At 42.0% G+C, this 72,089-nt stretch overlaps 1 protein-coding gene across 3 annotated transcripts; it reads right to left on the bottom strand.

Moving 5' to 3' along the window:
* Window positions 1–25,609: 25,609 nt before the first annotated feature.
* LOC120024287 (mitogen-activated protein kinase kinase kinase 7-like) lies at window positions 25,610–55,144 on the bottom strand. 3 transcript variants are annotated; one of them, XM_038968487.1, is made up of 17 exons: window positions 54,377–55,144; window positions 53,462–53,572; window positions 53,276–53,341; window positions 53,013–53,058; window positions 48,125–48,263; window positions 47,340–47,464; window positions 44,207–44,335; window positions 43,567–43,697; window positions 43,224–43,305; window positions 42,974–43,098; window positions 42,534–42,681; window positions 39,073–39,153; window positions 35,036–35,103; window positions 33,666–33,768; window positions 33,255–33,316; window positions 32,683–32,798; window positions 25,610–27,221 (listed from the first exon to the last, which is right to left on the bottom strand). In XM_038968487.1, the coding sequence occupies exons 1-17, from the start codon at window positions 54,461–54,463 to the stop codon at window positions 27,041–27,043; spliced, it is 1,800 nt and encodes a 599-aa protein (XP_038824415.1). In that variant the 5' UTR covers window positions 54,464–55,144; the 3' UTR covers window positions 25,610–27,040. The 3 variants fall into 3 exon arrangements, with proteins under 3 accessions (XP_038824415.1, XP_038824416.1, XP_038824418.1); XM_038968488.1 differs by lacking the exon at window positions 39,073–39,153; XM_038968490.1 differs by lacking the exons at window positions 48,125–48,263; window positions 53,013–53,058; window positions 53,276–53,341; window positions 53,462–53,572; window positions 54,377–55,144 and adding an exon at window positions 47,681–47,731.
* Window positions 55,145–72,089: the final 16,945 nt, after the last annotated feature.

Below are 72,089 nucleotides of genomic sequence, written 5' to 3'. Positions count from 1 at the left end.
GCTGCTCCTTTTTCCCATTGACTAAGGAGAAACATGTGAAATGAGGGAAAACAAAATGACCTTGGCAGGAATCGTCGGGTTCTCTAGCGAGCCTGGAACTCGAGTTCATTCAGGCTTTCAACCAATATTGTTTTAAATGACCGAAAAAATGTCAAAACCTTTGTAATTTAATAAGGCTCAGAGAGAAAGAGAGAGAGAGAGGGAAAATTATCCACATTTTTGCAGAAGAATTGTTGTTGGCAGAAATGTGAGGAATGGGATGATGAAAAGGGTTGCCAAGGTGAAGGAAGTGAAGGAATACCTCAACACCTAATACCGTATCTCTGGTGAAATGAAGATGATGTAAATATTGACATCTGTGGATATTGATGATATTTTTTTTTCTTTTTTTTTTTTGCCGCTTTATTGCATGACTTAAATTCAATTTTACATATATAAATTGATATTTTTCACATTTACACTTTTAACATTTACTATAGAGTAATAACCAACATCAGAGCATTCATCTGTCTCTGTGTCAAATTTTCTGTGTTCCAATTTTTCCATTCAAAATGTCATGTTTTCCACCTCTGTGTTGATCATCGATGCAGACAGAGAGTGCATCCAGGTTATATTAAGACAGAGCATGATGTTGACATGCAGAAGCCCTGTGACTCATGTGTGCCGACCAAAGCCACAGTGACACTAATGCGACTCCCATGCGCTCCCTCGCAGGGTTGTGTAGGCACTGCAGAGATAGAGCTCAACTCTGCTTAAAGCTCACAAATGAGCTTTTTGGCACACCGTCATTGACAAGCTGTAGATTTCGCTGCACAACAATAAGACCTGTAATGCTGAAGACTAACAGAATAAAAGAGATTGTCACAGACATAAGAGTGAGGATATGACGTCAGACTAGAAAGGAAGACAACAGAAGAGCATTCTTGTGTCTGACATTGTGTCAGGCAGTGGGCTAACAGAATCAGACAGAGATAGAGGGTAAGCTTTACAAATAGAGTAAGTAGGCTGCCAGACTCATGCTTTCAAACTAGTTAAGAAAAAAGTAGGAGCAGTGTAAAACAAGTAGTGAATGAGGATGCATGAAGTAAGTTAGAGACAGGCCAATGAGTGACTAAGAGAATATGTCTAGATACTGTAAAAAGGGACTGTTGAGGCCCTTTGTTCCACTAGGAGCTGAAGGGATTAAGTCAAGTAAGGTTAAAGTACAGTAAGGATTAAATCAAGTAAGGATTAAGTACAGTAAGGATTAAGTCAAGTATGGATTATGTACAGTAAGGATTAAGTCAAGTAAGGATTAAGTACAGTAAGTGGGTGGGTTTGGTAACGGGAGGTTGACTGGGTTGGATATGTGAGTGGTCGGTCATTGGTCAGAGGGGCTCCGGTTCCTCTCCACATGTGATTCAGCAGCTGCAGAGGGAAAACGCTGACAGGCGGGGTGGGCATGGCTGTAACTGTAACTAGGAGATTACTTATACTATCTACTTAGTTCCCAATCAGGTAAACCCTGCCAGACAAAATCCAGTTTTCTTCACCTGGAATTTGCTGCAAAACAGGTCTAATTTGATAAGGTGTGTAACATGCATGTCATCACCACTATGAGAGCAGGGCCCCCAGAGAGTAGACACAACACCTGGAACCGAACTGGGTGCTTTGCTTTGCTCTAAATATGGAAAAGGCATCTTAGAAACTCTAAGGAACTTTTAGGAAATGAAATAAAATGCAGACAGGGGTTTGTTGACTAAATTACAACTACTCCCAAGACACACTGGGTAATTTGCTTTTTGGCCCTTCCTTAGCTGGTAGGGGTTCTGGTAAAGAATCAATGCCATCGGCTGCCTGCCTGCCTGGTGCATGTTGGCCTGTAAATGTGCTGCTGTTGAGACAGTCTGACATATAGGAACAGCTGAGGCTTCTGATGTGGTTCCTATGCCGCAATTTTCCCAGTCAACTACAGAAAAAAATGACTTTTATTACATACGTCTCCCAAGTCCTCTGATGCTTAAGAGAAGAGGACCACACACAGTGGCAGGGCTGATGAAAATATGACACTGGGTTATGAATGCTATCACTACACAGGTCTGAGGGTATGATTCACATCTACAAGTGGAACTATAAAAGTGGTTTTATTTAAATGGAACTGGACAGGAAATGCTACATTGAGGTATTGACTTCCCATTTAATAAGCACACTGGTATCCCATCACCAATAAATTGTAACAACAACAATTGTGAAGATAAAACAACTGAGTGTTGGAGCTGAAAGGAACTTTAAATAAGTAATTTGGCATGATATTAATTTGCCCTTAGATAAGAGCTGATCATTGAGTCTCTTAAGAGTGACACTTGAGGCTGAGAGCACTGAAATCACACTCCTTGGCATCGTCTTTTCTCACCACATAGAGAGAGCACTCCTGTGCTGGCGCATTTTGTGTGAGGGACTCACCGTGTCCAAACGGCAGCTGCACTGGGTTTACCACGCTCGCGTCTCATAGTCCTGCAGCGCTCTATACGCTTCACACAGGAAACCAGAGGATCCAACAGCATAAGGAGGACACATCCAAGCACACAGCCGAGCCAAGCACACAGCACCTCCAAGCACACAGCCGAGCCAAGCACACAGCACCTCCAAGCACACAGCACCTCCAAGCACACAGCACCTCCAAGCACACAGCACCTCCAAGCACACAGCACCTCCAAGCACACAGCCGAGCCAAGCACACAGCACCTCCAAGCACACAGCCGAGCCAAGCACACAGCCGAGCCAAGCACACAGCACCTCCAAGCACACAGCCGAGCCAAGCACACAGCACCTCCAAGCACACAGCACCTCCAAGCACACAGCCGAGCCAAGCACACAGCACCTCCAAGCACACAGCCGAGCCAAGCACACAGCACCTCCAAGCACACAGCCGAGCCAAGCACACAGCACCTCCAAGCACACAGCCGAGCCAAGCACACAGCACCTCCAAGCACACAGCCGAGCCAAGCACACAGCACCTCCAAGCACACAGCCGAGCCAAGCACACAGCACCTCCAAGCACACAGCCGAGCCAAGCACACAGCACCTCCAAGCACACAGCCGAGCCAAGCACACAGCACCTCCAAGCACACAGCCGAGCCAAGCACACAGCACCTCCAAGCACACAGCCGAGCCAAGCACACAGCACCTCCAAGCACACAGCCGAGCCAAGCACACAGCTGTAAAACAGAGAGATTACTGCAATGTGATCTGAAAGGCCTCTGTACTACAATGATTCACTTCAATGGATGTCTACTCGTTTACACAATTAGTGCTTCCTTCGGTGACATGGTACTGCCCAGATAGTCACTAACTCACACTTCCTATAGACCCCACACCTTCCCTGTTGTTTTAACTTCAACCCAATTCAGACGAGATGTGAGTAACTTAGTTTGTTGAAATCCGTTTTGAACAATTAAAAAGTAATGAATGACCACAGGATGGGTTCCCAATGAGCATTGAGTTAACTGTCTGCGTGGGCCAGCCTCCTCAAGGCCTGAGGCCACATGGTGGGGTCACTCTCAGTCACTCTCAGCCTGGCATACTACAGCAGATCACAGATAGTCTGATGACGCAGTCACGGGGTGATTTAGGAGTCTTGATAATCTCACGCAGGCAGTATAAAAACTCCAACCAAAACAGAGCAATCAGTATCGTGCCTGTAGCGTTTTGTGTGTGATAGCTTTTTGGCACTCTGTCTCTCTTCACACAGTGAAGTGAAGGGAACACAGTGAGAGGCAGGCAGGGCAGACGGAGGTGGGTCTGGCACGATAATGAAGTCTGATTTCACATGGTGAGTGATAATGGCAGTAGCATCACTGCTCTGGATAGTGGGAGAGGAGGAACAAAACACCCAGGAGAGAGAGAGAGAGAGAGAGAGAGAGAGAGAGAGAGAGAGAGAGAGAGAGAGAGAGAGAGAGAGAGAGAGAGAGAAAAAAGAGAGCGAGAGAGAGAGAGAGATAAAAGAGAGGAGGAATGAAACACCCAGGAGAGAGAGATAAAAGAGAGATAAAAGAGAGGGAGAGAAAATAAAGAGAGAGATAAAAGAGAGAGAGAAAAGAGAGAGCGAGAGAAGAGAGAGAGCGGTAAAAGAGAGAGAGAGAAAAGAGAGAGAGGGATAAAAGAGAGAGAGAGAAAAGAGAGAGGGATAAATGAGAGAGGGATAAAAGAGAGAGAGCAATAAAAGAGAGGAGGAACGAAATACCCAGGAGAGAGAGCGAGAGAGATAAAAGAGAGAGAGATAAAAGAGAGAAAGAAAAGAGAGAGAGAAAAGAGATAGCGATAAAAGAGAGAGAGAAAAGAGAGAAAGGGATAAAAGAGAGAGAAAATAGAGTGAGAGAGATATAGATAAAAGAGAGAGAGAAAAGAGAAAGAGAAAAGAGAGCGAGAGAAAAGAGAGAGAGAGAAAAGAGAGAGGGGAGAATGACTGAGAGTGGAGAGGGAGGGAAAAAAACAAAAGCCCTAGGTCTGAGTTGCAGGATCTTAGATTTCTCCCAGCAGCGCAGTCCCATCTATGGCTCCCACTGGCTGGGGCCCAGTCAAACATGCCTTTGTGCTGACGTGGGAGAACTATGGGAACATGTTTTTTTCTACTCAAGGCTGTGATTAGAGATGTTGAGTTTTCGCTGGTAAGGGTAACTCAAATGCCTGGAGGGATGCAAACGATCCCTTAATGATGCCAAAAACAAAGGTGCATGTGTGAAGACTTTCTTATGACAGATTAATTATATTGCCTTTTGATTATTACCTCATAAAAACGACCTATTTATTTTCCAACATACAGTTCCTTTCCTTCAGGTGTACATGAATCTACATAATATATATATGCCGTAATACATCAAAACATTGTTTTTTTGATGTATTGATTATTCGACAATAGTCATGAAAAGTAGTGCTATTCTTAATCATAACCCCCTGACAAAAGTGCGATTTCATGAATCATTGGTCGTGCCCGAATACCCATACTAGCATACTACATAGTTAAACTGCATAGTGATTTCGTCGTTTGATCTAGCATAATTCTCTCGTATTTTCCGACTCCGTGTCTGATAACAGCTGATAATCAGATACATTGACCCGCTGTACCAAAATGAACGATTTGCGTGAGTCAACACAATGGCGCATTAGCTGGCGCATTCGGAGTACTATTTTCATAGTGTTACATAACACTTTATTTTTTCGCATACTATTTAGTATGCTAGTATGGGTATTCGGATACAGTCAGTAAATTTGGAGGGCTCTCTTAGCTTAACTCAGAGAACCATAACATGTTTCCTTAGTTTGTTTTAATTACATTTAATAACCCCAATTGCATCTGTAAGTCACTCTGGATAAGAGTGACTTACAGCGTCTGCTAAATGACTAAAATGTGAAATGTAAATAATATTGGCATAAAGTATCTCCTAAAAATACAATAATGCAATGGATTCAAAACCAAAACAACCTTATACAGAAATGAAATGTTCCAACCAAATCAAATGTATCTTCGGCTGTATCGAAATTGGTTATATTATAGATGTTGTAGGTTTTTGGTGTGATATTGCATCATATGCTACTGTATCCAGGCAAGAGATTCACTGTCAACATTGCCTCGAATTATAGATTCAGATTAATCGGGAAAGTGAAGCATACAGTACACTGACTAAACAAGTGAAAGCATGCACATGTAGCCTAGGTCTACCGAAGATAAAGGCAGGAGCCTATAGAACAATGGCGTCATATCTGCAGCAGATGATTACGCACATGCTATAAATTGCTATATTGATTGATACAATGCGCATCAATGACACCTATGTGAAAGAGGAATAGTTTAAACGTTTTATTTTTCTATTGTTGTTTCTTGGTTCAAGAATAGGATACATTAAATTAGATACACCTATATGCTGTAATAGTGTTATAATGAAGCGTTGAGACATTTCATGGAAAATTTGTTTTTAGAATGCCATACGTGAGTCCAAATCATGAATCATCACTTCAAAATATCTTCGATGCGCACACTCATAGCACACTCAGCCACCGTTGTGATACCATGGCATCAGCAGTTCTAGATCACTAGAACCTAGACAAAGGAATGTCTAGGTGCGCATTGTCATTCCAGTATCCTAGGCACTATATACAAACTGCTGTATCACTGCATTAAAATGTCAGCATCATTCGATGATTTCGTTTTTCTTAAGGCTATTGTATTGTGTCATACTTTTAAGTTTGGAAATAGCCAAAGCATGGCGCATTGCATTCCCAGATAGGCTTTCGCGGCGTGGAGAGAACACGCTCCGATGACACATTCTTAGTACATTACAGCATCGCGCAGCAAACGTGGTCGCAGTCTATGCAGAGCAGGTGTGTAGCCTATAGTAGCCTAACGCACGAATGATAGCCGCTTTCGGTCGGTGATTTCAAAATGAGGACAAAGCCGCCAAGTCACTGCACCAATACGCCTATCACCACCCGTCAATAAAACTTAAACAAAAACACTGAATATGAATAATGAAATTATGGGAAATAGGCGAAATACTTATAATGCCAATAATTCCTTCCACATTGTTGCCAATGCAAAGTGAACAAAGACAAAGCACGGGGACTTCTGTGCGTAAAGGCGCAGCCTTTGTTTACAGCAGGTAGGCTATCGTTTCTCCAGCCACATTGCTGTAGGATATGGACTATTGTAGACACGTGTAACCTCAATTTAACTTGAGTTATGTCGGACTATGTAAATATGGAGAGGGGGATCACATTCCCCCGGTTTCATGGGAATATGTGCTCTGGTTCTTTAAATGGCACAATCGAGCCAATTGACTTGGTTGCTTAACCAAATAAGGTTCGCAGTCCTTACACAGCAAAGGTTTATTGTGGATTAATTGGGGATTGTGTAGTGTAATGGCTAATCGTTTTTACATGGGTGCAGTTCAGTCAATTGCACAATCGAACAAATTGCTTTCATTACTCAAAAGCAGCATGTGAGAGAATATTTTTCAAGTTTGAGAGGAGTAAAAACGAATTTTTAAGAACAATCTGCTTCGTCGCAGGAGCACATGGGGTAGCTTAATATATTATATAATTAGTAGATAGCATAGTAATATCTTACTATGTCAACTAATCATAATCATTAGGCTATTATAATCCTAATTATAATTATAGTAATATTTAATGTGTAGGTTATGCTCATTTCAAGTTTAATTACATTGAAAAATGTGAATCTAGTCCGAATTCAATCATGATGAAAGCCAAAGCCATGGAGTGAATTAAGGGGGGAACTCGGACAGGCGGTCTTTGTCTTTGCCATGACCCCTTAATAGGTCAAGGCCTTTGCAAGTGACAGCTTCTTTTCTCTCAGAGAAAACAAGAGCCATGCCTGACACCGACACTCACACCGACGCGCCTCCTCTTCCTCTGGGATAGCAATGCATTTTGCAGTTACAAAACATTAAAATCGGAGGGAGTGCACACTATACTGACTCAGATCATAACAGGATGTGGTAGCCTTACGTTTCACTCTTAAACAGGGAGTATTCACACTCCAAACAAATAGCTACAACCAGACGAAACATCTGAGGCACACCGCCAAGCATTAGAGATTAACGCATGTATTAATTGGGAGACATTTTCATGGCTCCGAACTCCAAGCATTAACAGCCGACTCACCGTACAAGTTAAGAACTCCATTCGCCGTTATAAACATATTATAGTCTACTCGAGCACTGCACAGGAATTAAATAATTCAGCCATTCGATAACACATTCCAGTAAATTTGTTGACATATGCATGCAGCTCACCTTTTAACTTTCGCTTTTTTTCTTGTAATCCAGCCCTTTTGTCCGTTTAACAATTTTTTTTTTCACATGATGACTTCCTTGCAGTTTCCTAAAGCCCCCGGCTGCAGGGAGAAAACATTTGCTTGACACTACGCGTTTATTTATTTTTATAAAAATTACGTTTTGTAGTTATAAAAATGGTTATTGTTCTTCTTCAGCAAATGTCAGTGTGTGTGACGATCTTGCGCAGCGTGCTGCTCAGTCTCCGCTGTTTGTTACACTCGAATGGACCGCCTACTCTCAATTGCTACATTGTTGACATTCGGCCACTGACGTCATTCTATCCCTCATTCACAACATTACGCCGTGCAGATTGCGTTGGTGCCCCGGGCAGTAGCCACATACTCAAAAAAATGTGCTCAGTTGAGGTTTGTGAATAGCTATGGTGAGTACGCACAGCGCAACCCTCCATCTATTTGTTCAGCAGCCCCTGTCTGTACGAGCAGTTGGCAGTTGTACATTGGACTAATGAAACAAATATACCAGGCATTTAACGAACATGCACAAAGCTGCAATGATGGGCATATAGTTACTGTCCCAAATAAATATATATATACGTTTTTACTGGTATCCACATAGTCAAAAACACTGAAATAGGCCTACATGGATATTTCAATACATACAAAATAAAACATTCAAGTTGAAATCATAAGTGAAATTCAGCACAATATCTACATTTAGGAGACTAACTTTTGTTGATTAGTTTGCATAGGTAGGGTATAAGCGACTTTTTATAGCCCATCTCTCAGTCTTGGCCTGTGGAATAAATATATATTGTTTAACAAAGGATGATATTAAAACCAAACAACCCTCCCCCCCTTTGAACCTTTGAATTGAATACAATACTTAGAATTATACCTTTTAACGAATAAAGAATAGGCTAGATGCATTAGACAATTTTTATAGGATACATAATGTAGTGCCTATAGAAAGTCTATGGCCCCTTGACATTTTCTTGGGGTCATTGAGTTGCACAAAAGTGAAAAGAAAATTCGACATATTTTTACTAATGAATACAAAATAAATACCTAAAATATTGTCTTTGCATAACTATTCACCCCCTTTGTTTAGGCAAGCATAAATTAGTTCAGAAGTAAAATTTGACTTAACAAATCACATAATAAGTTATATGGACTCACTCTGTGTGAAATAATAATTGACATGATTTTTTAATGACTACTTCTTCCTCTGTCCCCCATACATACAACATCTGTAAGGTCCCTCAGTCAAGTATTGCATTTCAAGCACAGATTCAACTACAAAGACCAGGGAGCCATTTGAAAGCATCATAAAGAAAGGCAGTGATTGTAGATGGGTAACAATAAATCAGACATTGAATATATCTTTCAGCTTGGTCAAGTTAATAATTATGCTGTGAATGACTAATTAAACCAGCCAGACACATCAAAGATGCAGTCATCCCTCTAAATTGAGCTGCAGGACAGGAAGGAAACCTAGGGATGTGTAGGGATATCACCATGAGGCTATCAGTGATTTTAAAACAGATAAGGAGGTCAATGGCTGTGAATGGAGAAAACTGAGAATGGATCATTGTAGTGACTACAACAATGACCTAAATGACAGAGTGACAAGAAGAATAAAAATATACAGAATAAAAAATATTCTTGGCAAAGGAATACACTTTTTGGCCTAAATGCAAAGCCTTACATTTGGCACAAATCCAATACAACACATCACTGAGTAACTGCCTACTTATTTTCAAGCATTGTGGTGGCTGCATCATGGTATTGGTATGCTTGACATCGTTAAAGACGAGCGTTATGATGAAAAGAAACGGGATGGCACTAAGCACAAGCAAAATCCTTGAGGAAAACCTGCTTCAGTCTGCTTTACACCAGCCACTGGGGGATGAATTCACCGTTCAACAGGACAATAACATACAACAAAGCCAAATCTACACTGGAGTTGATTACCAAGAAGACAGTGAATGTTCCTGAGTGGGCAAGTTAAAGTTTTGACTTCAATCTGCTTAAAAATCTATTGCAAGACTTGACAATTGCTGTCTGGCCATGATCCCCAACAACTTGTCAAAGCTTAAAGAATTTTTAAAAGAATAATGGGCAAATATTGCACAATACAGGTGTGCAAAGCTCGTATGAGACTTACCCAAGAAGACTCACAGCTGTAATCACTGGGGTACTCTTCTAATCAAAGTATGTTAGTGTTTTATTTTTCATTAATCATAGATTTTTAAAAACAAATTTGCTTTCACTTTGACATATTTTCTTTAGATTGTTATAAAAAAATTACAATTAAATCCATCTAATACAGAAATACAGTCAGTATGATTCATTTGCATCATATAATGCTGCGTTTTGCATCATACCCGCTGTAATTCTTCGGTATTTTGAAAGTTATATATCTTGAAAACTTGATTGCTGACATGCAAAACATTTTTGGGACTATACCAACAATGGACTAATGAAACAAATACATAAATATAGTTTTTCGGTTGAGTTTTCCTTTAAGACTGCAGAACTGGCAGTGTACAAGCTGAACGTTTAACCGCAGAAACAATATATTTTGTCTTTAAAAAAAAAATTGTACTTGACACATACCAAAAGCACAAACATGCATTTAAATGACTACAAAAATGACTACAAACATGATACATTATCGGTCATGAAGTGACTCAATGTCTTTCATGTGGCAAATAAACAAACTTGACGAGAGCGTTGCAACCAACATACGACAGGCAGAACTTAATGTGTACTGGGTCGCTCCACGAAATGAATAGCTTTTGCATCTCTTTAATATGTTAAGTAGAAATAATGCACCAATATTGAATTTTAAAAGCCTGTTATATGAAATGAACACCCCTTTAATATAGATCTCATGGAGCATTCAATAAATCTGATATTCAATATTAATAAAGACTTGCTAAAGTGCCAAATTCAGCATTCATGCACCCTCTGGACTTCTAGGAAGATGTTAACCCACTAACCCTGAAAAATACTGAAAGTTTTCATCATCATTGTAAATCCATAGTTATTTCACTGCTTTGACAAAGTAATTTCTGAAGATTATTATTTATTTAATGTGATTAGGGATTCATTTATGTCTGTCCCTCATTTTAAGGTCAACCCTGTCACATGAACTCTCCTTTTAATATGGTGTAACTATTATTTTTAAATATTTATTTCAAAAGAACCATTGAACATCTAACAGTCAAATCACAGTGTAAAAACAGGTGAGCTGGTTCTACTTTGTTTGGCAATTTTCTGATGTTTTGCGGAGAAAAACTGAGTGGATCGAGTGTAACACGTCAACCCCGTTACCCATAGATAGACAGGCAATAAATCTTGAACATTTTTTTTTTTGTGTGAATCTTGCATTCAATTGCCCCTCGCTGTTGCACACCACAAGCTTCCATTCCCCCTGTCACAAGGGGATTCATGGCTGATTTAACTAGTAATTACCAGTTGGAGGGCCATTCAAGTGGATTTTTCCCAGATGTGGTAAATTCCCACTTCCCACTTGGTTACAAACGCACCATAACACTGCTAACCAATACCATACACTGTAGAGCCATATAATATATCTCATTGGAAGCCCAATATTGTGGAGTATTGACATATTGTGAAGTGTATATGACATTGTGGAGCATTGTACTATGTATTTGTTAAAATCGTTAAAAATGAAAAATAATAATAAGTAAAAACAGCCTAGTGCCTGATCCGAGTTGCAAAGAAAAGCCATATCTCAGACTGGCCAATAAAAATAAAATATTAAGATGGGCAAAAGAGCACAGACACTGGACAGAGGAATTCTGCCTAGAAGGCCAGCATCCCGGAGTCGCCTCGTCACTGTTGACGTTGAGTCTGGTGTTTTGCGGGTACTATTTAATGAAGCTGCCAGTTGAGGACTTGTGAGGCATCTGTTTCTCAAACTAGACACTCTAATGTACTTGTCCTCTTGCTCAGTTGTGCACCGGGGCCTCCCACTCCTCTTTCTATTCTGGTTAGAGCCAGTTTACGCTGTTCTGTGAAGGGAGTAGTACACAGCGCTGTATGAGATCTTCAGTTTCTTGGCAATTTCTCGCATGGAATAGCCTTCATTTCCCAGAACAAGAATAGATTGACAAGTTTCAGAAGAAAGTTATTTGTTTCTGGCCATTTTGAGCCTGTAATCGAACCCACAAATGCTGATGCTCCAGATACTCAACTAGTCTAAAGAAGGCCAGTTTTATTGCTTCTTTAATCAGTACAACAGTTTTCAGCTGTGCTAACATAATTGCAAAAGGGTTTTCTAATGATCAATTAGCCTTTTAAAATGATAAACTTGGATTAGCTAACACAACGTGCCATTTGAACACAGGAGTGATGGTTGCTGATAATGGGCCTCTTTACGCCTATGTTGATAGTCATTTCTGCCATTTCCAGCTACAATAGTCATTTACAACATTAACAATGTCTACACTGTATTTCTGATCAATTTGATGTTATTTTAATGCACAAAAAATTGGCTTTTCTTTAAAAAACAAGGACTTTTCTAAGTGACCCCAAACTTTTGAACGGTAGTGTATATACAGTTGAAGTCAGAAGTTTACATACACCTTAGCCAAATACATTTAAACTCAGTTTTTCACAATTCCTGATATTTAATCCTAGTAAAAATTCCCTGTCTTAGGTCAGTCAGGATCACCACTTTATTTTAAGAATGTGAAATGTCAGAATAATAGTAGAGAGAATGATTTATTTCAGCTTTTATTTCATTCATCACATTCCCAGTGGGTCAGAAGTTTACATACACTCAATTAGTATTTGGTAGCATTGCCTTTAAATATATATATATATTTTTACCTTTATTTAACTAGGCAAGTCAGTTTTTCAATGACAGCCTAGGAACAGTGGGTTAATAACTTCCTTGTTCATGGGCAGAACGACAGATTTTTGCCTTGTCAGCTCGGGGATTCGATCCAGCAACCTTTCGGTTACTTGTCCAACGCTCTAACCACTTGGCTACCCTGCCACCCTGTTTAACTTGGGTCAAATGGTTCAGGTAGCCTTCCACAACCTTCCCACAATAAGTTGGGTGAATTTTGGCCCATTCCTCTTGACAGAACTGGAGTAACTGAGTCAGGTTTGTTGGCCTCCTTGCTCGCACACACTTTTTCAGTTCTGCCCACAAATTTTCTATAGGATTGAGATCAGGGCTTTGTGATGGCCACTCCAATACCTTGACTATGTTGTCCTGAAGCCATTTTGCCACAACTTTGGAAGTATGCTTGGGGTCATTGTCCATTTGGAAGACCCATTTGCGACCAAGCTTTAACTTCCTGTCTGATGTCTTGAGATGTTGCTTCAATATATACACATAGATTTCCTCCCTCATGATGCCATCTATTTTGTGAAGTGCACCAGTCCCTCCTGCAGCAAAGCACCCCCACAACATGATGCTGCCACCCCCGTGCTTCACAGTTGGGATGGTGTTCTTTGGCTTGCAAGCCTCCCCCTTTCTCCTCCAAACATAACGATGGTCATTATGGCCAAACAGTTCTATTTTTGTTTCATCAGACCAGAGGACATTTCTCCAAAAAGTACGATATTTGTCCCCATGTGCAGTTGCAAACCGTAGTCTGTTTTTTTTTATGGCGGTTTTGGAGCAGTGGCTTCTTCCTTGCTGAGCGGCCTTCCAGGTTATGTCGATATAAGACACGTTTTACTGTGGATAGAGATACTTTTGTACCTGTTTCCTCCAGCATCTTCACAAGGTCCTTTGCTGTTGTTCTGGGATTGATTTGCACTTTTCGCACCAAAGTACGTTCATCTCTAGGAGACAGAACGCGTCTCGATCCTGAGCGGTATGACGGCTGCGTGGTCCCATGGTGTTTATACTTGCGTACTATTGTTTCTACAGATGAATGTGGTACCTTCCGTCGTTTGGACATTTCTCCCAAGGATGAACCAGATTTGTGGAGGTCTACAATTTTTTTTCTGAGGTCTTTGGTGATTTCTTTTGATTTTCCCATGATGTCCAGCAAAGAGGCACTGAGTTTGAAGGTAGGCCTTGAAATACATCCACAGCTACACCTCCAATTGGCTCAAATGATGTCAATTAGCCTATCAGAAGCTTCTAAAGCCATGACATCATTTTCTGGAATTTTCCAAGCTGTTTAAAGGCACAGTCAACTTAGTGTATGTAAACTTCTGACCCACTGGAATTGTGATACAGTGAATTATAAGTGAAATAATGTCTGTAAAAAATTGTTGGAAAAATTACTTGTGTCATGTACAAAGTAGATGTCCTAACCGACTTGCCAAAACTATAGTTTGTTAACAAGAAATTTGTGGAGTGGTTGAAAAACGAGTTTTAATGACTCCAACCTAAGTGTATGTAAACTTCTGACTTCAACTATACATATATATACATATATATATATACACATATATATATACATACAAATACATATATATAATAAATACCTTATTTACATAAGTATTCAGACCCTTTGCTATGAGACTCCAAATTGAGCTCAGGTGCATCCTGTTTCCATTGATCATCCTTGAGATGTTTCTACAACTTGATTGGAGTCCACCGGTAAATTCAATTGATTGGACAAGATTTGGAAAGGCACACACCTGTCTATTGTCAGTAGAGCTCCGATACACAAATCTGGGGAAGGGTACCAAAACATTTCTGTAGCTTTTGAGGTCCCCAAGAACACAGTGGCCTCCATCGTTCTTAAATGGAAGAAGTTTGGAACCACCAAGACTGTTCCTAGAGCTGGCTGCCCAGCCAAACTGAGCAATCGGGAGAGAAGGGCCTTGGTCAGGGAGGAGGTTAGGGATGTGACCAAGAACCCGGTGGTCACTCTGACAGAGCCCTAGAGTTCCTCTGTGGAGATGGGAGAACATTCCAGAAGGACAACCATCTCTGCAGCACTCAATCAGGCCTTTATAGTAGAGTGGCCAGACGGACAGACAGCTGCTGACAGCCCGCTTGGAGTTTGCCAAAAGGCACCTAAAGACTCTCAGACCATGAGAAACAAGATTATCTGGTCTGATTAAACTTATTTAAAATGTATGTAGTTCTGTCCTTGTGATTTCTATTAATATTCTATATTATGTTATGTTTCATGTGGACCACAGGAAGAGTAGCAACTGCTTTAACAGTAGCTAATGGGGATCCTAATAAACTACTAAATACTAATACTATAAATAATCATGCCACCACAGACAGCTTTCCTTTCTCATCCCAATATATTCAGTTCACTCACTCAACATTTTACAGAGTGGCATTCAGAGTTCTGTAACACCCCATGCTGCGGCTGAAGGGCGTCTTACTGGCGGTAGGGACACGACAACACTGTCACCAACAGGCATTTGTTTATGCAACAGCAGAGAAATACGGGAACAAGGTATTATCATGAGTGACATAAGACTTTTAAATCTGAAAACACATGAAAATGGAAAAGTGTTATTTGAAATGTATTGCACTGGGACTTGAAACCTGAAATGTGGGGCCTATAGTGTATACCAGGGTTTCCCAAACTTGGTCCTGAGGCTGGGGAGAGAGGGGGGCAGGACCGAGTTTGGGATAACTTGGTGTATACAGGTCCATATTTCTATTCCACAACTCTACTGAATCTTATGTCACTATGCATCTAGACGCTTATATGAGCATTCAACACTGTGTGGTAGGCCTACCCAAGAAGGTCATTCCTGCGAACAATACATGCATGATGATTTTCATAGATGTTCTGGGCCTGTGGGTTATTTCTCAATACTTCCAGCTGCACAGAATCACAAACAATAAAACACATTCCCTGCAAGTGATATCTCCCTGATAAAATAAAAGTAACAAACGTTTTTTATCTGGAAACGACTGGATTGCATATAGTTAGTTATTGGATAGTTCAGCAATCAGCACAGTTCCACGGATAGACTATTGATTACAAGTAGACAGGATCATAGCAGCCTCTTGCCAGACTTGCAATGGCATGTTAGCCTACTGTATATAGAGAGCAATTATTTTGACTAGTTTAGACTAAGTACTACACTTCATGTACACTATGGTAGACTCAGGGGATGGCGTTTTCTTGAGCAATTGACAGATTCATACATGTTTTATTTATTTAATTTAACCTTTATTTAACTAGCAAGTCAGTTAAGAACCAATTCTTATTTACAATGATGGCCTACCCTGGCCAAACCCTAACCCAGACGACGCAGAGCCAATTGTGCTCCCAATCACAGCCGGTTGTGATACAGCCTGGAATCGAACCAGGGTCTGTAGTGACGCCTCTAGCGCTGAGATGCAGTGCCTTAGACCGCTGCACCATCTGGAAGATACGTATTTGCAGATGTTCTCTGTATGACCCCTTTACTGTTACTGTGTCTTTTAAATATGAAGCAACATGCTTACTTAATCAATCCTCTTCGTTCCTGGACGAACGCTGTCAGTCTTTTCTGCCTCCGGACATGACAAGTGGGTGTTTTTGAGTTCCGCAGTGAGACATCTGCACCAGGTCATGGTTGGTCATCCTCCTCTTAGCTGCCTTGCGGATAAAGCAACATGCATTGTTTACATTTTAGAGTGAATGTGTAACCAACACAAAAGTTCAAACTTACATTTGAGATGAGCCATGGATAACACAGAACTACCCTTTTAATGTCAAAGGGCAACAATGAACTAAACATTGTTAGAGAAAAAAAAGAGAGGACAAGTGTGAAGTGAGACATTTAGTGAGGAGAAAAGCAAGGAGGTCCGGGATTTTTGGGAGGCCAGAGAAACACCGCTTAACAATCCCAAACTTATCCAGCAGATTAGTGAAGAAATTCATATTTATATTCATCCTCAAAAACCTTCAGGACTTCTGAAGCTTTTAATACCCATCCAAATGGTTCAGCACCAAAGCTCGCCTGGTGGCCTCTGGAGGGAGGGTGTCCCATATCTTAGTACTGAGAGACAGATATGGTTCATTCTTTTGTCTCAGCAGACAGTGCTCCTGAAGTCAACATCTTGCATATGCTGAGAATGCTTAAAGTGCACGAGGAGAATGCACACACACACACACACACACACACACACACACACACACACACACACACACACACACACACACACACACACACACACACACACACACACACACACACACACACACACACACACACACACACACACACACAGCAGTCAACGACCTCTCCCTAGGGCCTTTTCCTAGAGGGCTAACTGAGGTTGGTTGGCGGAAGGAGGTGGGTGGGTTTGGAAGAAGAGGAGGGGGTGAGATGGGGGGTAAGGAGTCTACATGGGGATGGCGATGCCTTTGATTTCCGCCTACACTGCAGACCAACACTGGTTTTATGTCAGGAAGTCTGATTAGCGCTAATACAAACAACATGTTCAGTGTCTGACATTCAGTCAAGACATTGGAGGTACAGCACAGTGCATTGGGGCACTACAGAAAGGAAGGTCTGACTCAACTCACCAACAGAGCAGAGGGAAATCTGTGTGGACAAGGCAGTTGCACAGATTGCTCAATAGGGAGGAACATTCTTTTGTGTTGAGTTGCATAAAGAATAAGCAGAGAGAGGGCATTCCATTATAAGGAAACAATCTCCACAAACTACAGCTAGTTAAGTACATCCAGATACTATGCTGCTATGTCTGGAAAAATACTCTTCTGGGATTTCAAATAATGTTTACAAACTATTTTATATGTATATACTGTATTCTAGTCATGACTCATCCTATATAACTACTGAGATACACAGCATTCAATTCACATACTGTCCATACACACCATTCACATACATATATATTTATATTCTGGACTCTGGTCCGAAAGCTAATTTCCTGCTATTCTATCCATTTTTGCTATGGGGTTTATACTGTGCATTTATATGCTGGAGTCTTGACACCGCTAATTTATCTACTGCTGTACATATCATTCTCAGTATATCTAGTGTAAATTCATCCAGGGTATAAACTGTACGTATAGATTGCATTTGGATTACTGTTACAGTGCTATTTGGGTTGTTCATTTGGATTACTGTTATAGTGCTATTTGGGTTGTTCATTGGATTCGTTCCAACATTTCTTAATTTCTTGTGCATTTTTATCAGGGGGTTATTATTTGTGTACTTGTTTGACATTATACTGCATTGTTAGGAGCTAGTAGCATAAGCATTTCGCTGCACCTGCTATAACATCTGCTAATCTGTGTACGCGACCAATAAACTTTGATTTGATTTAGATTAACAGAGATACCTCATAGCAATCCAGACAGACCACACAGGAGTTTTCTATCTACACTGAGGGAGCTTCACCTAGAAATGCCGTCTTGACAATTCACTTCTTGGAAAGAGTAGAACATACACAGATCTAATGGCTTTTGATGTTTATTAATTAAAACGTTTTATACTTAGTGTATACTTCATTTATACACTGTATATTTAAGGTATATACACCAACACATTGCACTGCAAGTATAGCCGGCATATGTATAATCTTGCATTTGCCGAAATTAGTGACACATAGCAATAGTGTTGGGAGTAAAAACAAAAGCCCTGCACAAACTGAGAGAGAGACAAGTCGGTCAAAGAGTCACAGCACGGAGGGATGACTCATTTAAAAGTGATTCATTTGGTTTTGCGGTATGAGCGATAGGACACAGAGCCGGAAAACATCCATGAATTTGCTAGCTAAGGAGTTCGGCAAGCCCAGGCAGAGGCACAAAGACGTAAATGCAGCCTTGTTGTCAGCCAGCAGTCAGCATGAGACACAAAGCCAAATACCTTGATTACGTCAATTACTGTGGCTCTGACAGCACCCCAGGGACCGTTCTAACCGCCATTCATAACAAAGCCTGCCACAGAACAACTTCCCTGGCTCAGGTTAACTTCAGGACAGGTAACACACACACACACACACACACACACACACACACACACACACACACACACACACACACACACACACACACACACACACACACACACACACACACACACACACACACACACACACACACACTATAGAGTACACACACAATAACAAACACACACACACACACACACACACACACACACACAATAACAAACACACACACAGACAATAACAAACAGACAAAAACGCACACACCTCCCAAAACTATTACAGCTACACTTCTTGAGTATATTTTTCCCAGAACACTACTGTTTGACTAGAAGACTTGTGATGACTTCAGGTCAATCCTTGCCTCATGCCTCCTACAATACTTGTCTGGCAGTTTAACTAGTTTGCATTTTTCCCCTTTACCTTTGAGATTGAAAGATAAAAGCCAGAATATGCACAGCTGACAGGTTGTTATTTTATGTTCGTCAAGTGTGGACAAGTGTGTGTATGTGCGTGGGCGGTGAGGCTGGGGTTGCAGGGTGCAAAACAATGCCAAACCAATGCCTTGACACATAAGCATAACCCTCAATCACCCACATGGTGTAGAAAAACCCAAACAGTCAAACAATAACAGAGCTTTGTTTACTGCCAGTTTGAGCCACTGATGTGTGAGTTCTGGCCAGTGAGGGGAGGAGGAGCAGAGACAAGAATTTCTGAGTGGCTGCCAGTTCCGCCCAGGAAAAAGTATCTGACCAGGATAAGCTGGAAAAGGAATAGCCATAACAGTGCCACAATTCTTGTGTTGATGATGAGTTTATAGCCAGTTGCTTTTGAAGAACTCACTGTGTGACTGGATATTGCAGTAAAGAGCTGATCTCTCTGTTTAGTCTAGACTCAGCTGGCTTTCATGGGCTGTTTACATGGGAAGTGGACCTCTGTGCTCTAAGCTGCTTGCCGTGTGGCTAAACAGGTGAAATCCTTTAAGATGGGCCACCGGAGTGTGAGAGACAGTCTCCTGATCCGTTGATGGACAGGTGGAGTAAACAGAGTGCGATATATGAGTAATCACATTTTGAGCTTTTTTCTCTCTCTCTCTCTCTCTCTCTCTCTCTCTCTCTCTCTCTCTCTCTCTCTCTCTCTCTCTCTCTCTCTCTCTCTCTCTCTCTCTCTCTCTCTCTCTCTCTCTCTCTCTCTCTCTCTCTCTCTCTCTCTCTCTCTCTCTCTCTCTCTCTCTCTCTCTCTCTCTCTCTCTCTCTCTCTCTCTCTCTCTCTCTCTCTCTCTCTCTCTCTCTCTCTCTCTCTCTCTCTCTCTCTCTCTCTCTCTCTCTCTCTCTCTCTCTCTCTCTCTCTCTCTCTCTGCTCCTCTAAAAGCCCCCGTCATCACCACAGGCATACTTCAGCAATTACCTTTCACCCACACACTGTCAGTCACGAGCATGAAATAACAGCCTGTTTCACTGTCCCATTCACAACACAGCCAGTGCTTCAACACCCCCCTTCTCTGTCACATAGAAACACTCTTGTAAAATGTACACATACACTGTACATATTTTGAATCTGATTGCCATTTTATTGCCGTTGGCTTTGTGGAGGGAAATGTGCAGACTGAAAGGTGCAAGGGAATGGTTGATTGTTATCTAGCTGTATTCTAGAGCCAGTCCTCTCTCCTGTCCTCTCCACTGCCCAGACCCATCTGGGGAGAAGATGTGGTATGCAGCTCTCATGATTAAAGATAAACACGTCCCATTACATTACATCTAATATACAGTACACAGTACAGTGCAGGAGACAGTGAGTCATCTCAATGGGGTCAGCATCTGTGATATGGGAACATATCAATAGAAAATATGACATGTCAACAGACATTTCCCTGGTATTAGTTGTTTTATCACAACCCGTTACATCTGGTCTGTCATACATACACATTGGAGACCTCTTGTTCATATGGCTCCTCCTCTGTCTTGGTGGGAGGTTGTCACTGTCACCCTCAACAGGACTAGAAATGACATCATGTATCCTCTCATTACAACTGTCAATTCCAGGACAAAATTATACAATAGGACGGCTTAGCTTAATTGACATTACATCAATTGTTTTCTGTTGAGAATTTCAGCCAGTCTATCTTTAGACGGATGCTAATGAGGATCATTTTGAACGTCTAGGGAGACAGGTAGCACTTGCAATTGTTTACTACCCAATATTTTTGATATTTTTCTTTAAATCGGTAATCAATTTTCTGTTTCGGTTGCTAATTGTTTCTGATCCAGTAAATCACTTTAGAAAATTACCGATTGTTTATTTTTACGGTAATACAATAGGACAATGTCGGTCAAAGCTAATGACTTACTACTGTACAAATATACGATAGAGCCTTACATGCAATAATATGCCTGGTAAGATGTACAGAAAGTAAACTGACAACACAGAGCTGGAACAGGAGTCATTTTGTGTGTGATGTATTTGACTCTGCAGACGAGAACTTAAACAGATCATCTAGAGCCTCTTTGAAGGCCAACCAGGGATTCATACAGATTAACGGAACAGGTATCTGGCACACAGAGAAATTTATAGACCAACATACCGGTAAAAAATTACGACCCACACTCTTTCCATTATTAAAAACTGCAACATCTCGCCGACCGTTTCTAGCCTACTTATGTCACACTGTTTCCATGGCACCACGAGATATATTTAAATCTAATGCACATTTCAAGTGAAATGTCCCTTATCAGAGAGAAGATTATCATTCTTTTTGGCTCTAACCATGTAATGCAGTATGCCATATCTTCCTTCAACACATGCACAATAGTTCTTACAAATGTAACTAATCCCCTATCAAGAATGTAAATATTGGATTCACGCATGCAACCAGAATCAATGTGTGTACCCAAACACACCTTCACAGTTGTTAACACAGAAAGACACATGATGCATCTAGGAAATAGAGATTACACTGCGTATTAAGACTTGGCGAGCATCCCAAATGACACCCTAGAGTGAAGTGCAATATTAAGTAGTGCGCTAGGAAGGGAATAGAATGTGCATTTGGAATGTACAGATGGGATTCTTGTTTCCTTGGCCACACAGACCTTCACCCAGAGTTAGAATAATAGAATGGACATGAACCTTCTTATGATGGGATAAAGGTCAGCCTTTTTGGTAAGCGAGTTGGTCAACCATGGTTTACCAGTGCTGTGATAAGATCATTTAAAACACCATTCTAATATCCGACAGCTCTTTGCAACAATGGGACCAGGGACCAGCTAAGCTTGTTAGCAATGGCGCTGGTCCGATTTGTGACGACGTTGTCTTACCTGTATTCTTTCGACCTAGTCTGCAGAGACAGGAAGAGAAGTGAATGTCCCTGTGAGAACAAAGCAGCGCAGGATAGGCCTGCTAACAATATGCTCAGTTCCTTATTTCCATCAGCGCTCAACAAGGGCATGCAGGCCAGCCAGAGCACAACACAATACCTGGCTGCAGAAGGAAGATGACATCATTTCTCCTCAATGAAATGATTCATTGTCTTCTCTTTAGCAGTCAACTTCAAACACACGATAAACTTTTTTGTGAGGGTTAAAACAAAGCCTTTGTAAGCAGTTAAGGGATCATTTTAACATGAAATATAAACCCTGTCTTATGTAAGTTTCATCCTAGAAAAGAGAACTCATATCATTGGTTTTTGCTGACTTCAATATCAAAGGCAAATCTGACCAGCTTTGTTAGAGACTTGTATAACTTTTGCCCAATATAAAAAGATGATCATTCATACAAATACATTAGGTTACCCTGGGTATTGTATCATTACACACAACGTAAAGGGGCAGGTTCGATCCCCTCAATTGTTATACCGCAGTGGCAATACTCGGTTTCTTCGTCTGAAAAACGGCCTCAGTTCCTGGACAGTGAACAACTATACCAAAATGACTACAGTACTAAACGCTGTGAAAAGACCATGTCGAGATCTTGTACGCCACCTCCTGGTCAAATACAATATGACACCAAGATATCTCCACACTAGGAACACCTGCTCTTTTCATGACAAACTGACCAGGTGAAAGCTATGATCCCTTATTGATGTCACTTGTTAAATCCACTTCAATCAGTGTAGATGAAGGGGAGGAGACAGGTTAAAGAAGGATTTTTAAGCCTTGAGGCAATTTGACACATTGTGCGTGTGCCATTCAGAAGGTGAATGGGCAAAACAAAAGATTTAAAGTGCCTTTGAACGGGGTATGGTAGCACCGGTTTGAGTGTGTCAAGAACTGCAATGATGCTGGATTGTTCATGCTCAACAGTTTCCCGTGTGTATCAAGAACAGTCCACCACCCAAAGGACATCCAGCCAAATTGACAACTGTGGGAAGCATTGGAGTCAACATGGGTCAGTCAGCATCCCTGTGGAACGCTTTCGACACCAGAGTCTATGCCTCGATGAATTGAGGCTGTTCTGGGGGGAAAAGGGGGTGCAACTCAATATTAGTGTATTAATGTTTTGTTCTCTCAGTGTATAAGACAATGAACCACTACAAAAGATAAGACAGTAATGGTTGAAGTTCTACACAGTAATGTCTTGACTGATGTGATGCGAGTCATCAGTCGTCCATCCTTTACCAGACTAATGTTTTGTGTTGGCAGTCCAGGTGTAAACGCCTTACCCCAGCCCACACAACAGTTTGTTTTGAGGGTGTTACTGGTAGCTTTGAGACCTAACATGAAAATAAACACATGCACAGATTCATTTAGCTCACTTTCTAATCATAACAACTAGGGACTATGTTCTGGCATTTTTAGTAACCATGAGCAATGTGGATCACTATGTTTTATGAATTATTTGGGTGTCTGTGTAGATGCGAACACACACACACACACACTCTCTCATACAAATATATAAAACATGTTCAAATAATACAATTTGTCCCCGTTTAGTTTATTTCTTGATGCCTCCCTCCTAGGCACATACCTGTTCCCTATAGCTTAAGAAACATTTATATACAGGAAATGGTCAATAAAACGATATAGTGAACATAACTTTAAACTGAAAAACTAGGTATATACTCACTGCAGCAAATGAACCCACAATTTCACCTGTCTCGTACATCAGAATGTGTATTTCAAAGTACCAGAATCAAACTGTTTGTTACATGTGATCAGTAAAACCAGATGATTGTGCAAAACATTTGAAGGACTGTAGTTAAGACAGGTCTGCTCAAATTAAACACCAAGACAACTTTTTAAAGTAAGATCATTTCTCTTATCAACTTTTTTCATGGATACTTAAATCTACTGGGATTAATTATATTCATTGGGGAAAGCAGTGACAGATTTCATTAAGATTTCCTTTGCAGCATATTGACATCACCATTGACCAGACAATCAGCCTCCTGGGAATTAATTAGCATAATAAACAATCCTCCCCAAAAAACACAAAGTCACATAATTCTCACTGACTGTCCATTCTCACTGACTGTCCATTAAAATGAGGCGCAAGTGAACAACTTCTCCCACCTCAATATAGCAAAGAAAAACAAGTCAAGTACTTTAACAGCTAGCAACAAAATTCTAAGGCACTAAAAACTAAAAAACAACATTTAGGAGAGGGATAGGTCTCTCCTTAGGTCTCTCCTTGTATACAGATAGGTCTCTCCTTGTATACAGTGTTTTCGGGAAGTATTCAGACCCTTTTACTTTTTCCACATTTTGTTACGTTACCACCTTATTCTAAAATTTGATTCAATCTACACACAATACCCCATAATAATAAAGCAAGTTTTTTTTTTTACACAAGTATTCAGACCCTTTGCTCTGAGGCTCGAACTCAAGTTCAAGTGCATCCTGTTTCCATTGATCATCCTTGAAATGTTTCTACAACTTGGAGTCCACCTGTGGTAAATTCAATTGATTGGACATGATTTGGAAAGGCACACACCTGTGTACATAAAAGGTCCCACAGTTGACAGTGCATGTCAGAGCAAAAACCAAGCCATGAAGTCGAAGGAATTGTCCATAGTGCTCCGAGGCCATCTGAGGAAGGATACCAAAAAATGTCTGCAGCATTGAAGGTCCCCAAGAATACAGTGGCCTCCATCATTCTTAAATGGAAGTAGTCTGGAACCACCAAGAATCTTCCTAGAGCTGGCCGCCTGAGCAATCGGGGGAGAAGGGCCTTGGTTAGGGAGGTGACCAAGAACCCGATGGTCACTCTGAAGGAGCTCTAGAGTTCCTCTGTGGAGATGGGAGAACCTTCCAGAAGGACAACCATCTCTGCAGCACTCAGACTGGGGCAAAGGTTCAACTTCCAACAGGACTACGACCCTAAGCACACAGCTAAGACAACGCAGGAGTGGCTTCGGGACAAGTCTGTGAATGTCCTTGAGTGGCCCAGCCAGAGCCCGGACATGAACCTGATCAAACATCTCTGGAGAGACCTGAAAATAGCTGTGCAGCGACACTCCCCATCCAACCTGACAGAGCTTGAGAGGATCTGCAGAGAAAGAATGGGAGAAACTCCCCAAATACAGGTGTGCCAAGCTTGTAGCTTCATACCCAAGAAGACGCGAGGCTGAAATCTCTGCCAAAGGTGCTTCAACAAAGTACAGAGTAAAGGGTCTGAATATTTATGTAAATGTGATATTTCAGCTTTTTATTTGTATTAACAAAAATGTCTAAAAACCTGTTTTTGCTTTGTCATTATGGGACAGTGTGTGTAGATTGATGAAGGGAATGTTTTTATTGAATCAATTTTAGAACAAGGCTGTAACGTAACAAAATGTGGAAAAAGTCAAGGGGTCTGAATACTTTCCAAATGCACTGTACCTCAGTATATTCCCATACCAGATAAAATTATAATCCCTAACACAAAAACGTTGTCTTACTTATACAAATTATAGAATAATAAAAGACAAAGAAACACAAAATACTGAAGTCATGATAAACATGTTGCACTTTCAACCTCATACAAAGTTTATTTTACTTAAGCAGGTTGAAAAAACAAGTCTCATATTTTGCTTGTGTTGTTGTTTGAAAGCGACCTATAAATATCGCATCTCTGTTTAAGACCCAACCCACGTTTCAATACAGGTACTTTTAACAAGCCGAGACATTCTTTTTTTTATCCACAGACACATCATGGATATGCAAGGCATATCTAAAATACATCCCCCGTTAAAATGAATGCAACTTACATTAAATACTTTCAGATAGGTTGTCAGGTTGTGGTGGATTTCTTCTGTAAGGGGTTATGCTGCCATAAAAACTAGGAGGGAGAACGGAGACGTCTACATTATTTTGATACAAGGGTGGCTATTTCTGCCTAAGAGGGTAAAAAACACACTTAGAACTTAGTGATCACAGTCAAATAAATCCTGCTCGTAATTCATAAAAAACGCCAAATTCAGTTCGTAATTCATAAAAAACGCCAAATTCAGTTCGTAATTCATAAAAACGCCAAATTCAGTTCGTAATTCATAAAAACGCCAAATTCAGTTAGTAATTCATAAAAAACGCCAAATTCTGAACATAACTCACACGTCCATCTTTGTTTTTCACATTCTCAAGGACACATGGCCACTAGCCAGTAAGGAAGACAGGTCAGGGTCAGACTAACCAACGGGAGGACTGGACTGTGGGAGGAGGACACACACACACACACTGACCAGGCAGCCCAGGGGAGGGTCCGAGGGGCCCTGAGAGCAATAGAAAGAAACATATTTCACACCCCTCACTGGCCTCCCCTCCCATCAGGCTCAGTGGAACACAAGGCAATAGGAGGTTACTGTACAGGACTCACACCTCAAGAAGCATCCTTTCTGACCCAAAGGATGGCTGACCATTGAGAGCTAGAAGCCCACTCCTCTGCCCTCTGTGTTCACTGAACCTAGGGCAATCACAACCTCAGGACTACAGCTCTTTATGGACAGAGAGGGTAGATGGATGCTGATTGCTTTGGTCTGCTATCAAAGAATATACTGTAAAGATGTGCAAACATATGGGCACAGAGACTTTCCATAACAGCCTGCTTGAGTGCACACCTTATTGTCCATTCCATGTTATCAGCAGTGTGTCTATGACGCAACATGCAGGTATACAGTAAAACACAGGTCTCTTTACAGTACAAAGTAAAACAAGATCCACTGGAACCTACAGGGCCCAGGTGCTGGTGGGCGGGGGCACCTAGGTTGAGATCATAGCTGTCATAGGGCAGAGGGACGAGGAGAGAGAGATGGCAAATGCTTTGCAGGTAGGGTTTGGGTTTCAGTCCAGACTACAGGTGACCCGGAACAGTAGAGGAGGAGAACAGGGGATATGACATGGGGACAGTTTGTTTGTGTCTCTGCAGCATGAGCCAGGTAGGGGCCAGCTTGTGGATCATCATGAGGTGCCCTGTCTCTTCGGTTGTTGAGCGCGGATCAGTTCCAGCTGCTTTTTGCACTTCTGGTAGTAGGTGGACAGAGACTTATTCTCCTCCTGCAACTTCTTGTGCTCCTGGACCAGGCGGGACGTGTTCTGCTGGTCCTTCTCATCTTGGTCCAGTTCAGCGATCAACTCCTTCCTGGAGATATAGATTGGTATTATTTACACAAACTCAGCAAAAAAAGAAATGTCCCTTTTTCAGGACCCTGTCTTTCAAAGAAAATTCGCAAAAATCCCAATAACTTCACAGATCTTCATTATAAAGGGTTTAAACACTGTTTCCCATGCCGATTCAATGAACCATAAACAATTAATGAACATGCACCTGTGGAACAGTCGTTAAGAAACTAACAGCTTACAGATGATAGGCAATTAAGGTCACAGTTATGAAAACGTAGGACACTAAAGAGGCCTTTTTGCTGACTCTGAAAAATACCAAAAGAAAGATGCCCAGGGTCCCTGCTCATCTGCGTGAACATGCCTTAGGCATGCTGCAAGGAGGCATGAGGACTGCAGATGTGGCCAGGGCAATAAATGGCAATGTCTGTACTGTGAGACGCCTAAGACAGCGCTACAGGGAGACAGGACGGACAGCTGATCGTCCTCGCAGTGGCAGACCACGTATAACAACACCTGCACAGGATCGGTACATCCGAATACATCACACCTGCGGAACAGGTACAGGATGGCAACAACAACTGCCCGAGTTTCACCAGGAATGTAAAATCCCTCCATCAGTGCTCAGACTGTCCGCAATAGGCAGAGAGGCTGGACTGAGGGCTTGTAGGCCTGTTGTAAGGCAGGTCCTCACCATACATTACCGGCAACAATGTCGCCTATGGGCACAAACCCACCGTCGCTGGACCAGACAGGACTGGAAAAAAGTGCTCTTCACTGACGAGTCGCGGTTTTGTCTCACCGGGGGTGATGGTCGGATTCGTGTTTATCGTCAAAGGAATGAGCGTTATACCAAGGCCTGTACTCTGGAGCGGGATCGATTTGGAGGTGGAGGGTCCGCCATAGTCTGGGGCGGGGTGTGTCACAGCATCATTGGACTGAGCTTGTTGTCATTGCAGGCAATCTCAACGCTGTGCGTTACAGGGAAGACATCCTCCTCCCTCATGTGGCACCCTTCCTGCAGGCTCATCCTGACATGACCCTCCAGCATGACAATGCCACCAGCCATACCTCTCGTTCTGTGCGTGATTTCCTGCAAGACAGGAATGTCAGTGTTCTGCCAAGGCCAGCGAAGAGCCCAAATATCAATCCCATTGAGCACGTCTGGGACCTGTTGTATCAGAGGGTGAGGGCTAGGGCCAATTCCCCCAGAAATGTCCGGGAACTTGCAGGTGTCTAGGTGGAAGTGGGGTAATATCTCACAGCAAGAACTGGCAAATCTGGTGCAGTCCATGAGGAGGAGATGCACTGCAGTACTTAATGCAGCTGGTGGCCACACCAGATACTGACTGTTACTTTTGATTTTGACCTCCCCTTTGTTCAGGGACACATTATTCCATTTGTTAGTCACATGTCTGTGGAAGTTGTTCAGTTTATGTCTCAGTTGTTGAATCTTATGTTCATGCAAATATTTACACGTGAAGTTTGCTGAAAATAAACGCAGTTGACAGTGACAGGACGTTTATTTTATTTTTTTACATGTGCCACAATGGTGCACTTTACAATACAGAAAACTTAATTGCAGTGCAGTTTACATAAGAAAATACAAACATGACTAAGATTAAAAAGAGAAAGGCATCGGAGAGGAAAGCATACAGAATGAGAACAAGAAAAAAAGGAAAGGGATATGCCATTAAAGCTGCAATATGTAACTTTTTGGACGACCCAACCACATTCACATAGAAATGTGGTTAGAGCGTTGGGCCAGTAACCGAAAGGTTGCTGGATCGAATCCCCGAGCTGACAAAGTGAAAATCTGTCGTTCTGCCCCTGAACAAGGCAGTTAGCCCACTGTTCCCCGGTATCTGTTCTATGTGCCCCTTTTCTATGCTTCCTGTTCTTTAAGTTTTGTTTTTGTGTCATCTACTTTTGGTTTTGTAAACCAGCTTCAAACAGCTGAAAATACAATATTTTTGGTTTAATGAAAAGATATTTCACAGCGGTTTAGAGGGAACAATGACTCTCTACACCAGTGGTTTTCAACTGGTTTTGTCTGGGGACCAACGTTTGACAGTCACAATGAAGTCACAACCCAATATTATGGACTGTTGATGATTACATTTGCAGCTGCCTTCTTGGGCAGGTTTCACTTGCAAAATAGACTCAATGATGTTATTAAAGAAAGTCATTACACAGCCATATTAACTGAGAACACATGTATTATCAATTCAAGAGAATAAGCCATTTAATTAGGCGACCAGTTCAGGAGTGGGGTGTAATACATGATCAGACTCAGTAACACATACCAGTTTTTAAAATAGAAGAAACAACAATCATTAGGAATTCTTTATTATTAATTACCATCTGAATAGTTTCACAACTTTGAATTTATTTTTAAAGGTGTATGTTTTTTAACCATTTAAATAAAGTATAATATGAATGTTAGAATTAATTAACATTGAACAATAACTCCTTAAGCTGTTTTTTTATCGTGTGTGTGGTCTATCAGTGGGAAAGCTGGGGGGGTTTCTTTAGTTTGATAAATTCACTGAAGTTTGGGGTGATGGTTGACAGGGCAACTCGGAGGTCATGCTGGCTGTACAGTTTGTTTCTGCTTTTAGTTTTCAGCACGGCCATAGCAGAGAAGCCACTTTCACACAGATAGGTAGTGCTGAACGGTAGCATGATTCATGACAGGTGAGAGCAGGATACTCTACCATTACGCTGCAGCAGAACTATGGCAGTGTCATTTCCGGGAAGTGCATGCTCAGTCCGCGATCAAATGACAGCTCCACCAGCAGATCCTATTCATTACTTGGCAACGTGACGCTTCCCATCTCCACTCAAAAGGGGTCCCGGGTCCAGTCGTCTAGTCTCCTGTTCTCCTCCGGGAAGTAGTCGTAAAACCTTCCCTGCAGCTTGACAAGATGCTGTTTAACAATTTCTTTTTCAGAGTGTCGCGGTGCCTTACGTTGATCAGATTTTGAATCTCGAAAATCAGCATCGGGAAACATGTCAATCCTCCCATTAGAAACATGATTTGCCCAAACGGTAAGCTTCATCTGGAAGCCATCCACTTTGTCCCTCTGTTCAAATCAATTGTGACCCCTCCCTTGCATTGACACATTGAGCAAATTCAGATGATTAAAAATATCTGCCAGGTAGGCAACTTGCGAGAGCCATTCCTCACAATCGAAATGTTTGAAGCTCATAAAAGCGTGATAAAGCACTGCTGGTGCTCCCTCGCCATATCCCTGCAGAAGACCTGGAAACAACCGCTTTTCGCTCGCATTGTGGAGAGTGGCGTGGAGCTCAGGCATGATGTCCTTCGCTGCCAAAGCCTCCCTGTGTAGGAAGCAGTGGTTCCACGTCGCACTCGGTGCTCTCTTCAGGATCCGCTTTACTACTCCAGAGTGCTGTCCCCGTCATGGCAGCTGCCCCATCTGTGGTCACACCGACACACCCATCCCAGGCAAGTCCCACGGAGCCCAGGAACATATCGATTGTGCTAAAGATAGCCTCTGGAGTGGTGGTGGTGGGCAAATCGGCACTAAAAAGGAACTGCTTCTCGAAGTTATTATCCCAGACGTGTCTGACATAGACCATTAGAATTGCACGGTTAGCCACATCTGTGAATTCATCAAGCTGCAGTGCGTAATGGACATTTGCACTGATGCACTCTGATGTCTGGCACGTTATGTCCCCAGACATGTCCTGGATTCTCCTCCTCATAGTGTCATTGGATAGGGGTATAGTTTTAAGTATGTTGCGGCTGACTCTCCCAAGATTTTAGTTCATTTATCAATCGCAGCAGGGAGTATGAGATCCTCTGCGCTGGTGTGTTTTTTTTGCACTTAGCAATACGCTGGGCCACAAGGTATGATGCACAAAGTGCCTTTTCTTGTACTGTGCAGACGTTCTTCAATGAATCTTGTGAGGCCTCCAGATATTGACAAAAAAAAAAGTCAGCTGTCTTGTCTTTGTGGCTTGGATGCTTGATGCCTTTTCATTTTGGGTTTCACGTTCTCATTAGCTAACAGCTCGTTGCATAGCACCCACTGCGGTCTACACTCACCCTGCCTCTTCTATATAAAACTATATTTGATGAAGTCGGGTGGTATTTTCTCTTCTTGATAGGGACCGGGTTGTCTGCCTTGTTGTTGACGTTGGTAGCAGCAGTAGATGAAGAGGGAGCTGCACGTTTTAAAAACTGGTCCATGATTTTACTCTGACAGCTAGGCTACATGAGTTAAATGACAGCCAACTATCCACACGTGCAATGCCTGCAGAACACCTCTGCGTAGTTAGCTGTCAATCAAGCTAGCTGTCAGAAGAAGATCTGTATTATCTGATTGGACGTGTCAAATTTAAAACAATGTTGCAGAATGACATTTTTATTGGATCAGTGTGTCAAATTAAATATTTATTGGTCACATACACATATTTTGCAGATGTTATTGCAGATGTAGCGAAATGTTTGTGTGTGTGTGTGTGTGTCAAGAAATCTGTCATTTCATTGGATCAGTGTGTGTGTGTGTGTGGGGAGAATTTATTGTATTGGTCAGTGAGTGAGTGCAGCGTGAACACACTCCGAGTCCAAATGTAGCTAGCCATTTCACCACTGCGGACGCACTGCATGTGTTAAGTCAGCAACAATAAGCGGTGCAGCGGTGCCCTTTCAAAATAATGTTATTTTTATTTCATTTTATTATTCTTGCACAAGTCCCGCGACCCTTTAAAATCCTCCCGTCACCCCCCAGTTGAGAATCACAGCTCTACACTATCCATTGCTTGTTTTGGCACAAACTGAAATTAGGCGAATTATTACAATTTTAACAACCAGGAAATGGAGGCGCAATTTCTGCATATCGCACCTTTAAGTAATAATAAAAATGTGATTAAGACAACTGTGAATTACTCTGTGCTTGAACAGAGGAATAGCATCACATGCAATAAGCACAGCTTAGGCTGGTGGATGACGAAGCACCAAAGCATCCAATCGCTTGTGAGAAAACCGCTGATTCCACAAATGTGGTAATTCCTTGCTAAAGTCATGGTCTATGAATAGGAGATTAGCTCTTCATCCAAACACAGCCAGTTGTTCCACTACGCTTGACTTGCACAGCTTAGCAGGCCTGTTTGAATTTCATTGGTCATCTAAATTAGTAATTGCCTTTGGGTGGACCTCTGCCCTCAGCAGTCATATGCCCAAGTCTAAATACATGTTTCACATCTGATGGAGCTGCTTGTTCTGTTAGTCACAAGACAGCCCACCCCCTTAAACGAGGAGACATTTTTGTCTGCTTGGATCGCACAGATGTGTATGGTCACATTCAGCAGGGCCTACAGTACAGACTAGAGTTAATTACACTGAACACTGAGCGCTAACAGAATGAAAGAACAGCGCATTACCTCAGCCCTTTGGTGGTGGCTGAACACTTGCCCTACAAGATGGAGAGGTACAGTAAAGGTTCACTATTTACCTTCTCTGGATCAGCAAGGCGATTTCTGTCTGCACTTTTAGGTACTCCTGGGCCATTTTACAGTGCTGCTCAAACACAGCCATGGACTCTTTGGAGTTTGGGCAAGGAGCGAGGGGCTGAAAATAAACCATGCGATTAATTGATTTGGAAGCATATATCCAGTTAGATGATATAAATACATTTTTAGAGTTTATCAGATTCATCAGAGCTTTTAAAAATATACAAAATATCTCACCGCCGTTGCAAGTGGATATTTATACAGACATTCCTCTTTTTAGATAGCATCATTTTCTCAGAGGTTATCCTGCCCTAATTGAATTAGTCAATTTGCAGTGTCCTTGAAATCATCTTTGAGTGTGGAAAACATCAACATTTCAATTAAAACAAAATAGCAAATCAAAACACACACAAAAAAAAATCAAGATTCACTGTGACACCATATTGTTTTTGGACAGGTCCACACAAACAGTTGAATGGGATGGGAGTGGGAACAAGATGTATCGTGGTATAAAATAATGCTTAACATTAGCAGGACAGGGACAGGGGAGGTCCGGTATGAAATGATTCCCTACCTGCAGCTGGTGGTCCAGAGTGAGATATGCCATGGGAATGGAGTTGTCTGAGCCGTTGGTATCTGGGCAGGAGAGAGCAAGACTCATGTTTTTTTGTTGCTCTGACAGTGACAGTAGTGGACTCGGTGTAAGCCGAGTCCACTGGGCAGGCACACAGTTATCAATAGACACCAGAAGTCCTTCAACAGAAATAGACCCTTGTCTTTTTGCATATCCCAACTCCCCCTTCAGAGAGTGGGGTCACGGCCAGGGTCTGCCATCATCAACGGTGACCCTGGAACAATTAGGGTTAAGGCCTTGCTCAAGGGCAGATTTTTCACCTTGTCGCCTCGGGGATTGGAACTAGCTACCTTTTGGTTACTGGCCCAGTGCTCTAACCCGCTAGGCTACCTGCCACCAATACTACTGTACCTGTGGGGTCATCGGGAGAGAAGCTATAGCCTCTGCTGCTGGTCTTATCAGGCGGCATCATCCTCACACTGGGACTGGAGGACCTGCTGCTGTTCCGGCTCCCCTGTAACAGACCAACAACACTGTCAATCACTCATACAGCCAATCGTAGAAGATCAGAGGTGGAAACACGTGCACAAAATGGCCCTTTAATTTTTTTTTTTTTTTTTTAAGCCATTTGGCAGACGCTTTTATCCAAAGCGACTCACAGTCGTGCGTGCATACATTTTACAAGTGGGTGGCCTTGGGAATTGAACCCACAATCCTGGCGTTACAAGCGTCATGGTTTATCAACTGAGCCATACAGGACGGCTATTGCTTTTGTCCACTGAGCACAAAACACCAGAACCTCAAGCAAAGTCAACAATTATTTTTGCTGTCATCCCATGGCTTCAGACGGCAACAAAATCCCACATGGCAATCCTGAGCCTCATTCAGTGGGGTGAAACAACGTATAATTTGTGAAGTAAAGTGTGTAAAACAAAGTCTAAAGTCTGTCTGGGGTTATGTACACCCTCCCGAAAGAGAGAAACATGTAAGAAAACCTGAGGAAAACACTCAGTTCCACTACTGGGAATTCACGAGTTGATCTCCACAGATAACCTTGTGCAAAAATGTATCAGACAAGAACAATACAAATATAAATCAATACATGTCCAGAGTCTAGTTTCTCATTAAACTAAAACGGGAATTTTGCTACTGCAAAAAAATGCACAGGGAGCCAAGAGAATGTTCTTTCTACACCTGGAATATATTCATCTTCGCAACAGTGACATTCTCCATTACATCACTTAGCTTTTCCGCCATTGGACACCATGTTTGATCGAGCATGCATCAAATCCTCCGAGGAAGCAAAACACGATCAGTTAAAATGCAATGCAATTCACAGAGAGAGAAAAGATACTATACCACAAAAAAGCTTTTGAGAAAGCTTTCATAACATGCATTTCCCCCTCTGTGAAAGGCTTATGTACGGTGTTACACTAGTCAATCCAGGCCTTGTCCTACAGTAGAGCATCAAATCTGGCTGTCCTACTGTAGAGCACCTCACCTGGCTGTCCTACTGTAGAGCACCTCACCTGGCTGTCCTACTGTAGAGCACCTCACCTGGCTGTCCTACTGTAGAGCACCTCACCTGGCTGTCCTACTGTAGAGCACCTCACCTGGCTGTCCTACTGTAGAGCACCTCACCTGGCTGTCCTACTGTAGAGCACCTCACCTGGCTATCCCACTGTAGAGCATTTTACCTGGCTGTCCTACTGTAGAGCATTTTACCTGGCTGTCCTACTGTAGAACATCTTACCTACCTGTCCTACTGTAGAGCATCTTACCTGGCTGGACTCTGTGCCGACCCCAGGGAGGTCCTGTACAGATCTCCGTCTCTGCGCCTCACAGGTGGCTGTGGACAAGATGGAGAGATAGAGGAACCGTTAAAACCTAGAGACAGTTCCAGGGGGACTTGTCTGTCGTCTGTCCGCGTCTGCCTTAGGTCTGTGAAAAGTGGGGTATCCAAACCACAGAGCCACACAGAGACAGGACATTTGCACAGATTTAACCCCTGACTCCTTGGCCAGTCACATGTGCTCTGGTATGCCCATAGCATGACCATAGCGCAGTAGTCATCCCTCTCAACCCACACAATAACACGGCACAACACACACACACCTACCACATGAATAGCTAGGCCTCACTGTGTCACGTGTTTGTGCAGATCTGCTTGTTTGGGGGGGGGGGGGGGGGGATGTGAGTAAGGGATGCTGGTGATGGGAAACTAGGGTATTTTAGGTCTCATAGCACATTGAGACAAGACAAGGCCAACGGGCTGAACAGCACAATCAGGTCTGGTCTGTCCATGATCTGCACCCTGCCACCACTCCTTCATCCCCAGCCAAGGTAAACCTGAGGTTGGCTCTGACCTGCCTGACATCGTCAGAATTACAGGTGAAATTCCAGCCATCTGGCAGTTAGAAGTATTATTAGTTCGATCTATGCTGGAGAATTATGAACAATGTCTTCAGAGTCGGAATATTCAGCTGCTGTAAATTTTCTGGCGATGGGAGCACTGGAGGTCTTTTTTACCCTCCGCACACCCCTTGGCATCAATCCCAGACCCAACATTTGAACTACTGCAACAAGGGAAATATTTAAGGTGGAAACCATAAAAAACAATTTGGGACAATTGAAATTATTAGAAATGTAACTAAACAATACCCTCAACTGATTTTTTTCCCCTTCTAAACTACAAACTACAAAATTGTGAATGCATAACTTTTTACATGATATGGAAGCTAACATCTAAAACTACCTGGAATGTAGGTTTACAAGACGTGGCACCAGAGGGAAAATGGATGTGGGAAATTGCCCCGGTCTATTTTCTGGTAAAGTAGGTCTAAGCACTGGTCTAACCATTTTAACTTGACCTCTCTTGTTGCACAAAACTCCAAAACAAATAGACACTACACACACGCAGACACACGCAGACACACACACACACACAGAGAGAAACAAACAATACACTGAATGTTGGATTGAGACAAATGCTTATTTGTCACTGCAGTAATTGTTGATCTAGGCCTATAAAGTGCCTTCAGAAAGTATTCATACCCATTCGACGTATCCCATATTTTGTTGTGTTACAGCCTGAATTCAAAATGGAAGTTAGAAAATGTATTGAAAATCAAACACAGAAATATCTAATTTACATAAGTATTCACACCCCTGAGTCACCACATGTAAGAATCACCTTTGGCAGGGATTACAGCTGAGTCTTTCTTGGTCTCTAGTTAGATTGTACAATATTTGCACATTATTCTTTGAAAAAAATTATTCAAGCTCTGTCAAATTGGTTGTTGATCATTCCATGAGTCATTTTCAAATCTTACTACTCGGGAACATTGAACGTGGTCTGTGCAAGCAATTCCAGTGTATATTTGGCCTTCTGATTTAGGGTAGTGTCTTGCTGAAAGGTGAATTTGTCTCCCAGTGTCTGTTGGAAAGTAGACTGAACCAGGTTTTTCTCTAGGATTTTGCCTATGCTTAGATCTATTCCATTTATTTTGATCTTAAACTCCTAAGTCAATGACAAGCATGCAAATAACATAATGCAGCCACCACCCTGCTTGAAAATATGAAGTGGTACTCAGTGATGTGTTGTTATTGCTCCAAACATAACACTTTGTGTTCAATACATAGTTACTTTCTTTGCCAAATGTTTTGCAGTTTTACTTAAGTGCCTTATTGCATACAGGATGCATGTTAGGAATATTTTGATTCTGCACAGTCTTCCTTTTCACTCTGTCATTTAGCTTAGTATTGTGCTGGAACTACAATGTTGTTGATGCATCCTCAATTCTCCCATTATCACAGTCATTAAACTGGAACTGTTTAAAAGTCACCATTGGCCTCATGGTGAAATCCCTTAGTTCAGTTAAAGGAGCGGACGGAAACCACTAGGAAGGACACCTGTATCTTTGTAATGACTGGGTGTATTGATACACCATCCAAAGTGTAATTAACAACTTCACCATGCAGAAAAAGGGATATTCAATGTTTTTATTTTTACCCATCTACCAATAGGTGCCCTTCTTTGCGATGCATTGGAAAACCTCCCTGGTCTTTCTGGTTGAATCTGTGTTGGAAATTCACTGATAGACATTACAGATGTGTGGGGTACAAGGAAGAGGTAGTCATTCAAAAATCATGTTAAACACTATTGCACACAGAGTCCATGCAACTTGTGACATTTTTACTCATTAACTTATTTAAGCTTGCCATAACAAAATAGTTGAATACTTAGACATTTCAGCTTTTTATTTTTAATAAAATGTGTAAAAATGTCTAAAAACCTAATTCCAATTTGACATTATGGGTATTGTGTGTAGGCCAGTGACATAAAAACTCAATTTAATCCATTTTAAATTCAGGCTGTAACACAACACATTGAAAAGGTCAAGTGGCGTGAATACTTTCTGAAGTCACTGTAGATCAGAATAAGGTCCTGTTATTGTGATTGTTGTTTTGCGTGTAAAAATAATATACTTTGCTGCTGTCAAGTATGTACAATATGGCAACAGAGGTGCTTGCGAGCATAGCCATTTGAAGTCACACCCTACTATGAGAACACTGAATAGACATTTTAATTAGAATGCCAATCCAGAACTTCAAAAAACTTGAGTAATGCTTCATACTAATTAAACTACTAAATGGAAACTGGGTTCAAATGAACTGAAGAAATGAGTGACATCTAGGTGTGCCACATACAGTGATAACAACCTTGTCATACATTTAATATCCCCTTACGTCAGCCCCCTCCTTTAGTCACTGATTAATTAACTACTCATTCGACATGTCTCTCGCAGCTCCTCCTTCCTAAATAGAAAGGCCTTTTTTTGTTTGAAATCCAGTGCTGCTGTCCCCGTTTCCTTCATACTCATCTGGGGTGGTAATAATAGCTGTGACCCTCAATGTGAGGTAAATCAATCAAATCGACAAAGTTAATGGATGCAAAGAGAGAGAAAAAAAATGTTGCCAAGCTTTTAACAGACGTCCTCTATGCATGAAAGACAAGGACGAGCTGAGAGAGGAGCTCAACTCCAGACAGAGCAAGCCAAGTCAACCAATTTACTCCCTGCATGCCTGCAGCAAAGCCAGAAGGACATCTGAGAAACAGACAGGGCCATGAGTTATGAATCTTATCACATCCATTTCACCCCCCCTTCTGATGGCATGATGATAAAAATAACCTGATGACATGCCCCTTAATCAACAGCCTATTATATTGTTTTTGCACATCAGGCTAACACGTTTGGATTCATCCATGAATCTGGATTAGATATGTTGATTAAAAGATGGATCTGTGTGAATTGAAACAGCTTGATCAGCATCTTGTGCCTGAAGGGTGAAACACAGATAAGACCGCCACCATGTGTAACTCATGTCCCTCTTAACGTCTAACAAAACCACAAAAGACAGAGGAAAAAGAGAACTGTGTGTGTTACTCCAGGTTTATCATCATCCATAGCCTCAATACTGATTTGTATTGAGTCATCACTGGTGGTAATATCCCCTTACTAAATCATATCCCCTTACTTCAATTCAATTGTAAATTGTCAAGGCAGAATATAAGAACTGCATGCCAAATGGCACCCTAATCCATTTTTAGTACTCTACTTTTGACCAGGGCCCATAGGGCCTCTATAGGGAATAGGGTGATATTTGAGACGGATCGACTACAAGCGGCCCCTGTAGCCTGTGAGACCTGGAGTAACAGACACTAAAGGCCCAGCAGTGTCAGAGCAACACACTGATTCAGTTCAGCCAAGCCAGCTATACCCAGGGTACCAGGTAGCCTGGTGGTCCGCACTGGTACCTGTGACGACGATCTTGGGAACGTCCAGAATGGTGCCAAATGACGCTGTTTTACGGTGGCCTCGTTTATACTGGGGACGTGCTGCAACAAATACACACACATAGCTGGCGTACACATGCAGACGAAGAGAGGGCCCAGAGCTGGAGCATACATGTCAGACGCTGCTCTCTTCTCGCTACCCTCTAGACTGTATTGACATGCAGAGCACATACATGCACAATGCACGGGCAACATGCATCCTGTCCTGAGGTTGGTTGGTTAATATGACAACACAGTGCTAGCGATGCTGCATAGGAAGTCTCAGCACAGACATGACAGGCATTTGGTTAACAAACAGTTTGACTGTACCAATAGAATATGTATGATAAATGGAATAAAATAAATTGATCAAACCATATTGATGGCACCAAATACTGTAATATATAGTAACCATTGAGGAGCACTGAAGATAAACAGATGATAAAGCTAAATATATTACATTTTAAACTAATATTTATATGATATACCATATACAGCATCAACAATGTGAAATAATTATATACAATAAGACAGACAACTGAAGACATTTCACAGAAAACAGTCTCACATTAAGCTGAAAAGAAAGCGTGAGGAAAAACCCTGACAAATATAGACTAAGGCTAATTGTAGCTTACTCATGCCTTGGACGCTTAATTTTGACAAGGCAGATGATGAATACAAGGCATTCTCTCTGGCTGTGTTTAGACAGGCAGCCCAATTCTGATCTTTTTGTTCCACTAATTGGTCTTTGGAACAATAAGATCAGCTCTGAAAAAGATCCGATGTGATTTGTCAAAAGACCAATTAGTGGAAGAAAGATCAGAATTGGGCTGCCTGTCTATAAAGCTCAGCCTCTGAGCCTTAGATCTGTGTGAAGAAGGGGAGATGACTGGCACCAGTGCTGAGGGGCATATGGAGGAGCTTACATGAGTGAGGCATCACCTCGGAGATGAAAGCAGATGAAATGCATCTTGACAGACAGGGAGACATGATTTACATTGAAGTCATTTTAGCAGAAACTCTTATCCAAAGCAACTTACAATACCAGTCAAAAGTTTGGACACACCTACTCATTCCAGGGTTTTTCTTTATTTGTACTATTTTCTACATTGCAGAATAATAGTGAAGACATCAAAACTATGAAATAACACACATGGAATCATGTAGTAACCAAAAAAAAAGTGTTAAACAAATCAAAATATATTTTAGGTTCTTCAAAGTAATAGTTGTGGAAAAAGTACCCAACTATCATACTTGAGTAAAAGTAAAGATACCCTAATAGTAAATTACTCAAGTAAAAGTGGCCCAGTAAAATTCTACTTGAGTAAAACTATAAAAGTATTTGGTTTAAAATATACTTAAGTATCAAAAGTAAAAATAATTTCAAATTCCTTATATTAAGCAAACCAGATGGCACCATTTTCTTGTTGTTTTTTTTTACCAACATTCAGACAATTTACAAACGAAGCATGTGCGTTTAGTGATTCCGCCAGATCAGAGGCAGTAGGGATGACCAGGGATGTTCGGTTGATAAGTGCGTGAATTTGACTATTTTCCTGTCCTGCTAAGCATTCACTTAACGAGTACTTTTGGGTGTCAAGGAAAATGTATGGAGTAAAAAGTACAATATTTTCTTAAGGAATGTAGTGAAGTAAAAGTAGTCAAAAATATAAATAGTAAAGTAAAGTACAGATACCCCAAAAAACAACTTAAGTAGCACATTAAAGTATTTTTACCTAATATTTTTACCTTTGCAGTGGTACTTATACCACTGCAAAGTAGCCACCCTTTATCCTTGATGACAGCTTTGAACTCTTGGCATTCTCTCAACCAGCTTCATGAGGAATGCTTTTCCAACAGTCTTGAAGGAGTTCCCACATATGCTGAGCACTTGGTTGGGTGCTTTTCCTTCACTTTGCAGACCAACTCATCCCAAACCATCTCAATTCGGTTGAGGTTGGGTGATTGTGCAGGCCAGCTCATCTGATGCAGCACTCCATCATTCTCCTTCTTGGTCAAATAGCACTTATACAGCCTGGAGGTGTGTTGGGTCATTGTCCCGATGAAAAACAAATGATACTCCCACTAAGCCCAAACCAGATGGGATGGCACATCGCTGCAGAATGCTGTAGTAGCCATGCTGGTTAAGTGTGCCTTGAATTCTAAATAAATCAGACAGTGTCACCAGCAAAGCACCCCCACCTCATCTGTTCACCTAATCTGCATCTCACAAAGACAAGGCGGTTGGAACCGAAAATCTCCAATTTGGACTCATCAGACCAAAAGGACAGATTTCCACCGGTCTAATGTCCATTGCTCGTGTTTCTTGGCCCAAGCAAGACTCTTCTTATTATTGGTGTCCTTTAGTAGTGCTTTCTTTGCAGAAATTTGATCATGAAGGCCTGATTCACACAGTCTCCTCTGAGAAGTTGATGTTGACATGTGTCTGCTACTTGAACTCTGTGAATCATTTATTTGTGTTGCAATCTGACATGTTCCGCAGCAGAGGTAACTCTGCGTCTTCCTTTCCTGTGGTGGTCCTCATGAGAGCCAGTAACATCATAGCACTTGATGGTTTTTGTTACTGCACTTGAAGAAACTTTCAAAGTTCTTTTCCATATTGACTGACCTTCATGTCTTATAGTAATGATGGACTGTCATTTCTCTTTGCTTATTTGAGCTGTTCTGCCATAATATGGACTTGGTCTTTTACTAAATAGGGCTATCTTCTGTATACCCACCCTACCTTGTCACAACACAACTGGCTCAAATGCATTAAGGAAAGAAATTCAACAAATTAACTTTTAACAAGGCAAACCTGTTCACTGAAACGCATTACAGGTGACTACCTCATGAAGCTGGTTGAGAGAATGCCAAGAGTATGCAAAGCTGTCATAAAAGCAAAGGGTGGCTACTTTGAAGAATTGCAAATATAAAATCTATTTTGATTTGTTTAACACTTTGGTTACCACATGATTCCATATGTGTTATTTCATAGTTGTGATGTCTTCACTATTATTCTACAATGTAGAAAATAGTACAAATAAAGAAAAACCCTGGAAAGAGTAGGTGTATCCAAACTTCTGACTAGTACTGTACATGAGCAATTAGGGTTAAGTGCCTTGCTCAAGGTCACATGGACAGAGTATTTTTTCTCTCTCACTTAGTCGGCTCGGGGCTTTGAACCAGTAACCTTTTGGTTACTGGCCCAACGCTCTTAACCGCTAGGCTACCTGCCAACCTGATAGTAGCTTTAATGGCGTAGGATGCCTTTATCGCTCTCTCTCGTACTGAAATAAAACTGACTTCATTAGCTGACGTAACATTACTGTAAGTATGAACTGTATGCATCTCTTCTAGAAGTGTGTGATGTGTCAAATATGTAGTCCTATACTTGTATAATCCATTTTGGGGTGTGTGAAGGGTGTTGATTCTGAAGTTACCTGTGGGAGCGAAAGGCACCCTGTGCTCCAGCTCTGACAGGTCTGCGCTCATTCTTTTGCTCTCTGAGGGCAGCAGACTGTGTGTTCGCTCCGACAGGCTCTCAACACTGCTCCCTCTGGACAGAGGCAGGCTCCACAACGGGTCTACCTGAGAGCACAGACAAAACAGATACTGTTGGCCTACAGTACATTTCACTACTTATTCAGTGTGGTCAAAAAGTCTCAATTACATTTTGTGCACTGATGATTACATCAAAATGACCGTGATTACTTTCATATGATGCTTGTTTAAATCATTTTGTTCATATCCACACAAATGTAGCTAATTGCATTCATTTGTCTACCTTCTCTCACCTAGACACCTGACAAAGTAAATTGCTCAGGTTTAATGGTTGTGATGTACTTGGCTTGCCATGTCTCAGTACAGGTTGCTGCGTTACCTTTGGCCTGAACTGATGTGCAAACTGAGGTGTGATCTTGATGGTGTCGTTGCTCCCTGGAGAGTCCCCATGCTCCATGTTTGTGTCACTCTTGTTGCTGTTGCAAGTGTAATCCATATAGGAACCTGTAATACCCAATAGAGAGGTGAGACGTGAGATATTTCCACATTACGTCCATGATGTTTTATGTAGGTAAAACTAATGCAGATAATAAAAGCTTCCACTATTTCAACGATATAGATGTAGCTACCTGTACTGGTGGCCGAGCTACTCTGTCCTTCATCTGAAGACTGGTACGGATATTGCAAGGGTTCATCAGATCCTGGGAAGCACTGGAAAAGAGAGGTTGACAGAAAACGTAACAGCGACATTCCCAACACTGACCATCTGACCAGACAAGCAGCTTGAGAACAGGACACCATGGTTAAGAGTCCTCCTTGCATCCAGGATCGGTGTCGGCATGGAATTCAAAAGAACACTGGAATGGACACTGTGGATATCACTTGTCTGCAGGGTGGCCATCTTGGTAAGGCATTCAATTTCATTTAATGCATCTCTATAAGTATGAGTGTTTGTGTGTAGGCGGGCCTTACTCGCATAAGATGGGTCATGATCTTGACTATCTCCTCCATGGAGGGTCTCTGGGAGGGGTCTTTAGACCAGCAGCGGGTCATCAGGCTCTCAATGGGTTTGGGTAGGCTCTTGATGAGCGGTGGCCGGGTGCCTGGACATTATCAATACAAACAGAAAGAAAAGACGCACTACGTCAACATTTATCACTATGAATACAAACACCCAAACACAATAAAATGGATGGAGAGGTCAAAGGTTATACAAACGCAATCTTTTAAAAATCTAATCAAGTTCTAGAAAGTTAATTTCAGTACAAGTAAACACTTCTAATCTAATGCAAATGAAAGCCCCTGCTGTGGTGGCACCGCTAATTTGTCGGAATGACAGACGCAGTAGTGTCGTGTCCCCAGGTGTGCTCCTGTTCTCAGACAGTCCGTGTTCCGTTAGCATTCTGCTCCATCACTCTACTGTGCGACGGAAGGAACAGCAGGGAGCGCTATACAGGTGAGTCTGTCTTTTAATTGCGCCGTCAGCCTCGTAACTCATTTAATCTCACAGCAGGTCTCACTGGGCAGCCGGCTCTGAGACGCCAGGGTGATTGACATGTCAGCACAGAGATTAACTCATTCAGCTCCCCCACCTACTTCCTCTTAGACTCACCGTTATGCACAGCCCACATGATGCGGAAGGCCGGCCCTCCAATCTCGTCAAAGGGCTTCCTGCGTGTGATCACCTCCCAGAGAATGATGCCCCAGCTGAACACATCACACTTCTCGCTGTAATTGCTGCCTGAAAGCACAAAGGAGAAACAGCTCCACCCAGGGCCTTTCAGATTGCTCTGATTGACTGATGAAAAGTAAGTCTAAAAAAAGCACAGTTAATATGTGTGAGTAGTGTTGGGGAGAAGGGGTATGTGCTTGGGAAAGCACAGGAGCATCCATCTGGTCTGCGCACCTTAAGAACATATGTGTGATGAAAATAAGGAGGCAATTTTAGTTCAGGGCCACTCCTGAGATGCTTAATTACTGTGGCTATGTTGTGGAATTAAACTACTCTTCACACAGACGTTTGGGTTGTGTCCCAAATGGCACCCTATTCAGTGCACTTCTTTTGACCAAGGCCCATAATGCACTATATAAGGAATAGGGTGTCATTTGGAACTCAGATTTTAAGTTGCTTTGCTGCCAAGGCCTTTTTTAATAACATTTCTCCCCGTGATGCAAATTAGCTTTACGGAGGTCATTCTGGGGGCAAATGTGAGCTGTTTAAATTGCATGGAAATCATGTTACTCCCTTAAACAAGATAATGACAATTCATGTTACTCCCTTAAACAAGATAATGACTATTCATTTTACTCCCTTAAACAAGATAATGACTATTCATGTTACTCCCTTAAACAAGATAATTACTATTTCCTTTGCGTTTCCTCCTGACCCCCTTGACAAGAGGCTGCCTCAATGTGTTTTGTAAAACAAAGTACATTAGGCCAGGGATTCCCAAACTCGGTCCTGGGGCCCCTCCTGGGTGCATGTACAGTGGGGCAAAAAAGTATTTAGTCAGCCACCAATTGTGCAAGTTCTCCCACTTAAAAAGATGAGAGAGGCCTGTAATTTTCATCATAGGTACACTTCAACTATGACAGACAAAATGAGAAAAAAAATTCCAGAAAATCACATTGTAGGATTTTTAATGAATTTATTTGCAAACTATGGTGGAAAATAAGTATTTGGTCACCTACAAACAAGCAAGATTTCTGGCTCTCACAGACCTGTAACTTCTTCTTTAAGAGGCTCCTCTGTCCTCCACTCGTTACCTGTATTAATGGCACCTGTTTGAACTTGTTATCAGTATGAAAAGACACCTGTCCACAACCTCAAACACTCCAAACTCCACTATGGCCAAGACCAAAGAGCTGTCAAAGGACACAAGAAACAAAATTGTAGACCTGCACCAGGCTGGGAAGACTGAATCTGCAATAGGTAAGCAGCTTGGTTTGAAGAAATCAACTGTGGGAGCAATTATTAGGAAATGGAAGACATACAAGACCACTGATAATCTCCCTCGATTTGGGGCTCCACGCAAGATCTCACCCCGTGGGGTCAAAATGATCACAAGAACGGTGAGCAAAAATCCCAGAACCACATGAATGACCTGCAGAGAGCTGGGACCAAAGTAACAAAGCCTACCATCAGTAACACACTACGCCGCCAGGGACTCAAATCCTGCAGTGCCAGACGTGTCCCCCTGCTTAAGCCAGTACATGTCCAGGCCCGTCTGAAGTTTGCTAGAGAGCATTTGGATGATCCAGAAGAAGATTGGGAGAATGTCATATGGTCAGATGAAACCAAAATATAACTTTTTGGTAAAAACTCAACTCGTCGTGTTTGGAGGACAAAGAATGCTGAGTTGCATCCAAAGAGCACCATACCTACTGTGAAGCATGGGGGTGGAAACATCATGCTTTGGGGCTGTTTTTCTGCAAAGGGACCAGGACGACTGATCCGTGTAAAGGAAAGAATGAATGGGGCCATGTATCGTGAGATTTTGAGTGAAAACCTCCTTCCATCAGCAAGGGCATTGAAGATAAAACGTGGCTGGGTCTTTCAGCATGACAATGATCCCAAACACACCGCCCGGGCAACGAAGGAGTGGCTTCGTAAGAAGCATTTCAAGGTCCTGGAGTGGCCTAGCCAGTCTCCAGATCTCAACCCCATAGAAAATCTTTGGAGGGAGTTGAAAGTCCGTGTTGCCCAGCAACAGCCCCAAAACATCACTGCTCTAGAGGAGATCTGCATGGAGGAATGGGCCAAAATACCAGCAACAGTGTGTGAAAATCTTGTGAAGACTTACAGAAAACGTTTGACCTCTGTCATTGCCAACAAAGGGTATATAACAAAGTATTGAGATAAATAAGTATTTGGTCAATAACAAAAGTTTTCCACCATAATTTGCAAATAAATTCATTAAAAATCCTACAATGTGATTTTCCGGATTTTTCCCCCTCATTTTGTCTGTCATAGTTGAAGTGTACCTATGATGAAAATTACAGGCCTCTCTCATCTTTTTAAGTGGGAGAACTTGCACAATTGGTGGCTGACTAAATACTTTTTTGCCCCACTGTATAGTTGTTTTGCTCCTAGCACTTCACAGCTGATTCAAATAATCAAAGCTTGATGATGAGTTGGTTATTTGAATAGTGCTAGGGTAAAAAAACGAAATGTGAACCCAGGGGGGCCCCCAGGACCGAGTTTGGGAAATATTGCATTAAACTACCGGCTGAGAGCATAGACTAAAATGCTACATTCTCTTTGGGATGAAACCGAAACCGTCTCTGCAATATGCTGCATCTTTCCCTCAATTCAACTTCTAAATTTCTGTGTACAACCACAATAATTAATAATAAATACCACCCAAGATATGAATGAATGTAAATTAACAGAATGCTAACTAGAGTTAGATTAATCAGGCTTTGAGAAATGGTGGAATCTACGTGTTTGGGGTGACTTCCAGTGATCAAGTAAGTAATAAAACCAAAGTGGCGCACCATTACAATTAACAGTCACTTCCACCACTAGACATAAGCCCTACTGTATAAACACTGCTCTAAACAGTAGCATCACATAACCAAACACTGACAATCAATGCACTCTAGATAAACACATTTATGAAAGGCTACACTTGTTTAGATACCCTTGTTCTTAAAGAGAGTCAGTCCAATTTGCGCTTTCTAAGACAGATGGGACAGGCATCCCTTGGCGTGTTTCAAACATTTGCCATGCTGTTCATACATGCCTTCAAACACCTCTGGGGCCATCCAAGCAGCACTTCCTTTGTTGTTGGTCATGTGGGTCTGAATGTCACACGCTGTCCCAAAGTCACATATCTTCAGCACGGTGCCACCAGCAACCAGGAGCAGGCTGAAACAAACAAGTAAACAAAGATCCACTCAAATGAGTGACGTGTGAGACTACGTAAGGGTCACTACTAAAGGCTACTGAGGTCTAAATGGGTTACAAACACATAATAAATCCACTTTAGCTTCAAAGCAAACATTTCTAATCATAAAAAAAAACATGAAAAAAGAGAATACAGCTAGTCAGATTATTTTTATACATACAAGTCAGATCCCTTACAGCAAATAACTTTACAACCACACCGTCTGGCAACACCCGCTGTGTCACACAAAGAGCGAAGGTTAGGTTCCAGTCTTTTCCGTCAGAGCCAAATATATAACCTCTGGAGCCGATACAGCTACTCTAAGCATTTCAGTCAGAGGCACACTATGAAAACACTAAGGCCTTACTACTGAAGCCAGATCGAACAGAACTGGAACAAAAACATAAGCAAAATACTTTTATACGTAGACGACTGGAGCCCGTCCGTTGACTATTCTCATTAAAAATATATATATAATAAAACTATGGTCTTTTGGTTAATAAAGTCAGATACAAATATTCTGATGCCATTGCATAATATAATATCACACACATCTATTAAATGACACCTTGAGTGGGGGAGCAAGGCACTTTATTGGCAGTGAAACAAGAGAGAGGGGGAGGTGGTGAGGAGGAGCATACTTGGGTGGCTTGAGGTCCCTGTGAATGAGAGCCTTTGGTTTCATGCCATGGAGATAGGCGACCCCTTGGGAACACTGAAAACACCAGCTCATGGCATGGGAAGCAGTGTAATAGGGGAGGGGTTCAGCACCATGCAGCACTGTGGACAGAGATAACAGTCACTACCACCTCGAAATAAACACAAAACACACCTGCATGCACACACGCACACTTCCATAGCCATAAAAGTCCAAGTGCAACCACATTTTCACATACACCATGTTTTACTATCCTTGTGGGAACATAAAATGAATTGTCATTCAAAATGATATTTTCCATAACTCTAACCCCTAAGCCTAAAATAGCCTTTGTCCTTGTGGGGACCTGGGAAATGTCCCCACCAGGGAGAACTTTCCTTGTTTACAACTATTATGCGCGTGCACGTACACACACACGCACACACACACACACACACAGAGAATACCTTCAAAGTTAGTTTCAAGCATTCAACAAAGTTGTGACGACCACAATTAAGAACACCAACTTTAAATAACTTTGACAGAGATTCAAAGGTAGAAAAGTATACAAGGGGGTAAAGTGCTTGTACAGGTAAGAGTCAGACCTGGGTTCGAATACTATTTTGAATACCTCAATTAATTTCACATACATTCAAAGTAAGTATTATGATTTTATTTTTATTTATTAAAGACAAGTAGTTTAATATTTTAATGTATATATTTGAAAATAGTCAAAAACACTGCCTCAAACACACTCCAATGCATTTAACTGAGGTATTTTTAAAAGTATTTTAAAATACCAGACACTTAAATACACATGTACACTGCTCAAAAAAATAAAGGGAACACTTAAACAACACAATGTAACTCCAAGTCAATCACACTTCTGTGAAATCAAACTGTCCACTTAGGAAGCAACACTGATTGACAATAAATTTCACATGCTGTTGTGCAAATGGAATAGACAACAGGTGGAAATTATAGGCAATTAGCAAGACACCCTCAATAAAGGAGTGGTTCTGCAGGTGGTGACCACAGACCACTTCTCAGTTCCTATGCTTCCTGGCTGATGTTTTGGTCACTTTTGAATGCTGGCGGTGCTTTCACTCTAGTGGTAGCATGAGACGGAGTCTACAACCCACACAAGTGGCTCAGGTAGTGCAGCTCATCCAGGATGGCACATCAATGCGAGCTGTGGCAAGAAGGTTTGCTGTGTCTGTCAGCGTAGTGTCCAGAGCATGGAGGCGCTACCAGGAGACAGGCCAGTACATCAGGAGACGTGGAGGAGGCCGTAGGAGGGCAACAACCCAGCAGCAGGACCGCTACCTCCGCCTTTGTGCAAGGAGGATCAGGAGGAGCACTGCCAGAGCCATGCAAAATGACCTCCAGCAGGCCACAAATGTGCATGTGTCTGCTCAAACGGTCAGAAACAGACTCCATGAGGGTGGTATGAGGGCCCGACGTCCACAGGTGGGGGTTGTGCTTACAGCCCAACACCGTGCAGGACGTTTGGCATTTGCCAGAGAACACCAAGATTGGCAAATTCGCCACTGGCGCCCTGTGCTCTTCACAGATGAAAGCAGGTTCACACTGAGCACGTGACAGACGTGACAGAGTCTGGAGACGCCGCGGAGAACGTTCTGCTGCCTGAAACATCCTCCAGCATGACCGGTTTGGCTGTGGGTCAGTCATGGTGTGGGGTGGCATTTCTTGGGGGCCGCACAGCCCTCCATGTGCTCGCCTGAGGTAGCCTGACTGCCATTAGGTACCGAGCTGAGATCCTCAGACCCCTTGTGAGACCATATGCTGGTGCGGTTGGCCCTGGGTTCCTCCTAATGCAAGACAATGCTAGACCTCATGTGGCTGGAGTGTGTCAGCAGTTCCTGCAAGAGGAAGGCATTGATGCTATGGACTGGCCCGCCCGTTCCCCAGACCTGAATCCAATTGAGCACATCTGGGACATCATGTCTCGCTCCATCCACCAAAGCCACGTTGCACCACAGACTGTCCAGGAGTTGGCGGATGCTTTAGTCAAGGTCTGGGAGGAGATCCCTCAGGAGACCATCCGCCACCTCATCAGGAGCATGCCCAGGCGTTGTAGGGAGGTCTTACAGGCACGTGGAGGCCACACACACTACTGAGCCTCATTTTGACTTGTTTTAAGGACATTACATCAAAGTTGGATCAGCCTGTAGTGTGGTTTTCCACTTTAATTTTGAGTGTGACTCCAAATCCAGACCTCCATGGGTTGATAAATTTGATTTCCATTGATAATTTTTGTGTGATTTTGTTGTCAGCACATTCAACTATGTAAAGAAAAAAGTATTTAATAAGAATATTTCATTCATTCAGATCTAGGATGTGTTATTTTAGTGTTCCCTTTATTTTTTTGAGCAGTGTATTTGAACCCCTTTCTGGTAACGGATCCATGAACACTTCCTAACTCTGCAATACTACATAACAGGTCATTGTGAAAGTACTGACCAATTTAAGGAATCATGTCAATAGTGAGCCTAATAACCCTTTACACTCTTGGGAATTGGTCTATATGGATGAGGCGAAATTTAAATGGAACAGTTAGGAGATAACAGAGAAATTATTAGACCAAAAGGTGAAGACACAACAGTTAACATCACACAAGACTGAATCAAAACATTGCACTGTTGATTTTATGTGCATTTTACATTTACATTAACGAAATCTGAAAATACTCTGGATACATTCCAAAAACAGTCCATTATAACATCGCAATCTGGGTCAGGTGGGCATGATTTGAAAGCTTGTTCTATTGCCAACATGCCTAGCTAAGTGATAAAATACGATCTTACAGTGGCTTTCACAGGGCAATTCAGAGAAACAGATCATAGAAATGAGTCATGACTGCATTCAGGTGTGTGTGCCTTGGCAAATTTTCTTCACAATAAACAAATATAGGCTCATTCTGTTCAGAACAACCCAGGATGACAACACGTCATCTGTAACTGTACATCAAACATAGTGATCCTAAATGTTGACACTGTATATGACATGAGTTATGATGTGCACATTTGGACTCAAGGGTGTTTGACATCAAAACGGTATTTATTATAATCCTCAACATCAAATCTTTCAAATTACACCAAGTCATCTTAATTGACAGAATTTCCCTCACTCAGACAACAAGAAAATTGCCCAAATACCGGGAGTGATGGGGGCAACTTGTTGTCGCGAGCTGTGCTCAAGTTCAAAACGGCTGTCATTCAAAACCCATATAATACTGTGAAGCGCAGAGCCTGAGCTCTGACGTAACTTATAGCATGTCACTGTACAGCCACTACGTTCCAATTTAGGCGCTTATTAGCGCCCAAATCTGCAATTTTCTACCCGTATAAGGGTACGAGTGTAAAGGGTTAATTAGAGCATAGTTTGCATTTGGGTATTGGAGTTATTGACATTGATTGCAATATTTCCACTTGTTTGACATGGCATGTATTTACACAAATTTACAAGCCATGTCAATGTGTGTGGTAGAGAAGTAGGTCGGCTTGAGCGGTATACCAGGGAATTTGGAAATAGCCACAGGATGGTTTTTCAATACCGTCGAAACCATTTCTGTGAAGCTTAAAAAAATATATATATTTGTAGCTACTTGATTAAATACCTGCCGTCAACATCACGTGTGCAATACGTTAGGAGATAAAGCAGATTGCGTTCTTCATTACACTCGTCACATTATTTTTCATGATGAAGGTTACCGGTAGTCCCCAGTCACGTTGTTTTGTTTACAAGCACACAACGAAGCGAGACCGGACGCTTTAGTCACTCACTCATTGTTGTGCAGCATGCGCCAGGTGATCTAGTTACAATATGGAATTCAAAACTAAATGTTTGCCAGCTAGATATCTTATAACTATTAAGTTAATAGTCTAAAATGTGCTAAATGCTCTGCAGTTGTGCAACTGGTTTGCTAACTTAGTCATCTAGCTAAGTGGTTAAATGTACGCTACATGCCCAAAAGTTGGCGGACACCTGCTTGTCGAACATCTCATTCCAAAATCATGTTCATGAATATGGAATTGGGTGCCCCTTTGCTGCTATAACAGCCTCTACTCTTCTGTGAAGTCTTTCCACTAGATGTTGGAACACTGCAGCGGGGACTTGCTTCCATTCAGCCACAAGAGCATTAGTGAGGTCGGGCACTGTTGTTGGGTGATTAGGCCTGGCTCACAGTCGGCATTCCAATTCATCCCAAAGGTGTTTGATGGGGTTGAGGTCAGGGCTCTGTGCAGGCCAGTCAAGTTCTGTATGGATCTCGCTTTGTGCACGGGGGCATTGTCATGCCTCCACCTAACTTTACAGTTGGCACTATGCATTGGAGCATGTAGCGCTACGCGCTTCAGCATTTGGATGTCCCATTCTGTGAGCTTATGTGGCCTATCACTTCATGGCTGAGCCGTTGTTGCTATTATACATTTCCACTCCACAATAACAGCACTTACAGTTGACCGAGGCAGCTCTAGCTGGGCAGAAATTTGACGAACTGACTTGTTGGAAAGGTGACAAAGCCACGTTGAAAGTGAATGAGCTCTTCAGTATGGGCCATTCTACTGCCAATGTTTCTCTATGGAGATTGTATGGCTGTGTGCTCGATTTTATACATCTCTGCGCAACCAGTGTGGCTGAAATAGCCGAATCCACTAATTTGGGGTGTCCACATAGTTTTGTATATATATATATATATAGTGTACTTATTAGCATTGCTAACCTTCAGATTACAGACTCAGTGGGGTTTGAATATAGCGCCCCTTGTGTTCATATCCTAGGATGGCACAAGGTCAGTATGAAGGTACGACAATCTGGATACTGCCCAAGCCTAGTAGTAGGCTTGCCTACATCATCGTCCAGGGACTCACCATTGTACAGAGACCCCCCTTCAGCATATTCCATCACCAGGCAGACCTAGATCAGAAAATTTGTGCCGTCAAAAATGAAAAAAATATCTAGTTATTAGGGTATACAGTATCCCACGATGTTCTGGTTATTTGTCTACCTTGCTATTGGTGTTTCTACAATAAATCAGTAACAACCCACTGTTCCAAGGTATTTACAACAACTGGCAAAAACCATAGGCTATAACAACACACTGAAATATCAGTGTGTTAAAAAGATGACTTACCGGATTATTGCATGAGCCATACAATTTCACAATGTTGGGGTGATTCACACGTGAAAGCTGTCGCAGCTTGGGAGGGGAGAGGAGGAGGGAAGAGAATCAAGAGGGATCTCTTTGGGTTGTAATAAACTGCCCTGCCATAACTTTACAGAATCTCTCTACTAGTATCCCAGTACAATGTGACAATACCTCAACTATGAACGCTTTCCTTTCAGATTCACTCTCTATTGTCTTGATTGCGACATCTTTGCCTTTCCATTTGGCCTTGCAGACAACACCAAATGCACCTCTCCCCACGACCTGAAAGATAACAGGTAGACGACATAAGCCAAGTGCGTTGGATGCAATGTTATTCGTCTATTATTATCATGACCCTACTAATGCCACTTTCCATCTGGGTGTTTTGGGAGTTAGCCAAGCTAACTCCGTTGTTGTTATTTGTTGTGGACAAGTTCCATTACACAATCCAGCATATCAATCAAACTCTTGTGTGCAGACAGTCAACGTCAGCTGATCTGATGGAGGGGTCTGATGTGTGGGGCCCACCTGTTGGGAACTGCAGCTAGTTAGCTAGCTACAATCAAAACAAGAACTGCCAAATAGATTTGGAGCATAGCTAACTGACCATTCTCCATAACGTCTATGGCATAATAATTGATGAATGGCATAGCTATTAGTGAGATAGTTATGGTAACTTAATTCCCAGGCCTTTCAAAACCATAATACACGAAACATTCCATGCATGGTTAAAAAGCTGATTTACCGGATTATTGCATGAGCCATACAACTTCACAATGTTGGGGTGATTCAAACCCAACATCACACCCCATGCTGGGGTGTGAATTGTGTGTTTGTTGACTAGCTAGCTAGTTAGCTCAGTCCAACATAGCCAGCTGGTAGCTGAGCTAACTAGACCATAGCCAGCTGGTTGCTGAGCTAACTAGACAGCTAGTAAGGCAGTTTGCTAACGTTAGTTAAAAAGTAGATTAACAATGGTAGAGCTAGCAACCATGACAATTGAGATATCACGCACTGTGGCAACTTCTGCATCATAGGATCCCTCACATTCCAATCAAATGTTGAGATAGCTAAATTGTTACTTACCTCTTCAACTTCAATATCCACATAATCTATTTCTTCAAAGGGATATCCAGGGGGAGTTTCGATCATATCGGCGGATGGCAGAGACATTGCTAACTGGCTAACTAGTTATTCATTAAAACCAAGATGTAAAAATAATAATATGCAAGACACGCGTACACGAATAAAAATAAAAATAATCTTACATGACACAATTTGCCAAGACACTGGCGGACCTAAAACGGAAATAAATCTAGTTTAAAAACTGGAACTCGCAAGCTGTATTTACTGGCTAGCTAGCTCAGTCCAACATAGCCAACTGGTAGCTGAGCTAGCTAGTAAGGTAGTTTGCTAACGTTAGCTAAAAAGTCGATTAACAATGGCTAGTAGTAGCCACAATTTGAAAACAGCAACTTTCAATTGCCATATCAGGGAAGTCAACGACGTTGGTTGACACAATTAATTCAGCAAGTTAGCTAGCTGGCGAGCAAGCTATATCTGACACTTTGGGAGTCACTTGACTAGGCCGATTGCTGGCCTGATCACGCCAGCCCTTCGCCGCCGTAGACTGTGCACCACCGGCGTAGTGGCTCGAGACATGGGGTGATTGATTTCCTCAACATTTAAAACAAACAATCAAAGAAGTGTCCACCGTTTTTCCCTGCGTTTTTCTAAACATCTGACTCGCGTACATAACTTTATAATTACGACTTTGCTTCCATTATATACGACTTTTGTTTTATTCCGCAGTTGTTACAGGCAGCAGCTCCAGAAAGGGTGTGCTCTCCTTAATTCTGCCCCACCAGCTCTGTGTCCCGAATGGCATGCAGATGCAACTTTGTAAGTAGAGACGCTATAATAAAAAGGATGCAAGGTTATTGTTAACTATATTACAATAAATGCATGCGTATGTATGTCCCTATAAGTAACGTTATTAGCCTCTTAAATGTCAACAGTATACGTAGCCTACAGTGTAAAGTACTTGAGGTATCTATACTTTACTTTTTATATTTTTGACTACTATTACTTCACTACACAATGTACGTTTTACTCCATACATTTTCCCTGACACCCAAAAGTAGGCTACTCGTTACATTTTAAATGCTTAGCAGGACAGGAAATTGGTCTACACAAATGCTGAAGTGTGACCCTGGCTATCAATTAAGCAAAAAAACAAGACAATTGTGCCTTCTGGTTTGCTTAAAATAAGAAATAAAAAAAGTTATATTTGTACTTTTAATTTAGATACATTAGTATATTTTTGCAATTACATTTAACTTTGAAACTTAAGTATATTTAAAACCAAATACTTTTAGACTTTTACTTAAGTAGTATTTTACTGGGTGACTTTAACTTTTACTTAAGTAATTTTCTATCTTTACTTTTACTCAAGTATGACAATTGGGTACTTTTCCCACCACTGGTAGCCTACAGTTGAAAAACGCAAGTGACTGTGACTTACTGTGAATGTAAACTTTATTAATTAGACTAACACAGGTATAATACAATGCTATTCATTTTAGTGCTTTAGTGTTTCAAAATAAAATTGTCCATTTATCAAATGGACCATCAATCATGATCTATCATCCATGGTTTGTCTGGTAGTCTGGACAAAATACAATTCAGCTGTTTCCCATATGTCAATTACATCTGTAAAGTCCCTCTTCATCCTAGAAACATGTGTGACAGAGTTGGAACCATAGTTTTGGTCATCGTTTCCCAGGGGAGCCTACTTAGGGTGCGAACAGTTCAAAAGGTATTAAAGTGTCCAAGGTGGTGGGTAAATTAAGATAGTTCACTCAGGCAGTTTACCATTGAAAAAATAATGTCAGTTCCGGACTACTTAATGGGATCAGTCTCCAATAGACACCAGTGCAATAGCAGCTGGGTCTGATCTACTTAGTTCATTGACTTTCATTGAACCAGAAAAAAACAGCAAGTGGGGTATCTCCAGTGGCGTACCGTCGTTTTGCTGGGCCCTGCAAGGTCTGAGCAAGGAAAACAGCTAACTTCTTACAATTCTACACATTTTGCTATGGGGCAAAGAGAAAAATGTTGCTGTTTAAAGCACATTTTATAGCTAATCTCATGTTATAACATTTTTAAAAAGCCATTAGGCTGTGAGAAAATTGGCCTTGTGATTTGATTAGGCCTATAGGCCCAGATGTTGCTAACCATGTGAAATAGATCGATCGTGTATTGGTCTAGGACCGCATGCACTACATTTTCTATTATGTGAAAATGAAAAGAAAGTAAGTCTGTATGTTATGTAAGCCGTATATATCAAACCTATTTTTTATCAAATTTGCCATTTTAACTCAGTGGAGAGGGGCAGAAACTTCAGTAGACTGTTGATCAGCAATCAGCATCATGACCCGATATTTTGTCTTCTTTGACATAAGGTCTGATATAAGATCTCATTTTGGGAAGGGGAAGACAGATTTTATATTCAACCAAGATCTCTGTGTGTGTCAGGGATTCAAAGAGTGAAGGAAAAGGTATTTCCACTACAGATTGAGTCTAGGATTAGAATGTATCAGATGCTCAAGTCCTTAACCCAAATGTATAATGCCATTATCTTGGTTGGATTAACTGCTGTGTTTGATTAAAAGTTCAGGGCTAACCGCTGAATATAGTGAGCCACTACAATACACTCAATACAATACACTGTTTATTTCAATATCAGTGAAGCATCGATAGGAGTTCCTTTGAAAGAGACTGCTTTTCAACATACTATTCTGATATCTATTTAATATCTATTCTACGTCTACTAGTAAGTGGGCCAACCAACAGATGTTCCCATGTCACTTTCAGAAGGACCATGAGACCAAATGTAAGTCTGAAAAAGGATACAGCTGATGTCTCTTCCAACTACTTTATCAGCTGAGGCAGACAGCAGTACAGGTCACGAGAATACTTTCCACATATAAGTGAATCAGTGCTTCTCCATAAGAACAATAGTTAAAATAAGTAATATAGATAACATTGTAATAACGTCTAACAACCAATATCCTAACTCTGCTTTAATATGAATTTGAGCAGCAACACTTAAAAAAATAATATTTGGCTATGTATTGTAAGAAACACAGCACATGATTAAACAGTAACACATTCCCTATTTACAAAGATTAATAAAAGGAGTTCCCACGGGAAGCTTGGTAAATCACAACCACAAGGCAATCATAACTCATACTAAAGAGCATAAATGATTTGTTGTATATTGAACTGGAAGTATGCAAGTGCTATCCAATTCCCACTGCAATAAATAATACTTTTTAGTCACTTGACTGAAAGGCTGTTTAAAATGCTCTTCAATGAGTGTTATCTGAGACTACCAACATTGCCATACGTATGACTGGGGATCTGTGCTCTTCAAAATCTAGCAGGTTTGTTTGCTCTCTGTAGCATACCTGTAAAGTTTTGAATAATCATGATGATTGACCAACTCTATTAACTTATCACATTTAGTCATCCATCACAGTCAATTAGTTTATATTTGTAGAGTTTCTGAGGTATTTAATCATGTTGAATTTGGCCCTTTTGAAAGGTCTGCCCTTGAGTTGGTATCTCTTTTGGAGCATTATTGTCTTGCTGTCTTGCTGATGCTAATTAGGCATAGCATTCATGATCATGGAGCATGAATTCAGCTGAAGTGAAAAGGTCATGCACTTGGGAATCCTTCAGAAGGCATTGTAGTGGAGCTCCTGTAGTTGGTGTCATGTGATTTTATCATCACCACAGGGTGATGCTGGTGTCCTTCTGAGAGGAGGCCTTGGTCTCTCCTGGGTCTTTGCTGAGAGTGATGTGCTACTCTCTTTATGGTGTTATCAGTGAAGAGAAGGACAATATATTTCAGGCATTTGGGTATAAGAACAGATCTTATACAATTAGAATGCCTTCATTAATATCGTTCATTAATAAAGTCAGATGATTGATGACATAACACTCTTGCAGCTGATGAACATTTGTCTTATGCTTATGGCTTTTAGTTGCCACCAGCTCTCCTAGGTTGGCATTATGAATATCTATGTCCTAAATAAGAACTTCATTGTTTAATTAGAGTGGTTAGAAAAAAAGACCACTCTTTGCAAATATTCACACAAATCATTTGGTGTAAGTAGAGCAATTCCCAGGGCTGCATGCCGACAAGTAAACAGCGCTGGCACCAGGGACCACTGTGCAGTCATTTTGCAAAATCATTTTAACTTGATCCAAACCCTCCATTCATTTACACTGAATTTATGTGACATACTAAATAAATCAGCTGAAAAATAATCCTGCAGCCTAATCAGTATTAGTCTGAGGTAGTCTGCCTGCAGTTTGCAGTGACTGAACCTCTACTAGAATAGTAGCCTCTGTGAGTCAGCGGACCTCCTGAATGGGAGCCTAAAGCTGTAGTCCAGACCAATGAGTGGAGCTGTTCGATTAAATCAGGTTAAAGAATGGGTCAGGGAATAATATGGTCCATACTTATAGGTAAATCCAGGATTTTATTTGAAGCCGGCTTCATAGACCATGTCATTTAAAGTGCCTGCCCTCCATTCTCGTTCAGCCATCTGATTTGAATCAGACTGGTAGGCCCTCCTGGCCGACAAGTGACAAAGCTGCTCTCCCCCTGCACAGCTGGTGGCTGCTGTTTCTTCCTCACAGATTGACTGCTGTGCACAGGGGACCAGCTGAGAGTGACCTTTCCCGATTGTTCAATGCAGGCTCAGATACATCACACTTGATAAGTGGTGGTGCTGAGCGTGTGGGCTGAGGGAGCAGCGCAGCAGCAGCCTCTCTTCTCTCTGCGCCACACCACGTCATGCCGCCACCTTCCCGATCTCGGTGATGAGGCCTCCATCCATTGTCTCTCCTCTGTGATAATTCCTCAGCTCAGGCTTAAAGAGGTTAGAACTGACGGGAACGAGTGACCTTTATCATTTTGACGCAAGTGACATTGACTTTTTGGAGATGGTCTCATCTCTCAGAGAGAGGAGAGGGCCTCCGACACCAGCTAATTGTTTATCCTCTGACAAGTTGGGGAAATAATTTTTTGGGAATGAAGGAAATATGTCATTGTGGTCTTCTATAACGATACAGGGCGAGACCCAGATGCAGACACAGGAGGCAGATGGTTCAAGTCTCTGATATTTATTATAAAACAAGGGGCAGGCAAGAGACAGGTCGAGGACAGACAAAAGATCATAAACCAGTCAGAGTCCAGGAGGTACAGAGTTGCAGGCAGGCTCGAGGTCAGGGCAGGCTCAGTGTCAGGGCAGGCAAAGGTCAGAACTGGGAGAACTAGAAAAACAGAGACTTGGAAAAAGCAGGAGAACGGAAAAACACGCTGGTTGACAAGACAAGACAAACTGGCAAAAGACAGAGAACACAGGTATAAATACACTGAGGCTAATAGGGAAGAAGGGTAACACCTGGAGGTGGAGACAATCACAAGGACAGGTGAAACAGATCAGGGTATGACGTCTTCATCCTCTATATTCAATTCAAACCACTTCAGTTTCCTTTTCAGCATGTTTGAAGTAGTATAGGCCTACTGTTTTGTTTCATGATTCACTCAGTAAGAATTGTGTTGTTGTTTACCATGTTAATCCAAACGGCATAAGCACAGTCTTGCAGCTCAAGAAAATATATATTTTTTCCTTCACTTATATATGTATATACACTGCTCAAAAAAATAAAGGGAACACTTAAACAACACAATGTAACTCCAAGTCAATCACACTTCTGTGAAATCAAACTGTCCACTTAGGAAGCAACACTGATTGACAATACATTTCACATGCTGTTGTGCAAATGGAATAGACAAAAGGTGGAAATTATAGGCAATTAGCAAGACACCCCCAATAAAGGAGTGGTTCTGCAGGTGGTGACCACAGACCACTTCTCAGTTCCTATGCTTCCTGGCTGATGTTTTGGTCACTTTTGAATGCTGGCGGTGCTTTCACTCTAGTGGTAGCATGAGACGGAGTCTACAACCCACACAAGTGGCTCAGGTAGTGCAGCTCATCCAGGATGGCACATCAATGCGAGCTGTGGCAAGAAGGTTTGCTGTGTCTGTCAGCGTAGTGTCCAGAGCATGGAGGCGCTACCAGGAGACAGGCCAGTACATCAGGAGACGTGGAGGAGGCCGTAGGAGGGCAACAACCCAGCAGCAGGACCGCTACCTCCGCCTTTGTGCAAGGAGGAGCACTGCCAGAGCCCTGCAAAATGACCTCCAGCAGGCCACAAATGTGCATGTGTCTGCTCAAACGGTCAGAAACAGACTCCATGAGGGTGGTATGAGGGCCCGACGTCCACAGGTGGGGGTTGTGCTTACAGCCCAACACCGTGCAGGACGTTTGGCATTTGCCAGAGAACACCAAGATTGGCAAATTCGCCACTGGCGCCCTGTGCTCTTCACAGATGAAAGCAGGTTCACACTGAGCACATGAGCACATGTGACAGATGTGACAGAGTCTGGAGACGCCGTGGAGAACGTTCTGCTGCCTGCAACATCCTCCAGCATGACCGGTTTGGCGGTGGGTCAGTCATGGTGTGGGGTGGCATTTCTTTGTGGGGCCGCACAGCCCTCCATGTGCAGACACATGCACATTTGTGGCCTGCTGGAGGTCATTTTGCAGGGCTCTGGCAGTGCTCCTCCTTGCACAAAGGCGGAGGTAGCGGTCCTGCTGCTGGGTTGTTGCCCTCCTACGGCCTCCTCCACGTCCCCTGATGTACTGGCCTGTCTCCTGGTAGCGCCTCCATGCTCTGGACACTACGCTGACAGACACAGCAAACCTTCTTGCCACAGCTCGCATTGATGTGCCATCCTGGATGAGCTGCACTACCTGAGCCACTTGTGTGGGTTATAGACTCCGTCTCATGCTACCACTAGAGTGAAAGCACCGCCAGCATTCAAAAGTGACCAAAACATCAGCCAGGAAGCATAGGAACTGAGAAGTGGTCTGTGGTCACCACCTGCAGAACCACTCCTTTATTGGGGGTGTCTTGCTAATTGCCTATAATTTCCACCTTTTGTCTATTCCATTTGCACAACAGCATGTGAAATGTATTGTCAATCAGTGTTGCTTCCTAAGTAGACAGTTTGATTTCACAGAAGTGTGATTGACTTGGAGTTACATTGTGTTGTTTAAGTGTTCCCTTTATTTTTTTGAGCAGTGTATTTTTTTGTAGGTTTTGATTGAAGGTGCTTAGCTTTTGAGTTAGGCCTATCCATGGAGGCATGTTACGAGGTAGTATAAAAACATCTAGCGCAATGTTTCTGCTCACAGAATGTTAACGATTTACTGGAATGTAATACCACAGAAGAAATGGTAGAATAGAATGTAGACTAGGAAGCATGCGCTCTGTTAGCATGTTTAGAATGCTAACAGATGTTTAGAATGCTAATCTAGTGCCCAGATTCCAACAGTCTGGGTATCACCATTATCAGCCATATGGGAACATGCGCCTGTTGATTATCTCTGCATGGTGCACTGGTCTTTGAAATACTTTGCTTATTTTCTTGCTTATTTCCTCTGTTTAGTTCAGAGTACGTATATCTGATTTCAAAGAGAATCAATCATGTTTAAAGTGATTTCAGACTGATGGACATGTCAGGAGTTGTAGATTACCTTTCTAAAATTCTCCCTTGGGACCCATCTCAGTAAAACGCCCTTTCATTCAGAGTCATGCAGGTCAACATATCTCTGTGATTTTATTTAGGCTATATATACGGTGATAACTGAAACAAATTACTCATTACCTTCAATGTGGAATACTGGTTCAGAATCCATGCTTTGTGTTTTCATTGGAAATGTAAGGTGCGGTTATTTCAGGCCTCGTTGGTTACATCGCCTGAAAGAATTTTCTATAATTGAGTCATGAGATGAGATCAAGATTACATTTCCAGAGCCTCTGATAAAGAGCAATTTATCACATATTTGTTGACTTGTCTATTTCCAAGAATTGCATGAATATATGCGCTCTGAATAAGATAGACTGGCTTTTCATTTAATGACAATTTTCCTTTTGGAACTATCATTGTGGCTTTTCAGAGGTTTCTCAGATGCACATGGGTTGCATCCCAAATGGAACCCTCCTCCTTATATAGTGCACTACTCATAGGACTCTGGTCAAAAGTAGTGCACTATAAAGGGAATAGAGTGCCATTTGGGACACACCTCAGACATTTCAGTGTTGTCAGATGCCTGGAGGACAGTGGTGTAGCACCGTTTCGAGGGGCCCCCACAACTAACTGGATTTATGTCAATTTCGTCAGACACCATAAAAGGAATTTAATTTGTACAATTATTGTCCAACAAGTGTTTAACCTTTTACTGCAGTGGGCTAAATCAGGATCACACAGAGTGTTGCTTGGTATTCTTAAATAAATCTACTTTGAAACAAAGGTATACTGTACACCATAACACATGGGCTTAAAACTAAAAAGACACCTGTACCATGTCAAATATAGAGTTGAAATGTATTACATTTTGTGTTTGCATCCCAATGTTGCACTTTATATACATCACAGAAGACTGAAATATAACAAAACCGTTTGACATAGAAACAACAGATTTTCTGCGTAAAAAAAAAAAAAGTAGATTAATCAAAATATTAATAACATTGCACCCATGAGACCACTAGGCCATTTGACACATCTTCCAGCTGACATGGAAATTAATAATATTAAAATATTAATATTGAACTATTCGAAAATTCCCAAAACAAATCTTTTCCCCTTATGGAATTCTTCTAACTGTACATTTTAAGCTCAATTAATGCAACAAAATCCATTATTTTCAAATATAAAATAAAGTTTCCCTGCCGGATAAGGATTGTCACGACTTTCAAGAATCTCTGAGCTAATTTCCTGCTATTCTACACATTTTGCCATGAGGCTTAGAGAACATTTCCTGTAATTCTAAACATTTATTTTATGGCTTATTATGTGTTCATTTGTTATCTGGGGGACCCAACCTCCAAAGCTCGTGGGCCCCTCCTTTGCGGGGGCTGCGGGGGTGTGTGCTACGCCAGTGCTGGAGTACTGGGATAAGGCGGACAGTCACCTATGCCAGTGTTGGAGGAGCTGGGCAGGTGGACAGTCTCACCAATGCCAGTGTTGGAGGAGCTAGGCAGATGGACAGCCTCACTGCTAGAATACAGAGGGACAGAGGGTGTCAGACAGACGGCCAGCCTCCAGAGGGTGGTCAGACAGACGGCCAGCCTCCAGAGGGTGGTCAGACAGACGGCCAGCCTCCAGAGGGTGGTCAGACAGACGGCCAGCCTCCAGACGGTGGTCAGACAGACGGCCAGCCTCGAGGGTGGTCAGACAGACGGCCAGCCTCCAGAGGGTGGTCAGACAGACGGCCAGCCTCCAGAGGGTGGTCAGACAGACGGCCAGCCTCCAGAGAGTGGTCAGACAGATGGCCAGCCTCCAGAGGGTATTCAGGCAGGGATCAAGGACATCCTTGTAATTTGTGATGATTCCTCTGAGTGTCTGCAGGAATCCCTATTTGAGGTGATAAGAAAAAGCCTGAAAAGTAAAGAAGACTCTTAGAGAGTGGCTCAAGGCCAAGTTGTAACTGTACAGCGTAGGGAACTAATTTATTTTCAGTGCCATCGGGTCAGGTATACAAGCTCCCAGGGATTTAGGAGGATTATGACCACCCCTTAGCACCAGCTCTCCGTCTGACCACTGACTTTAACGACAGCAGGCCGAGCAAAGCCTCAGTTTTTTCCCTTTCCGCACTCTCGGAATGTGGCTGTGGGATCACTGGGAAGCGTTTGGAGTTGGGGGGGAGGGCAGGTGTGCAGAACCTCCGTGCTCCACGGCGATAGGATGGAAGGATAGGATGGAAGGATAGGATGGAAGGATAGGATGGAAGGATAGGAAAGCCCTACAGAGATGAGGGCTGTATCAGATTGGCCCAAAGATATAGGCACGGTGGGATCAGACAGAAGGACAATGGCAGACTGCTAGGTCTCACTACCTGCCAGGGTTTGTACATTTCCACAGCACCTCTACACGCCCCTCCCACCACCCTCTACACGCCCCTCCCACCACCCTCTACATGCCCCTCCCACCGCCCTCTACATGCCCCTCCCACCGCCCTCTACACGCCCCTCCCACCACCCTCTACATGCCCCTCTCACCGCCCTCTACATGCCCCTCCCACCGCCCTCTACACGCCCACTTGCCTTTGGCAGGTCATATGTTTCATTAAATGTTTTTGCTATTTACAGTATCTATTAAAGCTGGAATTTGTAGAGGTGAAACTGCCACGCCCATTTGCAACATTACAACAACAAAGACGTTACATCAAACAACTAACACCTTTTTCTCCCCTCGGACATCATTGCACATCATTGCATATGCGATACAACAGTGGAGTATGTACTATGATATTTTTTTTTACCACATTGCAGGATGCTCCTTTACTCTGTTTCAAAACCCCAAAAAACAATAACAAAGTGGCACTATTTCACCTTATGCAGATTTCAGCTTTAAAGGCCCAGTGCAGTCAAAAACGTGATTTCCTGTATTTTATAAATATTTCCACACTATGAGGTTGGAATAATACTATGAAATTGTGAGAATTATGATAATGCCCTTTTAGTGTAAGATCTGTTTGAAAAGACCGCCTGAAATTTCAGCCTGTTTTGTTATTATGGAGTTTTGGTGACATCACCTGGCAGTAAATTAGTTAATAGACCAATAGGAAAGAGTTCCAAACCTCTCGGACAGTAATAGCTAGTTTTCCGTTTTCCCCTCTTCACTCATACTACTCCCAGACAGTCCTTACAAAATTCTTGCTTGAGATTTGGCCCTTGCTAAGATGCAATTTTTTGTTTATTTTTAATTGAAAACTATCACAGTAATGTGCTTAATTGTTACCCAGAAATGATTCGATATTGAGATAGAAACGGTTGCATTGGACCTTTAAAGGCCTATGTTGGGCCGTCTGGTGGTCTTCAGGTCTCAGGTCTCACTACTACTGTCCTTGAGGTAGGGATTTAACTAAGGATTCTGGTCATGGTATGCCTCTTTATTCTTTGTATACATTTTATTTACTGGTTTCCAACATATTTCCCAACAGTATGGAGGCAAAATAATCATACGTTGAAACACTATCTTATTACATAATAGTCAGGCGTTTGGAGAATTTTCTAAATAACAGTGCCTCAGTGTTCACCTGTCTGCAGCTCCAGTGCTACTGACCATTCTTCTGGTAGCTGTTTATTTTGCCCCTACCTTGGCATGGTTGATGAACTGTGACAGCTGATGTCTGAACAACCAGTCAAAGTAACTGCCTGTAATGAGGAGTCTGCTGCCTGAGAGACAGATGCCATCATATCTCAGATAAAGTTATTCCCCTGCTCTCTTTTTACAATACACTCTGACAGCCAGAATATATGCATGCCGGTGGCTGCCACTTGGGAAGCTATTCTGAGATCCGGTTTCTGTTTGTTTAAAATAAAAATAAGAAAAATGGGAATGGGTGGCGAGGTGTCTGTAAAAATTACATGGATGCTAAGATTGTTGATTAGCTAAGGCTCTGTCCTCAGACAGAGGGTTAATTTACTTCCCATTGCTATCCATTGTTTGAAAAGTTAAGGTCTTGCAAAGTCTGTATGTAAAAGTGAAATTAGTTGTGTAATTCCAACTTGATGTTTAAAGATTGGCATTTGTTTGCAGCTACTACAGTGCTACAGTATGGGTTAAAGGTGAATACCGGCAATGTCATTTAGAAAATGTTGTGTATGCTGCCGTGCAATTAAGAATGAAGGAGGGACATCCCAATGTACAGCAGCAAGCTTAAATGCCACGACATGTCCACTTAGAAACAAATTTATAGTGACACTTAAAATTAATAAAGGAAATTGAGAGTCATTTATACATGCCATCCTCAGCAGGCATATCATCAAAACTGTCAAGCAGAGGTCACATACAGCCAATTCCTATATGGAGGGCCCAAGCCAAGTTCAAAATGGCTTATTTTCCAGATATGCCCACGATGCAGTCAGTGTTGGCAGCATACATTTTTTCCCCATGTAAAAGCAACAAATCAGCTGTTTTAAGACAACCTGCCAGGCCTTGCTCTTGTGGATTTTTGCAGAAGAGTCAGTCATTATGCATCTGGAGAAATACAACCCACTGTGACAATGTGGGAAAACAACTCTGTGATAGCTATGCAAATATCAAATCAATCAAACCTAGTGAGTATTTTGATGTATCACTTGTCACAATGCCACATCTAATGGATGTTTTCTTTGGCTATTTGGGCTTACAGTATGTCTTTCAGATCAACTGACATCGATGTGGATTCCCATTTTTCATTAACCTCTTAGGTATGTGTTCTAAATGGCACCCTATTCCCTTCATCGTGCACTACTTTGACCAAAATAAGTGCACTGTATAGGGAATAGGGTGCCATTTGGGAATCTCAGTGGTTTTCAGTTTGACTCAACAATCCAACGTGCCTGATTCCATGTCTCTGACCTTTAACTTGTCTTTAATTAGCCAAGCAGAACATTCTAGACTCCAAAGAAAGTACAATAATCGAGTTTGATTCTTTCGATTTAAAGTCACCCGATTTGCTGACCAATGCCCGAGTGCATTTCCATTCATGTAGTTTTTTACATCACCAATATGACCATCAAAATGAGTGATGTATGCCATGGTGTTTATTTCTAGAAGCCTGGAATGGACAAATATTTCTAAAGGTGAAGTGGTCTTGGCCAGAAAATTATCTACTCTTACGCATTATTTTCACCACACCTTTATTAGTTGCTAATTCAAGTAGCCTACAATTTCCCATTGCACCCAGAAGGTCCAATCACTCCAGTAAACCATGGTAGACCACTAATTGATTCAGAGAGTGTTGCTAGTTCACTGCAAGTGGGACTCCTGTAGATCCAATTTACAATTGTTTTTAGAATAAGGACAGAGTAATTCGGTCAAAAAGCTGTTTTTGTATTCAGTTAGAGCTAGGAATCTAACTTGGAACGAGAGGAGTTGCAGTGTTCTACTCCCTAAAGTCCTATGTTGCATGGACTTTGGGCACACGCGCGCCTGCACACACACACACACACACACACACACACACACACACACACACACACACACACACACACACACACACACACACACACACACACGCATGCACACGCGCGCCTGCACACACACACACACACACACACACACACACACACACACACACACACACACACACACACACACACACACACACACACACACACACACACACACACACACACACACACACACACACACACAGAGCAGACAGCCGTTATCGCCACACACCATTGGCACAATATGGTCCTCCACCAACGAGAACTGACGCCCTGGTGCTCAGATGGAATAGATGTAAATTATCCCAGATGGATTCTCGTTCCAGCAAAACATGACTTGTGTGCTTGTCTTCTGAAGGCTCATTTTTTGAATTGTTTGAAAACCTTTTAAGTGCCAAATTAGGTTGATGCATGAAAATCATTGTGAGTGTCATCATGATGTCCATTGAATTATATATTTTGTGAATGGTGGTAACTAAGCCTTCAAAAGGGCAGTACCTCCTTCCCTCTTAACCATTGGAATTGATATGCATGGCACATCTCAGCTCCTTGATTGAATACTTGATTAATTGATTGATTTTGTGATGCTTTCCCCAAGATGTGATGACATTGGGAGAATCTCAATTGCATACTCCTTGCATCATACTCCTCCTCTCTCCTCTCTCCTCCTTCTCAAAACCAATTGCAGGAGAAGGTCAGAGGGAAGAGACCTCTGGCTTTCTCATCCAATGGGTTTTAAGAAGGAGGCGAGGAGAAGAGTACGCAATTGAGATTTTCCCATAGAATGGTCCAGCACAGGGACGCTGAGTCATGGTGGTGGAAAACCTTACTGTACCCTCCTTCAATGCACCACAGCGTCTAGAACAGGGACCTGTCTCTCCATCAGCCCATGTTCTGGAGCCTTCAAACAGCAGAGACATTATATCCAAGGCGATCTAGCACCACCCACTCACAAGTCACTACATTTGGATAGAAAAATGTCAAATCAAATTGTATTTGTCACATGCGCCGAATACAACAGGTGTAGATCTTACCATGAAATGCTTACTGGCAATTCACAGCTAGCTGGGCTCAATTATTCTCTCCGGAGCATTTTCATGGTGCGGCTGGTGTATCCATCAACCCACATGACTGAGTGTCTCTTTCAGATGGGCCACTAGTGTTTTTAATACTAGCTCCGTGGATGTCAGACAACGGGCTGGGAACACCACGGAGCAGGCCCTCCATGGGTGTGCACAGGAAACCTTTTCTCAAAAGATTCTTGCGTCCAGTTTGAGAAATGGAGACTATGTAAATCAGTGTTTGTCAATTTCCTGAATGCCACATACTGTAGTTGTCGGCTAACAAGCAGTTGCCTGGCCGAATGCCTTCTCCCTCTCTGCTTGGAGGGTCTACATTGGTCTGTTAAAGTGACAGTTCTTAGAGGAAGAGACAGTGTTTCTATGGAGCCTCTCTCCCAGACTTTAAATGTAACATTATCATCTGTTTTACTACGTGGGCATTTCCATAATGAGACTATCTGAAACGATTTATGTTAAGTGATATGGTTGGATAGATGTAGTATAATGGACCAACCCGTTTCTCATTCCTATGTAAAACATACACCATCTCAGACAGTGAATAGCAATTGAAATATGCCCACTGGCAACCAGCAGAACGATGTCATTGACATATTTGCATGTCAATGCTATTAATGTGCTGTCATAGTCAATGCAAAAACATGTTCCTCCCAGCATTTTAGATTTGTTTATTTGTGAAAGTTGCCAGCTGAGTTGCTGTTGTTATATCCCAGATTGCTGTGAAAAACAGGCATTATCAAGACATATGTGCATTATCAAGACATATGTGCATTATCAAGACATATGTGCCTTCCTTTCATGCCAATGTGAAGGAGGAGCAATTTACCTTCAAATCACTGTGACAAGGTTGACATTGGCAGTTTTATTAGTTTGGCTGTGAAAAAGAACTCTGCATTTCTAGTTTTACAAAAACTCCCTAACCATTTTAGAGCACCAACATCAACTTCATTCAGGGATTGAAAGAGGGTTAGAGAGAGGGAGTGAGAGAGGGAGTGAGAGAGGGAGTGAGAGAGGGAGTGAGAGAGAGGCAGTGAGAGAGGGTTAGAGAGAGGGTTAGAGAGTGGGAGTGAGAGAGAGGTTTAGAGAGAGGGAGTGAGAGCGGGTTAGAGAGAGGGAGTGAGAGAGAGGGAGTGAGAGGTGAGAGAGGGAGTGAGAGAGGGGGAGTGAGAGAGAGGGAGTGAGAGGGACTGAGAGAGGGTTAGAGAGGGATGAGAGAGAAGGAGTGAAAGAAAGTTTCAGCGTGTGCTGTTGGTCTGAAAATAATGACTTGACGAGCAAGGTTGAAACAAACTCAAACGGGGGATTAGATCAAATATATCTGAGAAGAAACACTGCTGTTTAATCTTTTAAAACGTTAATCCTCCCTTTTTTCCTCTTTGGGCTGAAGGAGATAGTGCCAAAAAAGGAGACTCGCCGACATAGCGCTGTGAAATATGAGATGTAACAAACTAAGACACTTTTCATTATCCAGCCACAAAGGGAATGACAGGGAGAGTGAGGGAGACGGAGCCAGTGAGTCCTATCCAGGCTTTTGGTCTCGGGGAACTTGAAAGGAACACAATGACACAGCCTGGGATTCATCTGAAACAGTCATGAGGGGCAACCTGTGTACAACGCCAGGGACACAATCCTGTTAATCTTTAATAAGAAGAACACCAATGACAGCCGTGTGAGGCGGAAGCCATCATGATGAGAGAATGAGAGAAAATAATCAAACTCTCTTTCCCCTGCGTTAGGACAATTGGCCTAGAGGATTTCTGATGTCCATTGAAGTGCACCACCAAGAACGAGCGTCCCTTTTCTCTCGTAAACGATGTAGCTCAGAGGGCAGCGACTCCTCATAAACAATATTATATATTTTCTCTGCTTCTCATTCCCCACGTGTCACTGATATTTTCTACAGAGATGGAGATGATGATATGCCAAATGGGAAAGAGATGATCTGTGGATCTTGACTCGTGACATTCCAGACAATGTCTGTCTGAAGCACGTAAGTAAGGTTCAGAAAACTACGGAGGACTAGCAGACAAAAATAAACAATTAGCCCTAAAGGCAAAGGACCCGGGCAGCAAGCAATCATCCAATAGTTCATATCTGATCTGTGGTCAAGACATCCTAAATAAGCTTAACAAGCAGCACATTTAAAACCATTAGACACTAATAGTGCTTTCTAGCTGATAGAAGACAGAAAGATGATTGTTGTGGCTTGTGTTCAGTGTTCTGTATGAAGTACCTAGTTGAAAGTTGGAGGAGTGGAGAACATCCCTGCTGTCCTGATCTCAGGGCACTCAGTGGGAGCAGATGAGCTAGCTCCCTCTCCCAGCAGTAATGATGGCATACAGTATGCAGCATTTAATTAGAAGAACACTACCTGGGCTGGGCTGTGCTGTGCTGTGCCAGGCTACAGCAGCAAGCCTCACTGTAGTGTACCGAGCATCATTAACGGCTCATTCATCCTCTGGCTGCTACAAGCAACTGGTGGCTGACTGAGAGGAGCGGGCATATGAAGCAATTAGGAAATTTCTAAAACATATTAGGAATTAATTACCATTTGATTTCCAAGATTCAAATGTTAAAAAGGAGAAGAAGTGGTATTTGCCTGGTTTACTGGCATTGATTATTAAAGAGGTTGAATTGATGATTATGGCTTAACTCTGACATGACCTATGACATTGCTTATTTACAGTTAATGTTTGTCATTGGAGATTTAGTGCTGTTTTCCCACATGGAAAATGCACATGCTTGATATTTGCGTTGCTGGAAAGGTAATTACATATAAATTCAAATCTCTCTAATGCTCGATATTGTTCTGGTTTAAAGAGAGTTAAATGTATTCCTTAGCTAATTGGTATTCAATCGTATGTGGGTTTATGCCTATAAATAGTTACAGACAGTGTACCCAGGCAATCTGTGCTGTACCGTTCTTAAATTATGGTCATATCCTCCACAAATGACTTTATGCGACTGTCTCCCCAGCCGTTTCATTTAATCTAAACGTTTCCTAATTGCGGGCCAATTGCTTTATGAATGTCTTTTGTCAAGACATTTGAAGCAGACTTTTATATTTTCATATCTAAAACTGTTTCAGTGAATGGTGACTCAACTGTTGAATGTTTTAAAAGTACTTTCTTTATAATGTTTTATTTTAGCTTCAGTAGTGTAATGGTTCCGAGTACCACAGCTTTGTGTCATTATTGACTACAAAACAATAACTCTGATATTGAATCATATTGTTTCCATTTGGTTTCCAGTCATGGGAAGAGGAGAGCACTTCAGTATAGGCATAATACAGTATAGTGATAACAGGTTTGGAGACAGCCAGGAAAAATGTAGTAAAACACTGGCAAATGCAGGCGCTGCTTGCAGTGACCCTCATATAAAGTCTGACTAGAATTGAGGCTTTCTCCAATCGAACTGAAACAAAATGCGCATTGCTGTCGTTATGTGTATCCTCTTCCAAACCTTTTGTGTGCGTATAACAGGTTAACAACGTGTCTGTGTGTGCCGTGTGCTAGTACGCCCACCCACCCGCATTTGACATTTTGATGCACTATTAGTTATTACAGGATGTGTTA

Source organism: Salvelinus namaycush, chromosome 29, assembly GCF_016432855.1.
Source record: "Salvelinus namaycush isolate Seneca chromosome 29, SaNama_1.0, whole genome shotgun sequence".
Classification (NCBI taxonomy): domain Eukaryota; kingdom Metazoa; phylum Chordata; class Actinopteri; order Salmoniformes; family Salmonidae; genus Salvelinus; species Salvelinus namaycush.
Note: the sequence above shows the minus strand (reverse complement) of the source record. Positions and strands in the feature narration are given on the sequence as shown.

Excerpts from the sequence above, each read along its gene's own strand:
- LOC120024287 (XM_038968487.1), bottom strand. The coding sequence starts at position 54,463 with ATGTCTCTGCCATCCGCCGATATGATCGAAACTCCCCCTGGATATCCC. Across the intron at positions 44,336-47,339 it reads GGCCCCAGAGGTGTTTGAAG|GCAGCAATTACAGCGAGAAG; the intron begins GCATGTATGAAC and ends TTGTGCTTTCAG. Across the intron at positions 39,154-42,533 it reads GGTGCCTTTCGCTCCCACAG|CACGTCCCCAGTATAAACGA; the intron begins GTAACTTCAGAA and ends TATTTGTTGCAG.